We start from the raw sequence: 67489 nt of genomic DNA, 5'->3' as shown, positions 1-67489 counted from the left end.
TAATAAAAATAACTTCTAAGAAGTTTCATCAATATCCATCAACATATTAGCAACGTCATGCTCTTGTTTCTTCCCGGTTTTTAAAGGGTTAATGATTTTTGATTTATATGACCATAAATAACTTTCTATGCACTCGGAAATAATAATCTTAATTTACTTGATCAAAATTAAGCATATCGTCACCTGAAACGCAAACGGCCCTAACTAACCAAAAAATCGATTTTATTGCTGATTTTAATGTACTGCATCAAAACAAAAGTTCACAAAGTTGGACTCCTACGACCAACATTATCGATTTTATTGGCAAAAAACAAAAGGCCCTATCTACAAAAACATTTAAATATTACAGGTAAAAATTCAAATTTATCCATTTTTATATACGCAACTATTAAAAATTTTTTTATTTACTACAAATAAATCGCGCTGATAGAAACAAACTTTTCAATTTAAATAGTTTTTTGCTTTTCCTGTAAAATTTTAAAAATGTTAGATAGGGCCGTTTGCGTTTTAGGTGACGTTATATAATTTTTTTAATTTATTGAAAAAAAAAATGAAAAGACTCGAAAAAGAGCAATTTTTTCCCATATGAACGCATTTACAAACTTTGGTGGCGATGCCCGAGCTTTTGCCTTCAAAATAATTGAATAATATTTTACAGTTTTCCATTTGATTTTAAAAACCAACATAATAATTTCACTATTAGAAGTTTATCCGAGAGAAAATGCTGTTTTCGAACCCCCCTAATGTACATACCTATAAGTATAAAAGGTGGTAAGAAATTTGGATGACGATATGTACTAGATTTTTATGAATTTATTTTTGCAAAGATAATTTAATAAAATACATTTGTATGGTACCTATACAAACCTAATCGAATTTAACTGGGTTATTCGATTTTTCGCAAAACAAGAAATATTTTACATAACACCCATATTTTTATGTGGATGTGAAAAGATACCCAGTAGTTCGTCGAGACGGTAACCAACTAACTATTTAACATACCACTTAGTGTTACCGCTAGCCACCCGAATACCCAGGTGATTACCCAGGTAATCGTCACTCCATGGTATATAACGAGACAGTCAGAAAGCCAGTCAAAAGGAGTCAATACATGATAATGAACCTTATCGCTTAAGATTTTTTTAAGTGTCTATTCTCTAGATTACTTAGGAACACTGAAGTGAAGACTCTCTCCGTTCTCGCTTACAAAGAGACACTAAAGTGAAGTCTAGGTCAATGTCATTTACGCTAATAATATTCGTGACGAAAGACGAATTAGGTGGTTACACGTTATTGGAAATTACTGTCATTTTCAGATGCATTGACTTATTGTCGAACTGCTGGGTACTTTTATTTACTTATGACTGAATGTGTGCATTTATATGTATTCCATTGTAAATTTGTTTTTTGTCCAATATTTCTATTTTATTCTATTACATTTTACTCCATTTAATTTATTTATTCCTTTTTAAATTTATACATTTTGTTAAATCTTTGTTGTTGTACATATTGGCCTAAAGCCAAATACGTATTTTTCATTTAATATCAATATACATATGTAAGTATATTAAGGATATAACATTTTACAATTTCGAAATTGATATGAGGCTGCCTTCATATCAATTGCCAATCTTTTTTAGCGTTCTAGATCAATTGATTGCAGTCATTATCAGCCATAAAAAACGATATGTTTGAACATATAAAACAAATCATGTAAAAGGACTCCCTAATAAACTAAATACTTACATAAATATTTATTTTTTATTCTATTTATTTGTGTACATTCGTAAGTACTTACTATGTATGAATTTGGTAGGTGTATTTCAATTTCATAATTCGTACACAATAGATGTCACAACAAAGTAGAGTTCATGAGTAAAAGTTTTGCTCGTAAATCAAATAAAATACAATTGACTACTAAATATTTCTACGAAATGTTGGATTTGATTTTGTACCAGTAGATACGATAAATGAGTATTTTTTATATAAATAAATGAGGTCATATTTATGGGCTCTAAGTTAGTTCAATACAACTAAGCCCATAATTGAAATAATTATTAAATATATATGTACTTATTTTAAAATCAATAAAAGTTTTTTTAAGAACATAAACAAACATTAAATTATTCAATCATGTATGTATATAACAGGCGCGGATCCACGGGGGAAAAATTAATATTAACAAAACTGTAGAATTATATCTGCAATTATATTTTGAATTTTTGTAGATTACTAAAGATTTTTCTAATTTTAAACTATTTTATCAAAAATGACAGTTTTACAAGTTTTTCGAACATTTGTATATAAGTTCGAGTTTGAAAATCTTTAAGTGAAGAAATCTATTTCAAGATTTGCAGATTATTTTACAAGCTTTTTTTGTAGGATGGACCGATCCACATAAAATTTGGTAGAGAGATTTTGGCTCGTGTTAAACTTACTTCTGTGAAATTTCGCTATACTTGTATTTTTAAGCCAGTAATGAGCGTTAAAGTAATTTTTTGGAGGGGACCTTATATGGGGGATAGGGTCAATTATGGACCGATCCGCATAAAATTTGGTGGAAAGGTTTTGGCTCATATAACACATACTTATATCAACTTTCATCTCAATACTCGTATTTTTACGCCAATAATGAGCGTTAAAGTCATTTTCTGAAGGGGACTTTATATGGGGCGTAGTGTCAATTATGGACCGATCCACATAAAATTTGGTGGAGAGATATTGGCTTGCTTGAAACCTATGTATGTCGAATTTCATCGCTATATTTGTATGTTTAAGCCAGTAATCAGCATTATAGTCATTTTAAAAAGGGGACCTTATATGGGGGGTAGGGCCAATTGTGGTGCTATTTCCGCCGTAATTCAGAATTTTATTTCGGTAGTCAAAAAATCGACTTATGCGAAATTTTGTGGTATTTGCTTCATAAACAACGAATTTGTGAATGTTTGAAGCTCTATACAATATTCCGGGGGGTACATTTGTATGTGGTCTATGTGAAATCGTTGACCGATTTTGCCCATTTTCAATACCAAATATTTCTGATCAATAAGAAATATTTTGGGAAAATTTCATCTCAATATCTCTTTTTTTGTGGACGCTATCGTGCCAACAACAGAAAGACGGACGGACATAGCTAGATCGTCTTAGAATCTTACGAGGTTCCAGAATATATATACTTTATGGGGTCTGTGACAATATTTCGATGTGTTACACACGGAATGACAAAATCAATATACCCCCATCTTTTTTGATGGTGGGTATAAAAAACAAGTAAGAAATTATAGTCGGGCGAAGCCAACCATATAATACCCTACACCTTTGACAAAAATATAATGTGATTTAGTTGCCATAATAAAGCATTTAAGTTGAATTGTACCTTGCCTAAGATATACATACTTAAGCCGTTTATTGTTGAATAAAATTGTGGACATTTAAGTGAAGTTTTGATGGGGGCTTTTCATAGGGGCTAGGGTCATATGAGAACCTATTATTATGGAATTCGTGGGGGTCATCAAGTCTTGTATACAACTTGGTTATTGCAGCTTTTTGTCGAGATTTGAGTATATTAAACATAATTATGAACTTAAAAGCCCTATTCGGCGGATTCAGTTGTATGGGGGCTAGGTAAAATAATGGACCGATGTAAACCATTTTCAACAGGCTTCATCTATGGTACCATAAAAGATCATGTGCCAAATTTCATTGAATTATCTCCAAAATTGCGACCTGTAGTTTGATTACAAATTTTAAAAGCCCTATTCGAGGGGTTCAGTTGTATGGGGGCTAGGTGAAATGATGGACCGATGTTAACCATTTTCAATAGGCTTCGTCCCTGGGACAATAGAAGATCATGTACCAAATTTCATTGAATTATATTCAAAATTGCGACCTGTAGTTTGATTACAAGGATTACATGGACGGACGGACAGACGGACGGATATAGCTAAATCGACTCAGAAAATGATTCTGAGCCGATTGGTATACTTTAAGGTGGGTATAGGACCAATATTATTGTGCGTTACAAACATCAGCACAAACCCAATATACCCTACCCACTAAAGTGGTGTAGGGTATAATAAACTAACAAAACTCAAAATTTTCGAACTACCGCACAGTGGTATAGGAAGAAAAAGAGGGAAATAATTCGGTAACTTCTAAACGGTTAATCCGATTTTAATGAAATTTGGTACGCACAAAGAGGAAGTGTTGTCGAGTTTAGGTTTTGAATTTGGACCTTATAGGCCAACCAGGGGCCCGGCGGGGGGTCCTCAAATTAGGACACCTCGGCTATGTTAAATTTTTAAAACGATCCTATTTCTTCATTTGAGTTCCGATTTAAAAAAAATTTCGTATATAGAATCTCCTCATCGAGCACTATAAAAAATGTCGTAGTATATTATCTCTTATAGTTTAGGAGATATTCGCATTTGAAAATTAAAATTTTAAAATTTTTTACCGTCCTTACTTTAGTTTTTTGATAATAGCGGATCCAAATATTCCCGATTTTCGCCATTTTTTTTATTCGCTTAACAACAAGTTTATATATCAAGCAGTGAAAGAATTATGTAAAAATCATGACTGAGTCCAAAGGTATAGGCATTTTAATTTAAAAAATTAAAAAATGGCGATTTTTTTGCCATTTTTTTTTAGAAAAAAGTATCATTTTCTTTTTAAGTTATCTAAAAAGTTTCTAAGAAGATGTATATAGAATTTATACTTTTTGGAAAGCTGACTTTACATAAATTACGATAAATGAAACAAAACCTAAAAATTTTTGATACTGAGGGGACCAGGTCCATCCAAAAAAACCCTATTTTTTATGGAAAATTCAATTTTGAGCAAAAATTCTCAAATCGCATAGTCGATATCAAATTATAGTGACCTGTTTTATATGACCCAATATGTTCTTAATCATTTTGTAACGGGTTTCGATAACCCCGCACCTGGTATGGATATAATAGGCAAAAAACCAAAAAATCCCATTTTTGGGATTTTTTAAAACTTTTTTGGGAATTCCGGGATTTTTAATAGAAAATTCGAAATTTTTATTTAATTTTGGATTTTTAGTAAAAAAATCTACCTAACTGTAAAATTTTATCAAAAAATATTCATAAATAAAATTTTTATTGCAATTTGAAAAATGTGTATCTTCGCAAAAACTGAATAAAAACATTTTCTAATTTTTTTTAAAAAAGTATTCCGCGAATTTTTTAATTTTCAAAAATTATATACAGTTTTGAAAAATAGACAAAATTACCTTTCCATAGATATATAACGTGCCTACCTAATGTTTTTTAAGTGACAAATTAATTAGGGAAAACTCAACACCTTTTAGAAAATTTACCTAGCACTATTATTTTCATCCATATATGTAACAAAAAATGGCGAAAATCGGGAATATTTGGACCCGCTATTATCAAAAAACTAAAGTAAGGACGGTAAAAATTTTAAAATTTTAATTTTCAAATGCGAATATCTCCTAAACTATAAGAGATAATTTACTAATTTACATTTTTATAGTGCTCGATGAGGAGATTCTATATACGAATTTTTTTTTAAATCGGAACTCAAATGAAGAAAAAGGATCGTTTTAAAAATGTAACATAGCCGATGTGTCCTAATTTGAGGACCCCCCACCGGGCCCCTGGTTGGCCTATAAGGTCCAAATTCAAAACCTAAACTCGACAACACCTCCTCTTTGTGCATACCAAATTTCATTAAAATCGGATTAACCGTTTAGAAGTTACCGAATTATTTCCCTCTTTTTTTTCCTATACCACTATGTACCGTACATAATTCATAGAAGAATATGGTGTGCCTGTATAGTTAGAAAATACAATCAACGTTCGAAATAATTTAAAAAGTGATTTAGTACAATGACATATGGATAATCAAACTTCACAAAGAAATAAGAAAGAAGAGTTGTGCATTTTAAACATAGTATGGACCTACCAATCTCTCCAGAATTATACTAAAGTAAATATAGAGTAATTCCATTTTTATACCCTTCCCCACTATCAGTGGTGATAGAGGGTATATATAACTTTCTCATTCCGTGTGTAACACCAAAAAATATTCATCTGAGACCCAAAAAAGTATATATATTCTGGGTCCTTATCAAATTCTGAGTAGATTTAGCTATGTCCGTCTGTCTGTGTAAAACACCCTCGCGATAAAACGAAGCAATAGAATTTAACCGAATTCACACAAAATATTCTTAATTTTCCTAAGTTGTTTGGTATTGAAAATGGGCAAAATCGGATCACACCGGGAAAAGTTATGAATCAAAATTTAAAACAACCTCGAAAAAAATAAGCATTTTTTACACATTCTGATGTAATTTTCTCGATAACTATGCAAGATAATTCCATGGAAAACACCATACATTTGTTTCTACACAAGGTCTCGATCCCTGCTAAAAACTACTAGAATCGGTCCACAATTTCATGTACCTCCCATACAAAAGTACATATTCACGGAAAATGGGTTTTTTGTTAATAACTTCCGCCACAATGTTGATATCTTCACAAAATTGTACAAATTAAAATCTTCTGTCAATAGAATTCACACAGAAAAAAAATTTCGGGATCGGTCCATAATTGGACATAGCTCTCATACAAGGTCCCCTCCCGAAAATCACTTAAACGCGCATAACTCATTACCAAATTAAGATATAAAATTTGGTATAAGTATTGTCCATATGCATAGAAATATTACTGTGAAAGGTTTTTTCGATCGGTCCATAATTGGTCATAGCTCCCATACAAGGTCCCCTCCCGAAAATCACTTCAACGCGCATAACTCATTACCAAATATAAAATTTGGTACAAGTATTGCTTATATGCACGGAAATATTACTGAGAAATTTTTTTCCGATCGGTCCATAACTGGTCATAGCTCCCATACAAGGTCTCCTCCTGAAAATCACTTAAACGCACATAACTTTATATACATAACTGGTCATAGCTCCCATACAAGGTCTTTTTACAAAAATCTCTTAAACGCACATTACTCATTACCAAATAAAGCTATTGATACAAAATTTGGCACAAATATTAGTTTTGTATACAAAAATTCTATTTCAAGATTTTTTCACGATCGGTTCATAACATGCGCTCGGTCCCATACAAGGTTTCCTTCAGAAAATCACTTAAACACACATTACTTGTTACTAAATTACGATATAGATACAAAATTTGACTGAAATATAGCTTTTATGTACAGAAATTTTACTTAAACAATTTTTTACGATCGGCCTATATTTGGTCATATCTCCCATACTAGGTCCTGCCCTTAAAAGCGCTTTAAACGTATTTACCTAGTTGCATTATCAATTTGTGTAGAACAAAATTATATAAATGTATTTTGAAAATCCTTAAATCTTTCACACACATGCATACATGCAAATTACTAAATATTACTAAGCGCTATAAAAATATAAAGAAAATGGCGTTTGTAATGTTCAATAAATCTTGGAATTGTAATAGATTTATGCTGTAAATCTTGGGATTTTTCGATTTAAGACATAAGAAAAAGTTATTTCTACAAATATTTGATCAATTAGAAAAGTATTAATATAAAAGTAGCTGGTGGAGGGTATAGATTTGGCTCAGCCGAATATAGCACTCTAACTTGTTTTTTCTTCAATTATTTATTTGCAATCTATTTTACAATAATAAGCAAATATTGGTGGATATATAAATGACATTCATTTTAAACCCCAATGAGTTTAAAAAATATATATCTTAAGTGACATAAAATATTTTATATTTACATATTTACGCAGTCGCTGACTAATTCCTAAAAGGTAGGTCAAGTACGTGGTACCATTTAAGCCTATTGACTTCATCACTATCGTCTAGTAAGTTAATTGCTAGAATGTTTGAATGATTACTCAGATGTTGGAGGTAGTTGGAGGAAAATCTATTTATTTCTTGTTAACTTTTGGTACTAATAAATCATTATGAATATTGTCATTGGTGAGTATTAGCAATCATTCTAGGAGTTTTCGATTGATAACTGGTTTTAGAATTGTTTTATAAAGCAAGACTTTGTTTTCTAAGGTTAATTCTGAGTTTCTTCCTAATAACCAGCGCATTCGTTTTGTTTTAATATTAAGGTGTTCTTTTTTTCTTTTATCTTTCCAAGTTAAGTTCCAAGTTCTGTCTAAGTGCATTCCAAGATATTTTACACAACTCGACTTTGGAATTTGTTGACCATCGATATATATTTCTGGACAATCGCCCTTTCTTAATGCGAATGTGACATGTGAAGATTTTTCCGTATTTAGATATATTTTCCACTTTTTAAACCAGTTGTAAATAACGTTAATATGAGTTTGTATGGTCCTTGAGGCTTCCGTGGGACTGTTGTTACACGATAATACCCAGCAAAAATAAAACGAGGTACTTCCAAAAGAATAACATTTATCACCACTTCAAAAGTAGCACTAATTGATTTTTTTTACCTTCTGAGGAAGTGATTTTTAAAGACTTCCGAAGAAGCGAAAATAATTCTATTTTTTCAATGTTGAAGATATATTTTTTGTTCTTTAATTTTTATGAGATAAAAAATGTTATATTTGGGCTTTTGTATTTAATGTTTCTATTACCCTTATTAATGTTAATATTATTTAAGTCAAATTAGTTGTATTCTATAATACTATAATTTCAGTCCCGAATAACTTCAAAAAAAAAAGCATTAAAATTACTTCTTGAGATATACTATATCCCTGCAAAAATTTTTGGAGTACTTGTTCCATTTTAAGTTAAACGGAGTAGTTACAATATGGTCCCATGTAATGTAGTCTTGGACCATGTTATTTTCAAACAATATACATATTAAGCAATGTGGAAACCCTAGCACGATATGTTTTATGAAAATAAAAATACACCATTGGTAATATTGGTGTCATCCATTTTTTAATATATTTCAAATTAATTAGTGTATATACAAATTTGAAAAAAAAATTGAAAAAAGAGTGGAAAATTTTGTAATAATAATTGATATATTGTGTAATAATTAAATAATTGTCTAAGATAATGGATTGGAGTTCGCGTCACAAGAGAAGACTTGTGAAAGCGGAAAAAGAAAATTGTCTAAAAAGATTAGACAGCGCAAACGCGATAATTGAGTGCGCCGAAAGGGCCGAAATTCTTGATTGTATTGAAGCTTTTATAGAAGAAGATGATGAGCCTGTAGAGTTAGAAGATACAATTAACATTCGAAATGATTTAAAAACTGATTTAGGGCAATGGCAGATGGATAGTCGAACTTCACATAGAAATATGAGAGAACTGTTGTGCATTTTAAAAAAATATGGTATGGACCTGCCGATCTCTCCAGTGGCACTTTTAAAAAAGAACTATACTAAAGTGAATATAGTGACAGTACAACCCGGGCAATACGCGCATTTTGGAATTAAAGAAAGCTTAATGAAAGCAGCCAATTTAATAGAAAAATATGAGGAAATAATTTGCGATATAAATATCGACGGTTTACCAATCTTTAACAGTTCAAATGCACAACTTTGGCCAATATTAATTAAAGTTATAAATATAAAAAATATAAAAGTGTTTGCTGCTGGTGTATACTGTGGTAAACAAACGCCGTATGATGTAAATGAGTTTTTAGAAAAATTCGTAGAAGAAGTTTCTGATTTGCAGCAAAATCCTTTGGAAATCGGTATTAAGAAAATAATATTTAAAATACGTTCCGTAATATGTGATGCACCCGCAAAATCATTAGTTTGTGGAATAGCTCATCATTCATCAGCCAATGGATGCTCAAAGTGCACACAAGTTGAAAAAAAAATTTGCAATGTTTTATCTTATAGCACAGAAAGTTCTGTAGTTATAAATGATGAGAACTTTTCTAAAAGAAAATATAATAATCATCACCAATTGAAGTTTATGAATACTAAAACACCTTTGGAGAAATTAATTTAAATATGATTAGCCAAGTTCCTTTGGATCCCATGCATGTCATTGATTTGGGTGTTACTAGAAAAATGCTTGAAAAACTTATGCAAAATAAAGTGTCTGAAAGAAGTTCCAGTTTAGAAAAATTAAATATATCAAAATTGCTGGTTTCCCTAAAAAAAAGCATTACAAATGATTTTACAAGACTGCCTCGGGGTTTAGACGAACTTGCCAACTGGAAGACTACGGAATTTCGAACTTTCTTGCTGTACACAGGCGTATTAGTATTAAAAAACAATGTTAGTGATGACTTTTATTACACATTTCTGCAACTGCATTGTGCTGTTAGATTATTGTCGTGCCCAAAAAGTTTTAAAAATAACATCCAATCTGCAGAAGATTTGTTAAAACTATTTGTTCAAAATTTTAGTATTGTTTTTGGCACTCAAGGTGTAACATACAATGTGCATAGCATGCTTCACATATGCGAGTGCGTCAGACAACACGGCTTGCTATACAACTTTTCAGCATATGATTTTGAAAATCATTTGCAGATGATTAAAAAAGATGTTCGCAAGCCTGATTGCATTTTGGAGCAATTGTATGCAAGAAATTTTCATACATGTATAGTAAAGGAATCAAAAATTTTTGGATTTAAAGAGAAAAACGGTGTAATATATAGCTATTCATCCGAGGAATTTAATTTGGACATAAAATCTCCAAATAATGTGTGTTTGGCACTGCCTTATGAACCTATTACAATTAAATGCTTCAAAATTGGGCAAAATAATGAAACTTTGTTTATAGGAAAACGTTTTAAAAATATTCAGCCATTCTTTGAGGAACCTTTAAATTCATTGTCGGCATTAGGCATATGTTCGGCTGATAAACTGCTGGAAGTAGAAGAAACGACATTTGAAATAAATACCATTCACATTTGATTTTAATAATTCAAATTTTTGTTTTACTCAATCATTGCGAGTATTTTTGTGTAAGTGTACGTCTACATTCAAATCGAGTAAGTTAACACCTTACGTATATTAAAAGAATACAAAATAAATATTTTGAATCGAGTGAATCGAGTTTTAAATGCCAAAAGAAAAATAATTTAAAAAGAAAAATAATAAAAAAACATGATATCGCAAATTAATTTAAAAATGAAAACAATGAGGTATATCTAATTAATAAATACTAAACCGTATGATAATTTTTTAATTTATATTATATTTTATTGTAAATTGGAACAGAATTCTAGCGACGCCGTTGATAGCCCAGCATCCGTTTCCAGTGGAACTAGCTTGTTAAGCCATGATATAATAAAAACAAAAATAATTAACCAAGAATATAAATTAAGCAATAAAACGGGACGTAGTAATGTATGGAAAATGATTATAAACGACTCAGGTGAAGAATTGTTAAATGTAGTCGCGTGTCGATTTTGCTTTAGCGTGTATAAACATAACAGTAAATCTACTACAAACTTGGTAAGACATAAATGCTACATCGCCACAAAAGATCGGGATAACGTATACAACGTTTTAGTGGATAGTGACACAAAAAGGAAAGCATTGTATATATTTACCAAATGGATTATTGAAAACTGCAGACCTTTTACATTGGTGGAAGATTCCGGTCTTCATGAACTTGTTAGCTTCGTTTTGTCCATCGGCTCAAAATATGGTAAGCACGTCGATGTAAAATCATTACTTCCACACTCAACAACAGTAGGAAGAAATGTTTGTAAGCTTTACGATGTAGCATTTTCTGAGATAAAATCCGACATCACTAAAGTAAAGGACATTGGGTTCGCTCTAACCACCGATTTGTGGACGGACAGCTATTTACACAAATCATTTTTGGCAATAACAATGCATTATATAAAAGATACACAATTGAATAACGTTTTGTTGGGAATACGCAGCATGAATGGCGAAAAATGTACTAGTAAGTTGTATATACCATTATAAAATTTTAATGGCCACTGATTTCTTATTAATTATTCTGAAATCCTTTAGGTGATAACATATACTGCAAAGTTTGTAACATACTTAGCGAATTTGATTGTGTATTCACTGAAAATGTTACCGTCGTGACGGACAGAGGATCAAATATGGTTGCTGCTTTCCGCAGCACTGCCCATATATATTGTATTAACCATCTACTGAATAATGTTATTCAGAAATCCATAGATGCAGTCCCAGAAGTAAAATTTATTTGCGATGTAGCCACCAATATAGTGGGGTACTTTAAAAAGTCTGGGATAAATTCAAATATAAGAAAGTCCTTAAAAAGCTTTTGTCCATCAAGATGGAATACTTTCTATTATCTGTTGTCGTCATTAAAAAGCAGCTGGGACGAAGTTGTTTTCATATTACAAGAAAGGCATGAAATCCATCGTATACAGAATATTGATTTAAGAAATATAACTGCTGTGTTGGATATAATTCGACCCTTTGAAGAAGCCTCGAAGATACTAGAGGGAGAGAAATATCCAACAATTCATTTGGTCTACAGCCTTCAAAAGAAATGCGCTGAAAACAACGAGGATATAAGTATTGCCCAGGCTTTGAAAAGCAAGCTTAGGCACTACTTGGATACTGTAGTTTTTTCTAATTTGTCCATCGGGCATCGAGTTGCTCTATTCCTGTTCCCCCCTGCAAACAAATTGCTAAGTTTTTCTGAAGAAGATCGAAATCTTATAAAATTAAAATGTATCGAGTTGATACAAAGCCTAGTACAGAATTGTGAGCCTATAACAGAACCACAACAACTGTCAGTAGCCTCAATCTCATCGAAAAATTTAGAGCTGTTTTCAGATTTTATTCGATCATCTGATTTTCAAACCAACGAGGATTTAGTGGCCTCAGAGTTGAGACGATACGAAAACACAGAAGTGTCATTTTTTGATGATTTCGACACACTTAAGTGGTGGGATTCGCATAAGAACGAGTTCCCCTTTTTACACAAATTAAGCTGCCGAATCTTAGCAATACCAGCAAGTAGCGCACCTTCAGAACGGGTTTTCTCTTGTGCCCGCAACGTAATTTCTGAAAAAAGATGCTCCATTGCCTCAAATGATATTGCTGTAAATCAAATTATTTTCTTACACATGAATCACAAAAAATACGCTGTTCCACAAGAAGAAGGTGCTCTCAGTGCTAATATATAATTATAAGAATCCTTATATTTCATATTTTTTCACTTTACAGTAATTTTGTTTACATCTCTAAATAACATTCAAATATAATTATTACATGAGTTAAATTAATAAAATATACATATATACATAACAATAATGCATTTTATTTGTAATCTCGCTATAGAAATTCATAAGAACGGTAATTCGTTCAAAGAATTGCATTCTAATTAAAACACATAATAAATCCTTCTATAATTCGATTCACTCGCTGTTTTGCACTCGATTTGAAACACAAAAACACTCTCAATACTCATATCATACTAGAGCCCTGCATGAGTGACTTAAATAATATTTTAAAACATTTAATTTTTTGTAAGTACTGTTTTTGACTCACTCATTCTTTTTTGAATGAATATAATAATTTATTCAAAACAAAAATGTATATGACAAAAAATTCAAATAAAGTAAAATACATGAATGTAAAGAGTATTGTATGATATGAGTATTGAGAGTGTTTTTGTGTTTCAAATCGAGTGCAAAACAGCGAGTGAATCGAATCATAGAAGGATTTATTATGTGTTTTAATTAGAATGCAATTCTTTGAACGAATTACCGTTCTTATGAATTTTTATATCGAGATTACAAATAGAATGCATTATTGTTATGTATATATGTATATTTTATTAATGTAACTCATGTAATAATTATATTTGAATATTATTTAGAGATGTAAACAAAACTACTGTAAAGTGAAAAAATATGAAATATAAGGATTTTTATAATTATATATTAACACTGAGAGCACCTTCTTCTTGTGCAACTGCGTATTTTTTCTGATTCATGTGTAAGAAAATAATTTGATTTACCGCAATATCATTTGAGGCAATGGAGCATCTTTTTTCAGAAATTACGTTGCGGGCACAAGAGAAAACCCGTTCTGAAGGTGCGCTACTTGCTGGTATTGCTAAGATTCGGCAGCTCAATTTGTGTAAAAAGGGGAACTCGTTCTTATGCGAATCCCACCACTTAAGTGTGTCGAAATCATCAAAAAAGGACACTTCTGTGTTTTCGTATCGTCTCAACTCTGAGGCCACTAAATCCTCGTTGGTTTGAAAATCAGATGATCGAATAAAATCTGAAAACAGCTCTAAATTTTTCGATGAGATTGAGGCTACTGACAGTTGTTGTGATTCTGTTATAGGCTCACAATTCTGTACTAGGCTTTGTATCAACTCGATACATTTTAATTTTATAAGATTTCGATCTTCTTCAGAAAAACTTAGCAATTTGTTTGCAGGGGGGAACAGGAATAGTGCAACTCGATGCCAGATGGACAAATTAGAAAAAACGACAGTTTCCAAGTAGTGCCTAAGCTTGCTTTTCAAAGCCTGGGCAATACTTATATCCTCGTTGTTTTCAGCGCATTTCTTTTGAAGGCTGTTTACATAAATGTAGACCAAATGAATTGTTGGATATTTCTCTCCCTCTAGTATCTTCGAGGCTTCTTCAAAGGGTCGAATTATATCCAACACAGCAGTTATATTTCTTAAATCAATATTCTGTATACGATGGATTTCATGCCTTTCTTGTAATATGAAAACAACTTCGACCCAGCTGCTTTTTAATGACGACAACAGATAATAGAAAGTATTCCATCTTGATGGACAAAAGCTTTTTAAGGACTTTCTTATATTTGAATTTATCCCAGACTTTTTAAAGTACCCCACTATATTGGTGGCTACATCGCAAATAAATTTTACTTCTGGGACTGCATCTATGGATTTCTGAATAACATTATTCAGTAGATGGTTAATACAATATATATGGGCAGCGCTGCGAAAAGCAGCAAACATATTTGATTCTCTGTCCGTCACGACGGTAACATTTTCAGTGAATACACAATCAAATTCGCTAAGTATGTTACAAACTTTGCAGTATATGTTATCACCTAAAGGATTTCGGAATAATTGATAAAAAATCAGTGGCCATTAAAATTTTATAATGGTATATACAACTCACTAGTACATTTTTCGCCATTCATGCTGCGTATTCCCAACAAAACTTTATTCAATTGTGTATCTTTTATATAATGCATTGTTATTGCCAAAAATGATTTGTGTAAATAGCTGTCCGTCCACAAATCGGTGGTTAGAGCGAACCCAATGTCCTTGACTTTAGTGATGTCGGATTTTATCTCAGAAAATGCTACATCGTAAAGCTTACAAACATTTCTTCCTACTGTTGTTGAGTGTGGAAGTAATGATTTTACATCGACGTGCTTACCATATTTTGAGCCGATGGACAAAACGAAGCTAACAAGTTCATGAAGACCGGAATCTTCCACCAATGTAAAAGGTCTGCAGTTTTCAATAATCCATTTGGTAAATGTATACAATGCTTTCCTTTTTGTGTCACTATCCACTAAAACGTTGTGTACGTTATCCCGATCTTTTGTGGCGATGTAGCATTTATGTCTTACCAAGTTTGTAGTAGATCTACTGTTATGTTTATACACGCTAAAGCAAAATCGACACGCGACTACATTTAACAATTCTTCACCTGAGTCGTTTATAATCATTCCAAATGTTTTCCATACGTTACTACGTCCAGTTTTATTACTTAATTTATATTCTTGGTTAATTATTTTTGTTTTTATTATCTCATGGCTCAACAAGCTAGTTACGCTGGAAACGGATGCTGGGCTATCAACGGCGCCGCTAGAATTCTGTTCCAATTTACAATAAAATATAATATAAATTAAACATTTATCATACGGTTTAGTATTTATTAATTAGATATACCTCATTGTTTTCCATTTTTAAATTAATTTGCGATATCATGTTTTTTTATTATATTTCTTTTTAAATTATTTTTCTTTTGGCATTTAAAACTCGATTCACTCGATTCGAAATATTTATTTTGTATTCTTTTAATATACGTAAGTTGTTAACTTACTCGATTTGAATGTAGACGTACACTTACACAAAAATACTCGCAATGATTGAGTAAAACAAAAATTTGAATTATTAAAATCAAATGTACACACTCTTTGTAAATAATATTCAAAATAAAAAATGAGTTGAGTGCAATGCAGTGGATTACTCATTGTGGGTGACAAATAGAGTCACTCATGCAGGGCTCTATATTATACAATACTCTTTACATTCATGTATTTTACTTTATTTGAATTTTTTGTCATATACATTTTTGTTTTGAATAAATTATTATATTCATTCAAAAAACAATGAGTGAGTCAAAAACAGTACTTTCAAAAAATTAAATGTTTTAAAATATTATTTAAGTCACTCATGCAGGGCTCTAATAGCTATCATAGCTGCACTTAATAATTACAAATATCAACAACCAAGTAAAGTAATATGGAAGGACAAAACTCAAATTTGAAAAGACTAAATGCTTGTAGCGAGCTCTTAAATTGTAGGTATAAAGTATCCATCCGTGCGATTACTCAAATATACAACAAATGAACAGTGTGTCTTCTTTTAGATCGTACCAAAAAAACCCTTGTAATAACTGTATCGGTTTTAAAGGTATGTCACTAAAAACTATTTATACTTGTTCACTTTCAATAACATAATTTACTTACGTTACAGAAATGATCATCAAACAAAATCAGATCATTACAGAAATAAATGGCGAACACAAAGTTTTAAGAGAACAGATATCAAAATTGCAAAGTATATTATTATCTGCTTCTTAATGAATCATTAAAATTACTTTTTTGGTTGAAATGGTTGAAATGCTGGCTGAGCAAAAAATTCAGTTGCAAGGTTTACATAATGTACGGAAAAATATTAACAACCTAATAACGGTATATCCAATTAAAACTGAAGAAGATCTTCAGAAAATGGAAACTCAAATAAACGAAGCTAATGAAGACAAATATGTAATTATTGAGAAATGATCAACTTTTAAAAATGGCAGTGAATATTGTTCAATTTGTATTTTTTCAGATATCAGCTATTAAATATTTAGTAGATGGAAATGTTGTAAAAAATCTAGAACGTGTATTATCCCGAGAATTGTGCGTATTATATAATACAGACGGGATATGTGGAAAAAAGTGTTTAAGACATTATAAAAACGTATACAAAACTATTATATGCAAGCTTTTTATTAAAAATTAATCAGACTATTTAATCGTAAAGATACATTTAACTTCAGCTGCAATAAATAGTTATTCAACCAACGCTGAGAAAGAAATAAGGACCGCACTTCAAGTGGTAAAAAAACGTCACTTTCGTTCCGTTTGTGCAAAAAAAAAGGTATCTGTTAAAACCGATGTGGTTCTAGAAACTAATGAACTTTAAATAGAATTTTAAGTTTTTATAATAATTCCTTATTAACACAAAAATAATAATTAATAGGTGAATCATAATTATGTTTCACCAGGAATTAAAAAATTGAATATAAAAAATGAATTGAAAATAATACATTTTTTGTTATTATTACATTTTATTGTTGTTATGTAATTTTTTTTGTTGCTTCTTATGTGATCTTTATTTGAACTATTTGTATTACTTACTTATATTCTGTAAATAATATTGTTAAGTTTGCAATTAATATTTTTTTAATAAATTAATTAATAATTAATATAAATAATTTAAAAAGTAATTTTTTGGTGTGTTCAATTAAGTATTACCAAAGAGTAGTTTCAAAACTAGTTTTCTGTGGTATTCTATGGAGTATTAACATTGGAGTAGTTTAAAAACTAACCCTATGTTGATATTCCTTGGAGTATTACCATAAAATAGTTTCCAAACTAGTTTCCTGTGGTAATCCTCAGAGTAGTGACATGGAGTAGTTTTGAGATTACTCCGATGTAATGTATGGATGGATTACGTGGTCCTCACCTAGGACATCACAATGTTAAATGGAGTATGTTTTTTGTATATACTTGGATTAGTTTTGGACTACTCCTAGTCTTTTGAGGAGTACTCTTTTCACGCGTGTAGGGAGTAGCCTAAATTTTTGCAGGGATAGGGTCGTAAATTATATTCTAGAACAGGGTTTAATATTTAGTTTTATTTTTTTAAATGTCGACCGAACTGAAGAAAGTTCAAGTATTTATTTTTCCCTCACAAGCTAACTGAAGTCAGTCAACTGTGTCAACGCACTGCTGCAATAACTTGCAAGTGGTTTTGTTTTTCTTCAGCAGCCAAACACACAAGCAGCGGCCATGTTAAGTTTTTCAACTCAGCCGAACTGAACACAACGACTGAACAGTAAAAACAGATTTGCGTGTGCTGCTTACATATTGCTTAGTTCTTGGTTTCGTTTTCTTACTAAGAGACGTAAAAAAAACTGATAGTTTGACTGGTTAGTACAAATCAAGCCGACTGCACAATAAAACATGATGGGTTGTTTGTTCAGTAAGACTTTTTTATTGTATGCAATTTGTTTTAGTATATTGTATGTTTTTGTGTTTAATGTTGGCAAAAGTAAATAAAGTAATTGATAATTATTGCTAATAGAAATTGTTAATTAATTTAAAATTTATAAAATTATAAATTACTATACTTATAAATTTAGATATTTTCTTTAAATAAAAATTGATTTAAATTTAAGCATTTTGATGATTTTTTAGTGAGATTTTGTTATTGTATGTATGTACATATGTATATTAGGGTGGGTCGAAAATAGGCTTTTCGCTCGGATCAACATCTAATAGCGATATTGTGTTGTATTTTAACGTCAAATGGAAGACTGTAAAATATTATTCAATTATTTTGAGGGTAAGAGCCCGCGCATCGCCGCCAAAGTTTGTAAATGCGTTTATATGGGAAAAATGTCACTTTTTGGAGTTTTTTCACAAAATGAGGCTTTAAGTATTAATTATTGCACCATTTTATAGCAAAATCGTAATGTCTACAAAATTGTCTTTCCAAAAAGATGGAAAAACTCAAAATTCGTTAAACAAATTTTGAGTTATTAAAATTTCCCCCGAGAATTTTGTGTTTCTGAAGTCATATAAAAGTAAATATAAGAAAATTTTTGTTAGTTTTGAAAAATTTTACAAAAAAATATTATGTTTATCTTTATAAGGTTCATAAATGTGCTAGTACGAATTTTTGTTCAAATTGGATAACACTTACTCGGTTTAGTCTGTGGTCAAAAAAGGGCCATTATTTTAACAGCATCTCCAAAACTCCATTTTCAAACTTTAAAAAAATTTGTTAAATGGATTATTAAAAATTAAAGTTTTCTATGCTGGATATTATAAAGAATATATAAGAATTAAACACAGAAAGAATGAGCTTAATACCTCTCATAGTTTTACCGTACCTGCGATGTGAATTTGAAGGATTTCGGGAAAAAGGCAATTTTTGCCAATAATTAAGTAAAAATTATATTATTACCAATTGTTGCTTAATTTTGATCAATTAAATTGCGATTATTATTTCCGAGTCCATGAAAAATTATTTCTGATAAAATTTCCGAAATTAAAAATCATTAACCCTCTAAAAACCGGGGTCAAAATCAAGTTTTTGTATATTTAATATAAATAGCAAAATATTGTGTATTTAATTATGAATTGATTTTGACAAACTACACGAAAATATATCCAGAAATCTAGGAATCCTACTTCTTCAAAAATTAACCCTCTGTCATACTTGGGGTCAATTCAAGACCGATTTTTTAAACACTACAAAAAACACTTTTAAAAAGGAATTTTCTAAAATTAACTTTCTTAAAGATTTAATGGATTGAATTTGAATGTAGTAAAAATAACTTCTAAGAAGTTTCATCAATATCCATCAACAAATTAACAACATCCTGCTTTTATTTCTTCAAGAACATAAAATTCAAAAATTTGATTTTGACACCGGTGTTTAGAGGGTTAACGATTTTTAGTTTCGAAAATTTGATTAGAACTAACTTTCCATGGACTCGGAAATAATAATCGCAATTTACTTGATCAAAATTAAGCGACAATTGGTAATAATATAATTTTTACTTAATTATTGGCAAAAATTGCCTTTTTCCCGAAATCCTTCAAATTCACATCGCAGGTACGGTAAAACTATGAGAGGTATTAAGCTCATTCTTTCTGTGTTTAATTCTTATATATATCTCTTATAATATCCAGCATAAAAAACTTTAATTTTTAATAATCCATTTAACAAAATTTTTTAAAGTTTGAAAATGGAGTTTTGGAGATGCTGTTAAAATAATGGCCCTTTTTTGACCACAGACTAAACCGAGTAAGAGTTATCCAATTTGAACAAAAATTCGTACTAGCACATTTATGAACCTTATAAAGATAAACATAATATTTTTTTGTAAAATTTTTCAAAACTAACAAAAATTTTCTTATATTTACTTTTATATGTCTTCAGAATCCCAAAATTCTCGGGGGAAATTTTAATAACTCAAAACTTTTTTAACCAATTTTGAGTTTCTCCATCTTTTTGGAAAGACAATTTTGTAGACATTACGATTTTGCTATAAAATGGTGCAATAATTAATACTTAAAGCATCATTTTGTGAAAAAACTCCAAAAAGTGCCATTTTTCCCATATAAAAGCATTTACAAACTTTGGCGGCGATGCGCGGGCTCTTACCCTCAAAAAATTGAATAATATTTTACAGTCTTCCATTTGACGTTAAAATACAACATAATTTCACTATTAGATGTTGATCCGAGCGAAAAGCCTATTTTCGACTCACCCTAATATACATACATACATACATACATACATACATACATACATACATACATACATCCATACATACATACATACATACATACATACATACATACATACATACATACATACATACATACATACATACATACATACATACATACATACATACATACATACATACATACATACATACATACATACATACATACATACATACATACATACATACATACATACATACATACATACATACATACATACAATAACAAAATCTCACTAAAAAATCATCAAAATGCTTAAATTTAAATCAATTTTTATTTAAAGAAAATATCTAAATTTATAAGTATAGTAATTTATAATTTTAAATTAATTAACAATTTCTATTAGCAATAATTATCAATTACTTTATTTACTTTTGTCAAATTTAAACACAAAAACATACAATATACTAAAACAAATTGCATACAATAACAAAGTCTTACTGAACAAACAACCCATCAAGTTTTATTGTTCAGTCGGCTTGATTTGTACTAACCAGTCAAACTATCAGTTTTTTTTTACGTCCCACAGTGGGGCAGAATGGAAATTTTTTGGAAATAAATCTGGCATTTCTAAACGGCTGATCCGATCGGGATAAAATTTGGCGTGAGCGTAGCCAAGGAGTATTCGAATTCAATGACTGAATTACAGGTTATAGTAATATAGTCCTAAATGTTAATAGGTAGACAATTCGTAATTTTTTACTTTGGAATACCTGTATCGGAAATGACAAGAATTGGTATATAAGTAAACTTCTCAGATTTTAAGTACCATATTTAATAAATCTACAATGAAGATTACATTAAAGTACGAAGAGTTGTGTTCCGTTTTATGGAGTATATCTTCAAAAGGGCCAGAAAGAATTGAAGACATTTCAAATTATATAAAAACTACATATAGTAGAAAAGTAGACAAAACAGGCATATCAAAAATTGAAAACTTTTTAAAACTTTTTGATGTAAAAAGTAAGTCTGTGGATGGAAATCAAAAGAAATTTCGATTAAAATTTTGTAGTTGGATGGAAACTACTACAGAAATCTCAACTTACAACACATCAATAGGAGCGCCTTGCAAGTCATACGAAGACTTATGTTCAAGGTAAAAAAAAGAGGGTCACACAAAAACTTTTATGAATCTCAAGTGAGGATATTGCTGATACATTTAACGAAATGCTGAAAAAGGAAAACCAACCTATGGATGTCGTACATATTGCAACTATTCTTCCTAATGCATCACCAAAACGACTTAAGCGAATTGTGGAAAGTATACCAACTCCAACATCATAATCAAATTTTACTGAAGAGGAAGCAATAGCGCTTATGTTGGAACTGGGTCTCAGTCGAAATAAGTACTAAATATTAAGGAAAGCTCTGCATGAAAAAGGACACAATATATTACCATCATACAAGGCGATCCAGGACAAAAAACAAACTATCCTACTAAATCAACAAAAAATAATGAAGAATTGAAAGAACTGAGAGCTGCGGAAAAAAGCAGAATCCAAGAAGAATTTAAAGTTCAGATGGGATTAAACATCGACAAACCACTTTCAAGTTGCGGTAGTACAAATGACGGTAATACGTCGAGAAGGTTTTTTCGTGATTTTGAAAATACTTCAAAAATAACTGGAATCGACAAGGAGTTGCTTCGAAGAGTTAAAACTATTTTAATGGCACTGAATAGTAAACATAAAATTAATGAAAATCGATTTGGGGAATACACATCTGAAATTTCTAAATTACTTGTATCTCTGTATCCATGGAGGGAACTAACACCAACAGTACACAAAGTATTGTGTCATGGTCAAATAATAATTGAATCGAATATTCTTCCACTTGGAGAGTTAACAGAAGAAGCCCAGGAAGCGAGGAATCGAGATTTTAAGCATGTTCAACTATTCAGCTCAAGAAAATGCTCCAGGCAATCACAGAATGAAGATATTTTTAATAGTTTACTTCTATCTTCTGATCCTGTTCTTTCAACTATGCGAAAAAGATGGATTTGTTATGAAACTCTATCATCTCAAAACAAGGAAGATTTAAAGGACTTATATTACCTTCTGGATATGTATACCGATATGACAGATTATTTTATAGAAAATAAGTAGTGTTAGGAATTAACTATATAAGTAGGTTATAAGCATTAATTGTATTATGTTTAAGATAAACAGTTCAAATAAAAAAAGCTATTATACTAACTGATGATATTGTATTAAATTGTGTTTTATATTTCGGTGGGCGGGAAAGGTAATTTGTGTGGGGTGATTTAGGTGTTGTTGTGCGTGGCTCATAATAAAATTATAATTTTTTTTTATTTTATATACAATATTATAATAAAATAATTAACTAAATAATTTTTAAAAATTGTCCAAATATTTTATTCAACACCAAATGTATGTTCTGTCATACTTAATACTAAAATATGAAAAAGATGAAATTAAAGGACACAGGTTTAAATGAACATATTTTTGAATGTAATTGAGATATTGGCCTGAAATTTTTTGTAAAGGGTCGAGAATTTCCATATCTAACTAAAAAATGATATTAAGGGATAAATATGGACTAAATTGTTGTAGCTATCTGCGATCCTATTAAAATTTTGATATAAATCATAGTTTTAGAAATTAAACAAATATGTAATATATGACAAAATCTTTATTTATGAACAAAACTCAATGAAATTTTCAACGCTTGTTAAATTTGTCATTTCAAATAAAAAAATGCAAAAAAAAAATTGAAAAGGTCAAAGGGCATCCCGCAATTCCCAAAAATAGGAATGAAAATCCCAAAAATGGGATTTTTTACTTTTTTGCCCATAGGGTCCACATTTCTTTCAGGGCTGGGAAAATACTTTTGGAGTAAATAGAAAACATATTGAGGTTTCCAAAACTGCTTTCAGTTTTCTGATCCCAGCTTTGGGATTTTAGAACATGTCGCCCAAATTTGAAGTTTTGATAAAAAATATGTCATATTCGGAAGGACGCAGTGGCAACATTTTCGAAAAATAGGACAAGTTTTTTACGCCAAAGCGTTCTGCGTAAAGATACCTTTTAGAAAACTATAAAATTGTTATATGTTCTTAAAGAAATTTTTATTTTATTAATAAAAGAGTTAAGACACATTTTTGGCAAAAAAACGCCAAAAATCTAAAATTTTTTGAATTTTTAAATTAAAAAACGTATATTTTTGGATCTGTAAACGATATTGATCTGAAATTTTTTGTATATTATTGGAAATTTTGTTGTCTAACAGCAGGAAAAAATTGAGTTCATTTGGTCCAAAATTACGCCCGGTATTCTAAAAAAGGCGGACCAAGGTATGGTAAATTTTGTATCACTAAATTTTTAAATGCCTATAACTCGGATATTATAAGAGATAAGTAGTATGTCCAAGCAAGTTTTTTCAAGATCTCGTCGAGCGCTTTCACAAAATATAAAAATCTTTGTATTTGGGTGAAAAACAAAAAAATGGCACGAGTTTAAAAATTTTACATGTCGTAGGTACCCCACTTTGAGCCGCCACAGCGCCGTCCCTGGGGCATCTGCAGGGTTCATCTTCAAAACTTAAACTCGAATACTCCTTGGCTACGCTCACGCCAAATTTTATCCCGATCGGATCAGCCGTTTAGAAATGCCAGATTTATTTCCAAAAAATTTCCATTCTGCCCCACTGTGCGTCCCTTAGTAAGAAAACGAAACCAAAAACTAAGCAATACGTAAGCAGCACACGCAAAACTGTTTTTACTGTTCAGTCGTTGTGTTCATTTCGGCTGAGTTGAAAAACTTAACATGGCCGCTGCTTGTGTGTGTGGCTGCTGAAGAAAAACAAAACCACTTGCAAGTTATTGCAGCAATGTGTTGACACAGTTGACTGACTTCAGTTAGCTTGTAAGGGGAAATTTTAACGAGTTACTATTTTTTAAGCATGGTACTAAATTTAGTCAAATATTTAGTAATTTGCGACTGCAATTAGCAGTTTTTTGAAACCCTGTTTTAGAAATTGCAAACGGAATGACAAATTTATCACGAAGATGAAGGGTATAAATATGGGTATAACATCGACGGTTTGCCACTCTATAACTGTTCAAATGCACAACTTTAATAAAAGTTATTAATTTTATTATTATTTCCCGGAAAACGCAAATTTCGCGGAATCCCGGGAATTCCCGATTAGAACAAATTATTAAATTTTATGAATATAGTCAGTCGCCATTTAAATATAATTTAGTATTATTCTTAAGATATTTATAGTTATACACAAATAAAAGGACAATCAAAAATAAAATAATACCCTCCCCACTATGGTGGTGTAGGGTATAAACAGGTAAAGCGAAACCATTTCAAAAGTATGTTACGTACAAGTCTGAAACATTTCTATCTATTCCCGTGCCGGGAATTCCCTTGAAAAACACTAATACTGTGGTAAACAGAAGACGTATAATGTAAACGAGTTTTTAGAAAAAATCGTAGAAGTTTCTGATGTGCAACAAAGTCATTTGAAAAACGGAATTAAGGAAATAATATTTAAAATGCGTGCCGTAATGTGTGTCAATAAATGCTCCATGTACATACAAATTGGAAAAAAAAAATTGCAATGTTTTATCTTATAGCGCATACAATTATGTATGTAGTTATAAATGATGAGGATTTTTCTAAAAGAAAAATAATAATTATCACCAATTGAAGTTTATAAATACTAAAACACCTTTGGACAAAATTAATTTAAATATGATTAGTCAAGTTCCTTTCGATCCTACGCATGCTATTGATTTGGGTGTTACTAAAAAATTCACAGAAAAAACTGAAAAACTATTTCAATTACCAAAACCTCGTTTTCAATTATTTTATTTTTTGAAGTTCAACCTATAACAAAAATTGTATATTCAATTACTACTTATAATTGATTTCGTATACAAAATTTTTATTTTTATCTATTTTTGTTGTTGTTAAATACGTATTTGATTATACATTTGTATGAATCAAATACAAAATGAATTGAACCCTTTTAAAATTTTTGATTAATCGTTTAATTGAAAATTTTTTAAAATTAATTTTTTCTGTGTTATTAAAAAAATTATCCAAAATAAAGTATCTCAACGTAGTTCCAGTTATCTATGGTATTCCATGGAGTATTAAGATTGGAGTAGTTTAAAAACTAACCCTATGTTGGTATTCCTTGAAGTATTACTATAAAAAAGTTTCAAACTAGTTTCCTGTGGTAATCCTCAGAGTAATGACATGGAGTAGTTTTGGGATTCCTCTAATGTAATTTATGGATAGACAAGTAATAAATTATAGTCGGGCGAGGCCGACCATATACCATATACAAAAAAATGTGATTTAGTTTTCATAATAAAGCATTTAAGTAGAATTGTACCTTGCCTTAAGCTATTTATTGTTGAATAAAATCATGGACATTTAAGTCGAATTTTGAAGGGGGCTTTGAATAGGGGCTATGGTCAAATGAGACCCTATAATTAAAAAATTCATGAGGGCCATCAAGACTAGTATAGAACTTGGTTTTGCAGATTTTTGTCGAGATACGAGCATATTAAACATAATTATGAACTTAAAAGCCCTATTAGTCAGTTGTATAGGGGCTAGGTGAAATAATGGACCGATCGTAACCATTTTCAATAGAAGATCATGTACCAAATTTCATTGAATTACCTTTAAAATTGCGACCAGTAGTTTGATTACAAGGTTTACATGGACGGACGGACATAGCTAAATCGACTCAGAAAATGATTCTAAGCCGAATGGTATACTTTAATATTGTGCATTACAAACATTAGCACAAACCCAATATACCCTCCCCACAAAAGTGGTGTAGGGTATAATTATGAACTTAAAAGCCCTATTAGTCCGGTTCAGTTGTATCGGGGCTAGGTGAAATAATGGACCGATCGTAACCATTTTCAATAAGCTTTGTCCCTGGGACAATAGAAGCTGATGTACCAAATTTCATTGAATTATCTTTAAAATTGCGACTTGTAGTTTGATTACAAGGTTTACATGGACGGACACTAAAGTGGTGTAGGTTATAATTACGTGGTCTTCACCTAGGCCATCATAATGTTAAATGGAGTATGTTTTAGAGTGCTCCCTCTAAAATTGTTCTTTGGGTTGTAAAACTATGTCATACAAAAAATTAGGCCGATAGGATAACGTTAACAGGTGCCGCAACGGCTCTGAAGTTTTCAAGTGCATTTACAAGGGGATTTTTTCAGTTTTTGCTCAAATTTGGCCATTTAGTAAGAAATTTTGAACTTTATTGTAAAAGAATCGTAATGTGCAGCATTTCGGAAAGATATAAAACACAAAAATAGCTTGCAAACTTTAAAAGTTACTGCAAATTCCCCCATCTCGGTTTTTCGGTTTTTTTTAATCTTTGTTAAACAAATTTTAAAATTTTTAGGAGATCTCATGGGGATTAATGTCAACAGATAAGGCTATTAAATGGTAAAAAAATTAGATCAATATTTCTTACAGTTTAGCTATACCTGCGATTTGAACTCGGCGAATTCGGGAAAATCGCATTTTTTCGTAATATTTTAGAGAATACGTATTCTTTACTGATGTATATTTTAAATAAAGTATTATCAGAGTATTATAGTCTAGATAATATTAAATATATATCCGAAGTTTTATTAAAAACGGACATTCTTAACCCATAGACTGTGGAGTTCAAAGGTCAAATTTTACAATATTTGGGAATTCGAAATAATATTTATTTGTCGGCCATCTTTTTTGCGGGGTAATAGTGTACACTTTTAAATGTCAATATAGTTTGTCTTTTTAGCCTTTAGGGCATTCTATTTTTAAATCAATACAATTTTGAAATATTCGATGACCAGACCAGAGTCTCTGGAGAGAATCAAACCTACAACCCTCAGGCTGACAGACTAGCACACTACCAACTAGCCTATTAGACAGCCAATTATAAGTATACAATTATTTAAAAAATTTTGGTTGTAAGTATGTAGGTTTTTCTTTAAATGTGGTGAATTTTAAACTTATAAATAGGCCTTTTCTTTTCATAATATTTGTGGTATATTTTAGTTCTCTAGCTTCACTTTTTTCAACGGCCGTCGTTTCAAACCAATGTATCTCTACCAATATATGTATATCTCTATCTGTTACAAAGGAAATGTCAAAATAAATATACACCCATCCATTTTATAAATACATATGCAAATAAAACTTATAAACAACAAATCTCTTTAAATGGCCAAACCTATGTACACTTGTAAATCTTTATATACATACTACATAAATAAAAAACATTGTAGTATTAAGGCTTTTAAGTAAACAATATTTATGATCCCACATAGACATACTTAATTTTCGGTTTATTACCATTCGAAACACGAATTTGTCTTAAAATGTATTTATTTACGGCACAGGGGCTTTAAACGTATTAAGTTCTTACACATAGTGAAGAAAGGGAAAAATGCTCAAAATCTTCGTCGACTTGGATTTAGAAATTTCATCATTTATGTTTATTTTAAAATAAAATAGAAAAAAATAAAAGTCGAAATTTATGTAGAATGTTGGATTTGAATTTGCATTGTTGACCTTTTGAATCTGACCTTTTTTGTATTCAGTTTTAATTTTATTAACATTTCATTCATTCTATCACTTTGTATGGCACAAACAATGGAGTTCAATAAAAAATATTTTATTATACCTTCCCACACAGGTTTTCTTTCAATAATTTTTCATTTAAGAAAAGAATTGGTATTCCTTTGATGTATGATTATCGTTCCTTTTTATCTGTATGTGCGTTTGTAGTTTATTTAGTCACAGTAACCACATTAAGTTTTTGTCTGTTATTTCTAATAAAGATGATAAATAGAAAAAAACTTACGGAAAGTTGAGTATTATGCATAACTTTTGAATGACTACAACATATCGTCTGTATTACTTAGAAGGTCTAAAATAATTACTTACAAATAAAATAATATATGTATGTACATTAGATGATTGAAGCTTGTATGAAGGAAAAAAAATTCTCTTACAGCAGCTCCCCCCTCTAGAATTGTTCTATGTTATATTTGATAGAAAGAATTAGGATGATAGGATAAGGTTAACAGGTGCCACAACGGCTTCTTGTCTATTGTCCATAAATCGCCACGAGGTCTCCTAAAAATGTTGAAATTTGTTTAATAAAGTTTCAAAAAAACTGAAATTGGAGATTTGAAACGGCCGTTGAAAAAATCAAACTTTTTGACCATAGCTGAAAACAAATTTACTTTATCTTAAGTTGGTGACGAATAACCCAATATATATATAGAAATTAGGATCAACCATATAGTTTCAAATTAGTGTAAATGACTGTCTTTTACGTGCGCATTAACTCTTTGTCGAACTGCTAGGACATTTTCATATAATACTTTATTAATACAAAATCACATAATGTAAAGTAAATAAATGTCAATAAATGGGCCCATACACCAATTGATGGTGCCACCTGATTGTGTGATATCAAAATGCATTGATATTCCATCAGTTCGACAAAGAGTCAATGCATCCGAAAAATAAAGTGATTTCCACTAACGTCTAACCTCCTAGATGGCACTAACTCGTCTTTCGTCACCGATGTACTTGTAAACGTGGGTGAAGATAATCGTAACTTTAGTGTCCCTTTTGTAAGCGAGAGAGTGAACACTTAAAAAACAAACTTCAGCCTTTTGTCGTCTCTTCGTAATATATGGGGTGACGATTGACTTCCTCACAGGACAAGCACATGTTAAAATGGCTAGTCACCTGAGCAGTCGTCGGGGGCTATGGGTGGTATGTTAAATAGGTAGTTCGGGATTGTCCAACCGAACTGCTGGGATACTTGTAAAAAAGAAGAAACATTTACTATTACACTAAATTTACAAAATGTGTGTTTATTTTAATCTCGTTTATATATTTTAAATGATGGCTCATTTAAATACTTCAAAGCAATGTTATAAATGAAGTCAATGTCTTCGTATTTAGTAGTCGTTGTCAGCCGATAATTTCGCACGATTCCAACCAATATTACTTTCATAGCAAAAATAGCATATCGCCAACCTAAATAAACAATTTATATTTTACTAAGAGATGTAATAGAAAAACTATTGTTTGACTTACCAATGCAATTTCGCATTCCTTTCGAAAATGGAATGTAAGCATATGGATGTTTCCCAGCCATATTTTCAGGTAGAAAATTATCAGGATCAAAACTATTTGCATTTGGACCCCATATATCTTTTCGTCGATGGACATGGAATATTGACATTATAACCTGCATATCCTTAGGCAAAACAAGATCCTTAGACAACTGTATGTCTTTTGTAACATGGCGACCAATCGCAGGTATGGATGGAGCCAAGCGTAGGGTTTCATTAATAACCATGTCTAAATACGGCAATTGTTCCAAATGTTCATACTCCATTTCAAAGTCCTTTTCCGGAAAAATATTGACAATTTCATCGTAGAGACGCTCCTGTACATCAGGATGTATAGCTAACATTACCAGAACAGATAGTATTCCATTTCCTGTTGTTTCAAAAGACTAGTAAAGAAATGTTAAGTAGTAAAGAATCTAAGAATTATAAAAAAAATATAACTTACAGCTGTTACAATGTTGTTTGATTCCACAATGATATCATTAAATGAAAATTTTTGTTTCTGGTAAATTTCGATTGCCTGATCTATGAATATATTAGGGCATTTCTTAATTGATTCCATAGAATTTTCATCTTCTTCCGTTGGGTTTTCAGTTTCTTTGCTCATACGTTTTAGCTTTTCTTGCACCAGCTTAAAAGATTGCGATATAAAGTTTAAGTAGAAGTACATATTTCAATTAAGGCTTATTAATTTGATTAAAACTTTAAGTTTAATAATTACCTCAAACACAAATTGATGAATACGTTTTTTAACACTTTGATATTTAAAGTAAAGTGAATACAATGGGCCAAGATTTACGCAAGATATCATTATATGATGAACTATTTTGTCCATAGCACTGTAATAAAAATTTATTTAATATATATAGATATTACTTTTTCGCGATCGTGTAAAATGTTGCCGCACCAAAAGCAATGAAGTTTTGTATAAATATAACTTTTTCTAAATGAGAAAAATAAGTATTTTTTGCAACAGTTTTTCATTTTTATTACATTATGTTAAAGAGTTAATTATTCTTATGGAATTTCTAATTTATCGCGATAATATTACATATGGGTATTTCCACCGAAAAGTCATCAAAAATAAATTTTCAACTTGTATTAATTATTATAGAAAAAGATTTAAATTTTATTAAATTAAAATCCCCAAAGTTCTTCTTAACCACTATGATGAGAAATCGAAATAGAAAGCTACAATAATATTTCAGGCATATTGGTTCACCTTTAGTAGCAATTTCTTTTAAACGTTTTTATTGTTTTAATAGCTAATATTTAAATGGACATTTATCGGAAAATATTTGTTGGAACAATAGTTATCTTAAAGCGTACAAATATAAAAGATAAAGATAAAGACATTGATGTCGAATTTTATCCCGATAACTTTGATTATCAATGTGCATTTAAGTAATTTTCGAAAATGGTCCCTATATGGGAGTTGTGACCAATTAAGGACCGATAAGGAAAAAATTTCGTATAATAATTTATATAAAAAAAAAATAAAGTCGAATTTTACTCCAATAGATTTATTAATTAATGAAATATGTGCGTTTAGGTGATTTTCGGAAGTGGACTTTATATAGGAGGTATGACCAATTACGGGCCTATCCGGTAATATATATGTACACGAAACATACTTGTGTCGAATTTTATCAAAATGTCTTTATTTGATAATGAAATATGTGAGTTTAAGTGATTTTTTGAAGTGGACCTTATGTAGGAGCTATTTCAAAATATGGACCGATCCGGAAAGAATTTGGTATAAATACTTTCCTTTACTTACTGGTGTCGAATTTTATCAAAATGTCTTTATTTGACAATGAAATATGTACGATTAAGTGATTTTCGGAAGTGGGCCTTATATGGGAGCTATGACCAATAAAGGACCGATCCGGGCAAAAAGTGGTAGAATGATTTATATGTACACAAAACATATTCAAGTCGAATTTTATCCCTATAGCTTTAGAATTCAATGAAATATATGCGTTTAAGTGGTTTTCGGAAGTGGACCTTATATGGGAGCTATGACCAATTATGGGCCCATCCGGAAAAAGTTTTGTAGAGTGATTCATATTTAGACAAAACCTATTTGTGTCGTATTTTATCAAGATAGCTTTATTTGACAATGAAATTTGTGCTTTAAGTGATTTTCGGAAGTGGGCCTGTGTACAAAACATATTCAAGTTGAATTTTATCCCTATAGCTTGAGAATTCAATGAAATATATGCGTTTAGGTGATTTGCGGAAGTGGACCTTATATGAGAGATATGACCAATTGTGGACCTATATGTAAAAATTTCATAGAGTGATTCATATTTAGACAAAACATATTTGTGTCGAATTTTATTAAGATAGCTTTATTTGACAATGAACTATGTGCTTTTAAGTGATTTTCGGATGTGGGCCTTATATAGAAGCTATGACCAATAATGGACCGATCCGTAAAAAATTTCGAAGAATGATTTGTATGTACACAAAACATATTTAACTCGAATTTGATCCCAATAACTTTATTTGTCAATGAAATATGTGCATTTATGTGATTTTCGGCAGTGGACCTTATATGAGAGCTATGACCAATTGTAGACCGACTGAGATCTACGTTGGTAGTATGATTTCTGTTCATATTATATTTGTATGTACAAAATTTTGTGTTGATACCGACATATTTGAGGGAGTTATTAATAATTAACTAATTTCTGGGAATATATTCTTTTGTATGGGGGCTATGGGAAATTTTGGGATCTACGTTGGTAGTATGATTTCTGTTCATATTATATTTGTATGTACAAAATTTTGTGTTGATACCGATATATTTGAGGGAGTTATTAATAAAAAACTAATTTCTGGGAATATATTCTTTTGGGGGCTATGGGAAATTTTGGATCAATTATTTTGATTTTCAATATAATTAATCCCTGGGTAAAAAAATAATGTGTGACAAAATTCATCGAATTATCTTTTGTAGTTTCTGAGAAAATGACTTAAGAATTACGAAAAAACCCGTATTTTTTCGAGGTAGTCTGAAATTTTTACTCATAACTTTTAACGTTGTGAACCGATTTTGCTGATTTTCAATACCAAACTGCTTAGGATAACAATGAATATATTTCGTGAATTTGGTTGATTTATTTTGCTTAGTTATAACGTGAGAGTGTTTTAGGCAGACTGACAGACAGACACACGGACATAACTAAATCGACTCAGAATTTGATAAGGACCCGGAATATATATACTTTGTTGGATCTTAGATGAATATTTCTTGGTGTTACACACGGAATGACAAACTTATATTTGTATACCCTCTATCACCACTGATGGTGGTGGAAGGTATAAAAATAGTTCTAAGCAGAGTTATTTTTTATAGAGTTTCAAATGTTATTTTTGACTTTTCGTATTAAATGTGTCTATTGCCCTTATTAATGTTAAGGCCCATATAGACTACACAAGCGGCTTGACAAACATACCAATATTTTACGTTTGAGCAAGCCTGTTGTGTAGTGTATGAGAGTGTTTCGTGTTTGTACAAATGCTTGCTGTTTGTATAAAAATTAAAAAAAAAATGATTTTTACACAAACATATTGATTTTTTTTCAAACCGTTTGTATTGTTTACATATATTCATTAATAACAAAAATTTCAAAAAATATACATTTCTAAGAAAAATTCTCATCTGTATCCTTGCAAGTCCACAAAAACGTGAAAAATCGATGTTTGTATGAACAATGTTTGTGTAGTGTGTGTACGAATGAAAAAAGTATGTTTGATAAGCCACTTGCGTAGTCTATTTGGGACTTTTATATTATTTAAGTCAATTAGTTGTAAAATACTACAATTTCACTTACAAAAAAATAACAAAAAATTACTTCTTGAGAATGAATTCAGAAGTAGTAAATTTTGAATAAAATGACAAGTTAGACTGCTATATTCGGCTGAGCCGAATCTTAATTACCCTCCACCAGCTACTTTTATATTAATACTTATTTAATTTATCAAATATTTGTAGAAATAAATTTTCTTATGTCATAAATAGAAAAAAACCCAAGATTTAAACAGCTCAAATCTGTTACAATTGCAAAATTATGGACCGATCGTAAAAAAATCTTTAAGTAACATTTCTGTATATAAAAGCTATATTTCAGTAAAATTTTGTATCTATATAGCGCAATTTAGTAATAAGTGATTTTCGAAAGGGAACCTTGTATGGGAACGATCGCACCCATATTATGAACCGATCGTGAAAAAATCTTAATATATAATTTTTGTATACAAAACTAATATTTGTGCAAAATTTTGTATCAATAGCTTTATTTGGTAGTGAGTAATGTGCTTTTAAGAGATTTTCGTAAGACAACCTTGTATGGGAGCTATGACCAATTATAGTCCGACCGTAAAAAATTCTACATTAACATTAATGTATATAAAAACAAAATTTTGGCTTAATTCTGTATATATATAATTATTTGGTAATGAATATTGTGGATTCAAGTGATTTTCTGGAGGTGACATTGTATGGGAGCTATGACCAAATATGGACCAATCATGAAAAAATTGTATAGTGTGATTTATGTATATAAAAGCAATATTTGTGCTAAATGTATCGATATCAATATTTAGTAATGACTTATGTCCGTTTAAGTGTAAAAACAAATGTATTATGATTTTCATGGAATTATATTGCATAGTTTTCGTGAAAATTACATCAGAATGTGTAAAAAATGCTTATTTTTTCGGAGTTGTTTTAAATTTTGATTCATAACTTTTCCCGATGTGAACCGATTTTGCTCAATTTCAATACCAAACTGCCTAGGACAATAGGGAATATTCTGCCCAAATTTCAATAATTTATTTCACTTCGTTTTTACGTGAGCGTGTTTTACACAGACAGACGGACGGACAGATGGACATAGCTAAATCGACTCAGATAAGGACGAAGAATATATATTGGGTCTCAGGTGAATATTTCTTGGTTTTACACATGGAATGACAAAGTTATATATACCCTCTATCACCACTTATAGTGGTGGATATGACTAGCTTTTGTTAAAATCATCACTTCTGCAGATCTTTTTCAGAACATCCATAGCGTAGATTCTACTTCTTTTTCGCTTCTTTGGAAGTTTTTTTTTTGCTGGGGTAATGGGGCTTGCATACATAGTAAGATAAATGTTAAATACTTACAATCTGAAATTACCAATCACTTCTTCCTCGACTTGGTCACCAGGTCCCATAATTTTACCCATGGTGGTTTCTATGAAGGAAAGTGCAATTAAATTCGTATCTTTCATAATATATTTTATGACATTTTACTATTAAATAACTCAGCAAAAAAAGTGTGGAAAGAGATGTAGTATTTTCATCACAACTGGTAACCCAAAGTGCTTCAAATTCGGCTGAAAAACCTATGAATTTTATATTAGCGTGTCATTGGAGGGATATTGTTCATTTTTGACAACTTCGAAGTAGATCTAATCTTATTTTTAGAAGCTGTTAAAATCCGATATTTGGATGTCAAAAATAAACCACATTCTTTCAATGACATGATTATGTAAATTTCATTGATTTTTCACCAAAAATTGTTGTACTTCGAATATGTTATTTGTATTGACTTTTCTACATCTCTCTCCTCACTTTTATCTGATAAAGTATGACATCAATTACACAGGCCAATGATGAAAAAACTTTTGAAATAAATTTTAGTATTATTTGGTGTGCTGATTTCGAATATGGAAATAAAAAAGTCGTATCACCCACCAAATTTCCACATTTTCATCTTTTAGTCTTTTTGACCGTATACTTGAATTTTGAATATATATATATTTAATTATCGTTCCAATGAGTTATAAAATGCAAAAATCGGTCAAAAATTGTAAAAGTTATTAAAATTCCCTATCCTCATCGGATAGCGTAAACCGTATTTGGGGTATAGCCATAAATGGGAACCCCTTCAGACGTCAGTTTCAAAAATCCAGTTTCAAACTTTTAGCAATTTTGTTAAGTAATTTTTAAATTTTAAGAAAATCTCCATGTGACTTATGGACAATAAAAAAGGGAATAATTATTAAAAATATTAGCGGTAAGGCGATTTGAATTTTGTGGATTTCGGAGAAAATTATTTTTTGTTAAAATTTTTTAAAAACTGGCTTTATTCTTTACTGCATTTTATATAAACTTTTAAAGAATATATAATTTAAAATAATAGGAAATATGCATTTGAAGTTTCAGGAAATTCGAATAATGTTAACCCACAAACTGGGAAGATCAAACTTAAGCTATGCAATATGGGGTAATCTTCTTGGAACAATAGTGAAATATTATTTTGCTTTTAACCGATTTAAATGAAATTTAGGATAAGTATATAAAGAAGACCCATATTTATGATGACACCGAGAAAATTCAAATTAACCCTTAAACGTAAATATATTTTTATAATTATAAAAAATGTCCGTAATATATTAACAAAATATTCAATGCCATTTTGCGAGAAAATGGTGGGTGATAGAAAAAATAGATATCAGATTCGGTTTCAGCAGCTAAAAATACATTAAAAATAGTCCAATAAAAGTTTTCAAAAACCTTCATTTCGTTGGCCTGTGTTATTTTTTAATGGGAACGTTTGAAAAAATTTGTATAAAAAAATTAAAATTTTCAAAAATTTCCCAGTTTACTACATAAAAATTTTTACTTCAACGAAAGTTTCGTTTTATAAAATGAGGGCATAAATAATTTTTTTTTTTTTTTGTTTATTGATTTCGTTTAACATTGTTTTAAAATTTTTATAAATATTAAGGGTTTTTATTTAAACGATTAAGTTTGTCAATTGTATTAGACTTGTTTCATGAAACCCCTGTTTAAATTCTGTTCTGTATGAAGAATATTAGGAAATTTTGGAAAATTTGAATTTTTTTCATACAAATTATTTTGAACGTTTGTCATTTCGTTTTGCAAATTTTGACGTCTATACCAGATTAACGAGCAATATAGAAAATTTTTACAAAAATCTAAAAGATTAAAATATATTTTTAATAAAACTCACCAACAGATATTCCCAGTGTTACACGTTGTATTATATCGGATAATTTAAATTCTCCGTTGTCCACCATTTCATTTAATTTGGAGAGAAGAACATTTTTTCCTTTGTGAAAAACCGGCAAAAAACTTACTAAAACCTTGTGATGAAACGAGGGATTTATCATTTTTCGATTATGTTGCCAAACAGATGCTAAAAGATTGGAATTTAAGTCCGAAGTCATGTGAAAAGAGTGGTTCTAATGTTCACCTACCAGGACTAGATATTATGCCACCTTGAAATGCTTGGTAAACCGGATTGTATAAAATTTTAGCCTTGTTTAAAAGTTCTGTAGATGATAGAATTTTCTCAATGAATTCGGGATCTGATGAGACGACTGTAGGATAGAATCCCATCCAAACACAAATAGTGTTACTTTTGCAACGTTCGAATAAAATACCAAATGCTTGCAGAATTGCTGTTGAAGTTTTTTTACAATTTAAAAAGCACTAAATGAATTTAATTTACTTTTACTCACATTTGAAATTTTTAATAGTACCAAACGATCCAATAACCGGAGATCCGAAACAACCGGGAAATTTAATAGCAAATTGATAAAAACTTCGCCGCGCCCATATCCAATAAAACCACAAACATAGCAAAGAAGATATAAGTAAAGTTTTAATTAAATCTGTCGTATTTTGAGTCTGTTCCATGTTATTCGCTTTAATCTATTTCTTGAATGACTATTGTTGACCAAACATCAACTACTGAAACTACCAAAATTTCAACTAATTGCTTTTGTCAAAATATGTCTATTTATTAAGATTTTGTTATTAAAAAAACTCATTAAAAGTTGGTAGAAAACAAAACAATTGTTATTAACTAGTATATAAATAAGTAGTAAACAGCAACAATTACATGTTATTGTCATGATCATTGACCGCAGCTTCGTCTGCTTTTGGGAATATACATATGTATGTAAAGTAGTGACATTATATTACTTTGTGATCGGTCAAACTGTCTCATAATTTTTCTCTGTAAACAATACAAATACGAGGAGTGTTTAAAATATTTGTAAAATTATATTCGAAAAAAAAAATACAGTATTTGCTACTTTTTATATCCACCATATTGATTTTGTCATTCCGTTTGTAACACATCGAAATATTAATATTATATATAAAAGTATATATATTCTGAGACCTGTCTGTTGAAAGCACGATAGAGTCCGAACAGAACGAGATTGAGGATTAAAATTTTCCACAAATATTCTTTGCCTTTCAAAAAAGTCTGGTAGACCGGAGGTGGTGGGTTCGATTCCCACCTGAGGCACTGGTTAAGGAGCGCACAACAGGCCCGATAGGGGCCTAGGTGTATTTCTTCGGATTTGATGTATATACATCCTCCTTTCAAACTAACTAACTAACTTCAAAAAATTACTTAAACGATCATTACCGGTTTAAAAATACAGAAAAGCGATGAAATTCGACATACATATTTTTTATACGAGTTAAAACCTCTCTACCAAAGGTATTAACGATCGGTCCATAAGAAAATTACTTTCACGATCTTTGCTGACTTAAAAATACGTGAACAGTTATGAAATTTTATATAAGAAACATTTATAGGAACGTAAATCTTCCTACCCTAATTTCATGCGGAAAGTGTCGGGAAGTGATATTCGATGTAAAGATGTTTTGTATTAATCAAAATTGGTCTAAAAAATTTTTATGAAAAACGGTCAATTATTAACCCTATCTCTCATATAAGGTCCTCTTCAATTAATTTGATGACTAATATCACCCTAATGTTTATAGGGAAGCATTCCTTTTAAGGCGTACGGTTTGATGGTGGGTATATGAGATTCGGCACAGCCGAATATAACACTCTCACCTGTTATTATTATGTTCGTATGCGGGACAAAACAAATTGGCTCCATTCATATCTGTTAGATGGTTTTTGCCCCATCTATGACTGCTTCGATACTTCAAAGCAGGAGAAGTTGTCGTCTCCAAGAATGTAGTGCACAATGTCTTCTCCTTAGGTTGTCTAGTCGAAGGCGGTTTTTGCAATATCACCAGGGGATCTGCGTAGCGCATGACCTGTCCATCTACATTTACAATTTGAGAAAATGTTTATCTTTGAGTTTAAAGAATACATAATTGGCGTTTGATATTCGTTATGACACATCGACACTAGAGCTTTCCGATAACAAAAATATATTACCAAGATAACAAAACTATGTAAGGTCATTCAAATCAACATTGCATATTCTGAACTTGCAGCACCGACCATATGTTCGGTGCAGCACTTTTATGGCCGAATACCAAATTCCTCATGACGAAGGTCCGGAAAAATAGCCAGAGATATGATCTTCCTTCGACTGGACACTCCGAGGAAACACACAGAGGAGAGGTCATCCACTGCATACATGGAGACAACAACTTAAGATTAGCTGGAGGGAGATAAAGCAGAAAGTATCTAGCAGATCTGAATGGAGCCAATTTGCGGTGGCCATTTGTTTCTCATAGGAACCATAGAACATAATAATAATTATGTGATCTTGCTCACTGCACTCAGTATTACTATTCCAATCCAGTTCAAGCATTCCTTGTTGTTTTCCTTTTTGGGAACGTTGACGACAACATCCTCTTTGAGTTGTGAGTCCAGTCCACCATTATGTCAGAATTCTGATTAGTGACAGAAAGTAGGCTGCAGTATCTTGAGGGCTATATTGACACTCCTGATGCCTTATTATCCTTTAAAACCAAAAGAGCCCTTAATATTTCATCAAATCCGGGAGTACTGGATGACCAGTACATTTACATAAACATTCGGTATGTAATGTAGTATTGGACAGCATTTCCTATTAGGGTTGCTTCCATATTATACGTTGTTCTAACCTGGATCTAGTCAGTTCCCTCTCGCTGTTCTTCAGGAACATCGAAGGTGTAACGTTTTTGCCAGTAAACTTCGTAGTGATTATTTAGATTGTGTGTCGCATCTAGCGCTACGCTTTACCAGTCTTGAAGCAACTTTTAAGCGGATGAAGGAGAGTACAGGATGGTCGTCCGAGAAGAAATCAGCTCCTCTTTAATGCAATGGTCATTCTGATTTGCCGTATTCAGGTGACGGAACTAACAACTATTTATCATAATTTGAATAAAAAACTTAAAACTATAACGAAATTGATTCCTATTAAATTAATTTCATTGAATTTTAATTTAAAATATACTGATTATTTGAAATTCTGTCGATATTATGCCGCGAGAAATTTCTGGAATGCATTACGTATGACATACTGGTATAATAGGATAATAAACAACCAATGTAAAATTATATTTCGATTATTTTTACTAAATTATTCAGTCATTCATCGTAGTACTTATTATATGAAAAATATTATATTATGTGTCAATAATTCAATTTATAATACATACTTTGTTTTCCATTTATATACATTTTAATTTGTTGTTAATTTGTTTATATTTATTTAATTATTCAATGTCATTATCAAATTCACATTTGTTTACAAACATATTATAAATAGCTTTTCGGAATAAATACTTAACAAAAAGGTCAATGTTTAAGTGATGTTAAGGTGTTTGTTTTTAGTTCGTTATCATGTTTATTTAAAAATAGAACCTTTATATAAAATGAACAATATAATAACATTTGTATCATTATATAAAAATGTTGGTGAATATCGTACTACCAAAATCAAATATCAACTATTAAACAAACAAAAACTAACAATATGAAGCAATAAAAAATATACTTTAAACCCGACAAAAACATCTCGAACAAATTATTAAGAAAAAGTACATATGGATACAAAAGTATAAACATGTACGAGTACTACACGCATCTTCCATTCATCATATATGTACCTGCAGTGAGATATGTATAAAATTTTTACTGTTTTATTTAAAACCATCTCAAATACTTAAATTATTTATAGCTTTTTTTGTTTACTTTCCGACAATAATTTCGGTTACGTCAGCTGATGTTTGGACAGATAAAATTCAGATGGAAACACATCAGTATAAATAAAATTTGGTAGACGTTTTTAATGTTTAAACGTAAAATAAAAGCAAGAGTTTAAAACTTATCGCAGCTGAGTCTACTTAATTTTCACTCCTACAAAATGAAGGAAACTTTAACAAGTATTCATCATTCAAGTACATAGCACATACCATATACATACTCTACATCAGACCCAAACGATTTTCTCCGCATTTTTATAAAAAACAAGTAAGAAAGTATAGTCGGGCGTGGCCGACCATATGATACCCTACACCAGTTATGAATATTAAATGTGATTTATTTTTCATAATAAAGCATTTATCTTCAATATTTCCTTGTTCCGATACATTTAGGCAATTTATGGATGAAAAACTAATTTTCTGAAAGAGGCTTTATATGGGGGCTAGGGGCAAATATGGACCAAGCCCGATAAAATTTTGTGAATATATTTATATTTACATAATATTTTATTGTGCTGAATTTCATCGCGATATTTGTGTTTATAAGTTAATTTGGGACATTCAAGTAATTTTCTGAAGGGGACTTTGTATGGGAGCTAGGGTCAAATGGGGCCCGATCTTTATGAAATTTGGCAGGGTCATCAAGACTTCTATAAAACTTAGTTGTGCCGTATTTTATCGATATATCTGTATATTTAACATAATTATGAGCTCAGAAGCCGTTTTCGGGGGGTTCTGTTCTATGGGGGCTAGGTGAAATAATGGACCGATTTTAACCATTTTCAATAGGCTTCGTCCTTGGGTCAAATAAAACGTGCGTGCCAAATTTCATCCAATTATCTTGAAAATTGCGACCTGTACCTTGCGCACAAGGTTTACATGGACAGCCAGCCAGCCAGCCTGCCAGACGGACGGACGGACGGACATAGCTTAATCGACTCAGAAAACGATTCTAAGCCGATTGGTATACTTTAAGGTGGGTCTAGGACGAATATTTTTGTATGTTACAAACATCAGCACAAATCCAATATACCCACCCCACTAAAGTGGTGTAGGGTATAAAAACTAGTAAGAAACTATAGTCGGGCGTGGCCGACCATATGATACCCTACACCAATTGCGAATATTAAATGTGATTCATTTTCAATAATAAAGCATTTATGTTGAATCTTACATAGGTTCCAAATAATGTCTGTTCATGTACTTATGCTGACTAGGAGAAATAAAAGATCCTATTTCAATAATTTTCAACAGCCTTCGTCATTCGATCCAAAGAAGAGTATGTGACAAATTTTAACAAATTATATTGAAAATTGCGAGCTGTTGCGTGCACACAAGGTTTACACGGTCACAAAGACTTACATAGCTTAATCGAATAAGAAAGTGATTATGAACCTACTTAAGAACAAATATTTTTGAGTGTTACAAACATCAGCACATTGTGTCGATTTTTGGATAGAAATTTCATAGTGATGCTAGTGTTTATAAGTGAATTGAGGACGTTTATATCATTTTCTGAAGGGGACTTTGTATGGGTGCTAAGTTAAATGAGGATCTTTACGAAAATCGCTAAAATTATTAAAAATTATATACATAAAACTAAGTTTTGCCAATTTGTGTATACTAGATCATTAAACATAATTATGAGGTCCAAAGACCTATTCGGGGGGTGCGGTTGTATGGGAGCTAGATGAAATAATTTCAATAAATAATATTTTCATTGCCACGTTTACATGAAACTTACAAATAAAATAGTTCGTTCCTTCAAATATAAAGGAATATGCTGTGAAAAGATTGGATCAACATTCAAATAAGCGAGTAGGTGTTCATGTCTAAAGGTAATCGTTTGTGGAAGTTTAAAAGATTAAAAAAACTTCTGATACTACTTAAAGTCCAACATAATTTTTGATTTCATATTAAAGCCAAAGATGTCTTTAAAATCGTGTAAATATAAAATTTTACTCCCAAAAGGTTAAAGGGCAATTTTCATAGTGTATGTATGAAAATCATAATATGTGTGGGAAATTTCATTAAAATTGGAGATGGTAAATCCAAAAATAGCTGTTTTCTGTCCGTTTTGATATGGATTCTCCCTTAAAAGGGATATATGACATTAAACTGACATCATTTTAAGCAGTAGAACATGGTTGTTGAAATGCATATGTATATTAGGCTTCGTTTCAAAAAACAAAACGTTTTCCAATTTTGTAATATCTTTTAAATTAAGTTCATATATCTTAAAATTTCCTGTTGAGTTTTATACTAAAGCAGATTTCAAATATATTCAGGAAAACTTTCAAAAATGGTATAATATTTCTTACAATTCCAAAAATATCGCTTGAAGCCTAGTGTACATAGATTTTTAAAATATACATATATGTAGATTAATTTGTATTTTGTTTGCAAATAATTACTTATTAAAGTGTAGTGACATTTGCAGCCTACTTCATACACTAGCATTATAATAAAATGTTAAAGAAAATAAACTTAAAAAACGTAAAAAAATTATAATGTATTTGCGGTCATTGATCTTCTCTTAATTTCTATTTAAATATAAAGAAGTAAGAGTGTTATATTCAGCTTAACCGATCGTGTGTTATACACAAAAATTAATATATTTTGGATACAACTCAAAATGTCTTTTTTAAAAAAAAAAAGGAACAAATATTTTACAAATTCCGAAACATAAAGAAAGACATAACGTTTATTTCTTCAACAGTTAGCAACAACAAAATACACTGATATTTGTTTAGAGATAAACAAGTATCTTGTGCATAGTTTAAGGCTTAAACTAAAGATTTTAATAATGGGAAATTATCCGCAGACATTTGCTCAAAATTAGCTTTTTCACAAAATGTGTAAATTTATTTTCAAAACTTAAAAAATTTCTTCAAAATTGGAAACCTATTCAGAATTTTCATATATAAATTGTGTTTCTTTTTCATAATATACATACATATATCTCGATCCAATTGACATTGCTAATGGAGCAAATTGTGTTTTACTGTAATGTAAATTTCCTTTTCCCAGTTGTGTTAAAAGCTCCATGTCATTTTTGCTTAAGTTCAAAGTGGAAATCAATTAATATATCAAATTTACAATATTTTTGGATTGGGTAATAATCATAATTTTTGAAGCACAAGTCGGGAAATCGGCACTGTGCTATTTTTAGGGTAAAATATCACCAAAATGCCGATAAATCAGCAAATCTGGCAAGCCTGCATATCAGTTCTAAACAACTCAGGAGTAGTCGGCAACGAAAGAGCTAATACGGATGCTCGAGGTAGATGGCATAACCATTTGACTCAACGAGGGCAAAATTGAAAATATGGGTGAGAAAAATCCATAAGGCAATAATGAAACGGTGGGTAGAACAACAAAAATTCTATGGGGTTACCCTTACGAGAACGTGACAAGAAGTCTTCGCATTCAGACGCATATAGTGAGGACAGTGAAACTCTGAAGATCCAAATATCTTAGAAGTGATATTATTCGGGATATATCATCCCTCTATGACTGGAAAATTGTTAGGATTTACGCCCAGGAAACTGAGTTTTTGAACTTCGGCCTATTTTACATTCAGTGAATATTATATAAGGTCATGAAAAGGAGCGCACAATAGGTCCGATAGTGGCCTAGGTATATTTCTTCAAATTTTATGTAATTACATCCTCCTATAAACCTAACCTCGTCCAAAAACTAGTGATAGCAGTCTTTTTAACTGGCACCTTCCCAATTCATGCGAGGATCGCTAGTCTATCTTTTGGCGAGTGAAATATAACCTACTCACTTTTAGAATTTAACTCCTCAACGTTACCTGTACCACTTTTACACACTAATGAACTACGAAGACCCATCCAAACAAAATCGATATTTTTGGACACCTCTAATGTACATACATAGATTTGTCAATGTGGTTAATCATTTACATATGTAAAAAGATTTAATATTAAGTAAATGTAAGTATTTGATTGTATATAGAGAACTCTTGTGGTTCAGTCAAAGGACATAATATTTTTATTTCAAAAGGTCTTTGAATACCTCAGACTTAATTAATCCACTTAACTAGATATAGTAAAATATCCATGATGCGAGTGTGTATGAAACATTCTAGCATATTAAAGTGTCAATGGTGTAAAAAGTTTTTTGTCAGGAGGTTTTAAATTTTAGAGCAACTTTCATCTGTTGCTTTCAAGTACATACATACTAAATAATTTTTTCTGCGAGGCCATTGTGAAAGTGATTGTTGAAACACAATTTCTGAAAGAAATTTATTCGTTTCACTAAATTAAGTCCACTTTTGTTGCTGTTGTTTATGCTACTTACCCTTAAGAACAAAAATGAAAAACGAAAGAAAATAAACTCCAAATAAATAATCCTGTATATGTGCTCTGGAAGAATTCTATTTAAATCCCACGGGGCTATAAATTCCAGGACTATGAGACAGTTAAACTAGTATAAAATACATATAGACAAACAATGTTCACTTTACCGCATAGATTGCCTCCACTTTCGACTTTATGAAACAAACAAAAAACAGAAAAATACTCGAATGTGTCCTCAAACTAGGTGTGAAAATATCATTCCCAAGGGGCCTAAAACTAAAAAAAAAGTTAAAATAGAAATATACATTACAACACACGTATATACATACTTTTATTATAAGGGATTCATTTTGTACTGGTTTCACTTATTCTCACTCACACCCGAACGAAACTCGGAATAGTAAATGGATTTTGGTTGAGAATTTAAGAAAAGTTTTAAACTGTTCACCAATGTTAAATCAACATTTATTTAAATTCAGTTTGTAGTTTCAGTTTTTCTGGTTGAGATACTTGTTGCATGAGAAAACATTTGAAAACATCAATTGGTTGTAAATGAAGGAAATAAATAAAAAGTTAAATCCAATTTTAAGTAACATATTAAATTTAAACTTATTTTTTTAAGAATACATTAAAATTCAGTGCAGAAGCTACTATGTTTAGAACATTATAAATACTACATATGTTAAAAATCGTGACTTGGGAAAGCAAGTTTTTGGAACTTAAAAATCGTAATGGTCAAAACTCTCTATTTATTCTGGCCAAATCGACCAACACAATCATTACCCAGCAAAAATAAAACGAAGTATTTCCAAAAGAATAACATTTATCACCACTTCAAAGGTAGCATCACCACTTCTAAGTGAATTTTTTAACCTTCTGAGGAAGTGATGTTTAAAGACTTCCGAAGATGCGAAAATAATTCTATTTTCTCAATGTAGATGACATATTTTTTGTTCTTACCTTTTTTAAGAAAAAAAAAATAATTATTTTTGGGCTTTTGTATTAAATGTGTCTATTAAACACTTATTAATGTTAATATTATTTAGGTCAAATTAGTTTTATTCTATAATACTACAATTTCACTCCGAAATGACTTCCAAAAATAGATAATAAAAATTACTTCTTGAAAAAGACTTCAGATTTGGAATCAAATAAAAAGGATAGCCTATGACAAACCTGTGTTAAAACCGTCACTTCTTCAGATATTTTTCAGTACTTTCATGGAGTAAATTCTTCTTCTTTTTCGCTTCTTAGGAAGTTCTTTTTTTGCTGGGTATCTTCGAATAATGTTTGCTCATTGAACATCACTCGATTATTTATGTAAGTTATGTATTTCTTAAAACATAAATTTTATTAATTTTTAATGTGTATTCTTGTTTAATTCATTAAAATTAATCAACTATCTTATAATTCGAAATGATTAGCTAATGTATCAACATTTTTTCGTGAACATTTAACTTTTTAAAATGTTAATTTTAAAAGCCACTAGTACAAATACTAGAATAGCAGACTAGTAATAACGGGGTTGGAGTTTTTATGAAAATATGCTAGTGCTAGAAGTATGGCAGTAGTTATCTGCCATATGTTTGAAAACATACATTTTTGAAATTATAAAAAATGTAATTATCAAACATTTTGCAAAAAATAGATGAAATTTAGAAACATTTATTTTTAATACAGAGGATAATTAATGAATAACTGTTTTTAACAAAAAATTGCTTAAATATAACGGAGACGACGTACAAATCAACTTAAATGCTTTATTATGAAAACTAAATCAGCCTCGTCCGACTATAATTTCTTGTAATTTTTAGATATCCGATAGCATCTATGCCTATTTGTTGTCATTCTTATTATTTTTGATATTTCAGATTGTAAGTTAGTAGAGTCATCTTAAGTTTAAAAAATTACTCAATGAATAATGTAATTCGATTTAAAAAGAAGCCGAAATGTTTAAAATTTTATGATCTTGCTTAATGTTTAATCAAAAACTATTAAAATTCTCTTGTTTAATATTTATAATGTATAATTTCGGCGGAAAACACTTACCCCCGTATTCATAAAGATATTAATCGTTTATTTTAGGTTTATTACACACATTTTCCATAAAAAATTCCTACAATAAACCATCAACAACTTTATTATGCGTTTATAAATATGGGGATACTTCGGGATTTTAAAATCCTGCATTTCCCCGTGATATATATAAAAGTCTGCTTTTATAGATTTTAATGTTATTTTTGATTTTTCGAAGCTTGATTGACCATATGGATCCTGTAAGCTGAATCATATAATTCAAGTTTTCTTAAATAAGAATTTCAGATGGCGAAAGAAATGTCTTCTAATGGTTAAATTATCTAAAAAAATAGTTTTTGAGAAGATTTCGAGAATAAAAAGCTTTTTACCCACTTATAGATAAGGACAATCCACCGATTTTTGGGTCAAATTTCGAGCAATATTTCGCTATTTTGCAATTCGACCTGTTCTTGGCGGTTAAAAAGGGGCTTAAATGTCAAAGTATATTGCTGTTGGACTTGTGAAATAATGCTAAATTAAGTTAAATTTAACACAAAAAGTTCACAAAACCTAAAAAATTTTAAAATTCAGTTGGAATTGTAGGTAGCCTACTGTAACGTAAGTTCAGATAAAATGCACCTTATCATATTAAAACATCAGAAAGAATATTCTTTGTAATTTTTTCCATTAAATAAACGTATTAGATTTTAGAAAAGGTAATGAAAAAAAAAAACATATTTTATTTCCCTCGTTTAAACGCATTCTGTTATATTTTTTGCAATAGCTCGTATTGGGTCTATACTAGTATTAATTTCCAAATTTACCTAAATTTAAAATTAATTTTCGAAACTTTTACATTTCTTGAAATTTAAGTTTTAAATTCAAATTATTTTACCCGTCCATCAAGATACTTTGATATTTAAGCCCCTTTTTAACCACCAAGAACGGGTTGAATTGCCAAAATGTGAAATATTGCTCAAAATCGGGGCCAAAAATCGGTGGATTATCGTTATCTATAAGCGGATTCAAAATTTCGAATTCTTTCACTGTTTTAACTTTTTATTAAAGAAAATTTGAAAGTCGTGGCTCCAATTCAGCCGTCAGAGCTCATATGGTCAACCAGGCGTTGAAAAAAACACACGTTAACATAAAGAACCGAGGAAACAGTATATTTTGATATTGAAAATATCATTTACAATTCAAATTTTTAAAAATAAATACAAAACGCAGTTTAAGAAATCTCAGCTTATGTCCCCAGTGTAATACTGTGAATCGTTTCTTTTATTTTTTCCAACGCCAAATTTTTTAAATACCAATAAAATACGATGGAGCAAAAAAACTTACAAACTCATCATCATACAAAAGTAGACCTAAATACCTTTTATTTAAGATACAAATCATCAAATTGTAACGGGTACTTTTTGAGAAAATTTAGTTTTCACCACTATATAAAGTCGTTTCTATTATTTTTTCCACCACTGTATGTTCACATTATGTCGATATGTACAAAATTTTGTGTTGATACCGATATATTTAAAGAAGTTATTAGCGATAAATTACTTTTGGGAATATGTTACAATTTTAAACATAATTAATCTCTAGATGAAAAAAATGTGTGACAAAATTCATCGAATTATCTTCGGTAATTTCTGAGAAAACTACTCAAGAATTAGGAAAAAACTCAATTTTTATTCGAGGAAGTCTGAAATTTTTACTCATAACTTGTGAACCGATTTTGCTGATTTTCAATACCAAACTGCTTAGGATAACAATGAATATTCTCAGTGAATTTGGTTGATTTCATTTACTTAGTTTTAACGTGAACGCGTTTTAGTCCGACAGACAGACAGATGGACAGACGGATAAATCGACTCAGAATTTCATAAAGACCCAGAATATATATACTTTTTTGGGTCTCAGATGAATATTTCTTGGTGTTACACACGGAATCACAAACTTATATATACCCTCTATCACCACTGATGGTGGTGGATGGTATAAAAAGGAAGAGACTGCATTTCCTATATCCATAGTCGAAGAGAAAAGTTTTAAACAAATATTTCCTAGCAAAAGTATTCCTAGCAGACGCACAATTTCTAGGTTAATTTTAGAGAGCTAAAATAAATATGCTGAAAAACTTTTTTGGTTACACTTGCCATTGGTTAGATGCTAACAATTTTGAAAAAAAATTTGTGGCACTGGCTTGCCGAAGGTTTAAGGGAACCCATTCCTTTGACGGTGTAAGAAAAATGAACTAGAATACTTGGAGGAATATATAAAACTAATGGGGCCTGTAGCAGAAGCGGTGGCAAGAGGCTTTACTTAAAAGATTTGAAAAATATTTTTTGATTTAGCCAGCTGATTCTTGGGATGCGATTTCTAAGAGCTCTCTTCAACAACCCAATCTGAAGATGATGTTAAGAAAATATTTAACAATTATGTTATAAAATATGGCAAAGTACCCGATGCCTGAAATTCGCGTTTTACCACAATAACCGAAAAGTTTATTTCTAGATTTTGGAGAAAAAAAACGATGGTAAAGTTTGTATAATTACCTTTCAGTAAATATTTGTTTTAATGTATTTTAAAATCTATTTACTTCTTTCAAATAGATGTTAGTGTACAGTGTGTTTCTAATGACTCGGGAAATTATCTACAAGAAACAATATTATACCTGGCCGAATGAGAAACGACTGCTGTTTCAAAAATCACACTGCAATTAAAAAAGATTTTCTATAATAAATATAATATCAGGTTGCCGTCGTCCGCTCCTGTAGAGCGATTATTTTGATATGTTGGTGTTAAGAAAAGCTAATAGTGGAAACTAAGAATTTATGTATTTGAAAACAAAAAAATATTTTTTTTATCAAACGATATTTTTTGAACAATAATTAAAAAATTGCAAAATTACTTTCGAAAATCCTCAAAAAACTTAATAGTAATGATTTTACTAACATGTAATTAATATAGTTTTACCGGCAATGCATAATAGATTTCAATTTACTGATACTAATTTTTTCAGTATTCAGTAAACATTTACTGAATATTGCATTTTTTCATTAACCAGTAAAAATTACTGAATACTGATTTTTTCAGTAATCAATAAATTTTTACTGAATACTGATTTTTTTCGGTAATCAGTAAAATTTTACTGGTACTACAATTTAAATTTCATTATCAGTAAAAATTTACTGAATACTGCAATGCTTAATGCATTAGAAATATAATGCAATGTGCCCATGTATGGTTTGTATGTATTAGGGTGATCGATTATTCGACATTTTCCAAACAAAAAAAATCTTAATCGATTTAAAATGTTTCAACTGTTTTGAAAAGAGTTAACTTTGAACTTTTAAAAAAGTGCACACATATTTTTTTACAGAAATGTCTAAAATATTTAGATCCAAATAAAAATTTTAAACTTTTTTACAATTCAAGTTTTAACACACTTTATTTGAAAACATATTTTTTTATTTTAGCTCATACTTTTATGAATAAAATAAGATATGGAAAGTTGAAATCAGATAAAAACTGACAAAAATATAATTTTTTTTGTAAAAACAAAAATTTACCAAATCTCTCATTGCTAAAGTAAATCATCTATTTTGTAAACTTTTGTTTTTTCCAATATCTTTCGATTTTTAGGGTATATTGAAGATTCTTAAAATGGTACTGCAATCTACTCTACTAGACCTACAAACTTCACTAGGTCTCGCGATGAGTGTATAGATTTTTTGTCACACCGTGTATTTAGAGGTTGCACACTTTGGTCATTTTTGTGAAAGTAGACAAAATAAGATTTTTCAATGTGTGACGAGCAAAAGTCGCTTACACTTGTTTTTGTCTCACATTTTTTTAAAATAAATGAATTAAATTGTTTTGTTTTATTATTCAAATTTATATAAACGTTAATTCTAGTTTAATCTAAGTAACGCCACCTAGTAGTAAGTGGGGAAACAAAACAAATATCGCAAAGCAACCATGGGTCAGCTGTTAACAGCTGTGATATTTATGATTATATATGTATGTGTAGCGGATTGACACTATAAAAGGAGGGTAGTTGTGAACAGCGTTACCGTTGTGAGACTAAAGTCGCAAATTGACCCTTTTTCAAGTGCTTTGCCAATTTTTGTGACCCCTTGTCAAAATGAACTAAATTTGCGACTTTTTTCGCTTCTTGCCACTTTTTGTCCCTTTTTGAATAAAACACATTTGTCATTCCTTTTATAACACATCGAAATATATAGGTCATAGATCCACAAAAGTATACATATATATTCAGGTTCCTTATTGAATTCTAAGACGATCTAGCCATGTCCGTCCGTCTGTCTGTTGAAAGCATGATAGAGACCGAACGGAAAGAGCTAGAGGGTTGCAATTTTACACAAATATTTCCTATAGGTAAGGTTTGTTTAGTATTGAAAATGGGCAATACTAGTCAACGTTTTCGCATAGCCCCTATAAAAGTGCCCTCTGAAAAAGAATTTTAACAGACCCCATTTTCTCAATGTCTGGTGATATTTTATCGGAACGATAGATTGACAATTTTCATATAAAAATATTTTTAACCTGCAGAATATCTACCGGTTAAACGATGACCGGAGGTTGAGATAACGGTTTTAAACTAGTTTTATACAAACCGAAATCTTTCTTCAAAAATGTATAAAGATCGAAACATATTTGACCCTATCCTCCATATAAGGTCCGCTTCAGAAAATTAGTTTTAACTTAAATACTGAAAACCCTGTTTATAAAAATGTATATCACCCATAAAAACAAGAACAGCATTGAAATTCGCCAGAAACTCATTTTATATTAACCGAAATCTTTTTGCTAAATTTTTATAAGAATCGATCCATATATGACCTTTCTCCATGTAGAGGGTCCCCTTCAAAATGTTTAGCGCTCACAACAGTCTTTAACTTCTATAGAATCCGAAAACTGTATACCAAATTTTATGATGTTCGAGATATAATTAACCCATAAAAAATAAACAAATTATGTAGAAACCAAAGTCTTTTTACCAAATTTTATGAAGATCTGTTTATAGTGAACACTACACCCATAGGACCTTCATCTCCTACAGAAAATGACTTTAACACTCATTACTGATTTAAAAATTGTTATACCTATGAAATTCGACATAAATAAATTTTAAAGAAACCAAAATATTAATACCAATATTTATGTGGATCGGTCTATAAATGTTCTTACCCCCATTAAATGCACTATTTCGAAAATAGTATTGATGTTCTAGTAACTACTGATATACGATAATGAAATTCGGTATTAATGATTAAACCGTGGTCAAATATAGGATTATTTTCCGAAAATCGCTAAAAATTTATTTATTGGCCCAAGATGTGCCAAATTTTATAAAATTACTTGGAAAAAAATAATATGTTTTTACAAGTAGATGCTCAACGATTTTATTTAGGCTTTTATACAAATCTATTTCTGTCAATTTGACTGTTCTAGAGGAGGTGGAACTTTTCAAACATATTCATAGTTGATCAGGGGGTTTACTCTGTATTTCGATTCGAAAGAAAATCTTTCGAAACAGAATGTGTTTTACATACAAATTCGAAAATTTTTTCATTCGAATTGAGTTACAGAGTAAACCCCCAGTATTTGATATTCAAAATTGGTGAATCGTCTAACTAGAAAAATATTTTATGAATGTCCTTAATATGCTGAAACCTTAAAGGTGACAGCTAGAAAACGTTTTAGAAAATATAAAAATCGTTGATTTAGAACAAATTTATGTCTCTTCTCAGCCTCCGTTATTCTATTTCGGATAGATATTGTGACGATAAATACAGAAGATGGGGTAAATAACCTGATAGTGGGTGTATCGACCGAATTTTTATTTTACATCTAAGCATTATTATTATAATTTTATTGTTTATTAAAATGTAGTTAATTATTTTAATTTATTTACCAATTTAATGCACATTTAAATACAAATGAAATGATTTTACCTACGTTGACTCTTTTTGCGTTAAAAATCCCCTTTCAATGCGACTTTTTCCGAAAAATTCCCTTTTTGTGCGACTTTTCGAAATTTTCCAACGGTAACGCTGGTTGTGAATAAAAGATCAGTCAGCCAGCTGTCGGCGAAGAGCATAGACTACTCATAGACTGGAATCAGCTGATTTTAGCAATATGGCGGAGGCAAACTAAAAAAATTTTACGAAAAATCAACAAAAGAAAATGTAAAATGAACCACGGTAGATTTAAAAGAGGGACAAATATATAAAGATATATTTCCATCTCTCTTCACCTTACATTTAATTTTTTTCAAATATAAAAAACAAATTGCATTACAGTCAAACCCATTTATAACTTTTTCTTGCTCTTGTGAACTCATCTTAATTACCGGAATTTTGATAACTATTTTGATACAAAAACATATTTTATAAAGAATTCTTGGTTAAAACGAATTACTATTTAGTCCCATGAATAATATTTTATACATTTATCCTTTTTTATATCGAACTTCAAAAAATATGCGTTGAAATCAAATAAACGGGTTTTACTGTACATGCAAGTCAAAAAATTTGTTTGTGGTGTTGATAGTGTATTGAAAAATGTTTTATAATGAAAGAACATTAAGGAATAATTAAAAAACAAATCCAGTACACTTTTAATTAGAATCTAAGCAAATATTTAATAAAATAATTGTTTTCTTTTTAATCTTATTTTTTTGCAATTCTTCTTCACATACAATTTCTTCGATGTTTACATTTTTTGCTATTTTTTTCAAACGAGCGATGAAAACAATCATACAGCTCATCTCACACACTCATCGATTTTTTAATACATTTTATTTTTTCTTTTGCTCTAAAATTTTACCTAATGGCGGAACTCAAAAATGGTAAAAAAAATGTAAACAAAACCATACGGTTCGAATTTACTTTTTTGACAGCTGTCAATGGTTTCTTATCTGGTTATCTGTGGCGAAGAGGTAAGATATTAATTTGCTTGATAGGGGTTATACCCTTGCAGATAAATAATATCTCAAACTCGGAGAATAGCGGTTAAACCCACTCTCTTGGTTTCATTTTCTTGGTAAAGACATCCATAGATTTTAGTTAGCTGAATAGGCGTTATACTTCTGCCACATAATAAAGCTCTTGGAAATTGAGTATCGGTGGGAGTCTGTGGTTATACCCGTTCCCAAAAGTACTCAACAGTCGTCCCTTCCTCTTGTTGACGCCCGTGGTGGTGCCGCGGTCAACGGAGAGAAGCCCTGCGTCCTAAGACGTGTGAGCAAGTCAATTCTCCCTCGTGGTCGTGCCTCTCTGGAAGATGAGATACAAAATCGTACACAACGACTTAACGAAAAATTTAAGGACTATCTTCTAGCCCTACAAAGCCTTATGAGGCACTCTAAGCTGTCCAAATTACAAAAATTAGAGAGGATATATAGAAACTGTCTTACAGATTACCAATGGTATATTAAAAGGAAAGATTTCTCTTCCCTACCAGAATTTAAAAATTAATAGTAAAAAATATCATAGATATTAATTTAATATTTAAGAGTTTCTCTTGAGCACTACAGCAACTCACAAAATAATTATGAAGAATGATCGCCCGATAAAAATCAGGTATGCTCAAAGAAATCCTGCTATGCAAGCAATCATCGATGCAGAAGTGAATATGTTGATTGCCAAAGGATGTATATAACCTTCAACCAGTCCCTATAGTTTCCCGATAACCCTTGCTAAGAAAAATGGTAACTGGAGAGTATGCCTGGACTTCCGTCAACTAAATTTAAGTTCACCACAGAAGAAAAATAAACAGTTCGAAGAAACCCGGCCAAAGCTGGGAAAGGGAACAAGGAAAAAGGCGACTTACCATTTTTTAGAGGACGATAATATACCATCCACAAGCGACAAACTACCGGGAGGAAATCTGCAGCTAAACCCACGCCCATATACGAATACCTACAATCCATTGGATTCGAGAGCGGTAGAGGAATTGCGACAGTCGTTTTTTGGTCAATTCGATAAGACAATCGAAGAGCGACCTCCAACACCTCCATCAAAATTGCCACCAAGGTCGCCACCGTCATTTGACTCTGTGCAGCCTGTGTTATGAAAAGACAGCGCGGGTAAGAGTTCTAGTCCCCATGTCAAAAACTTTTACAATAAGACTGAAGTCAAGCAGCCAGCACTCTCATTTGAAAAGCGTTCACCGTTAAAACAGAACCTCTTGTCGATCCAAACTTCAACGACGCGGGCGAACTTCTGGGAGGAGTCCCCACATAAGTTTGGAGTGAAAAATGCCGATATTAGTCCCCCAAGAGCAAGCCTATTGGGGAAAGTGACCACTCCCTTATCCGCATCATCTTCATCATCACCGAGTTTCTCAACGACGAACGCAACATCAGTGACTCCCTCTAGACCAATTACAAAGTCAACAATTACAAAGTCACCAATTCCAACCTCACCGACATTCGACATTCTGTAAATTATAATTTTTTAGAGGAGAGAGGCGATGTGACAAGCAAAATTCGCTTACACTTGCTTTTGTCTCACATTTTTTTTTTTTTGAAATAAATGAATTAAATTCTTTTGTTTTACTATTCAAATTTGTGTAAACGTTAATTCTAGTTTTATTCTATGTGACGCCACCTAGTAGTAAGTAGGTAAACAAAACAAATATCGCAAAGCAACCAGGGGTCAGTTGTTAACAGCTGTGATATTTATGATTTTATATGTATGTGTAGCTGATTGACACTAGAAAAGGAGGGCAGTTGTGAATAAAACGTCACGAAGGGGTCTTGATAGGAGGGTGGGTTTGCTCCTCTATCGGCAAGTGATCCGTCCCCTCATGTCCTATGCCTTTCCAGTCTGGTTCAGAATATCTTCTGCTCAGATGGAACGGCTTAGGATTTGGGAGAGACGGATTTTGGTAGCCTGTCTAGGTTTGAGGCGTAGACGTGGTTCGGACGGAATTTGGCGCAGACCTTCCTGCAGGTCCATCTACAGGGCAATAGATTTTGAGAGGATAGATTCGTTTATGGTCAGGACTGGTATATCATTTCTTGAAAAGGCTCGTTCATTAGAGAACGGCCTAGTCCGGGAATGTTTTGTTAGAGCGGGAGATCTGGAGAATGTCCGTGCATCACGGTATATGTCCCCGGTGGATCTTCTCACTTTAGGGGAAGCTGGTCTTCTCTTCGAGGGTGCAAACCTGTTGTTTTACCACAGAAGGATAGGTACACTTGATACACAGAATGTGGTGTATAACACTGCACAATAGGCCAAGGGCCAACCTTTTGTAAATATTCCTCTTCTTACTTTTGTATATATTTTTTTTAATCCTATCCTTGTATTTATCTCCCCCTTAGTTTTAAGTTATTATTTAAGATTATCTTTTAAGTATCTACATATATATCTCCTTTTTTTTCCTTTTTTTCGGAGAATCTTATTGAATGTTCCATAGAATGTGAAAATTATTCATTTAAATTAGATTTATTGGTAACAGTACTATTAATCATATATATTTAATTAGTTGATAAGTCCCTTAAGGATACTATAGTATTTGGGAAAAAATATTATTTATAATTTAGTTTTAATGAAACATATGTAAAAAGGAAATTTTTGGAAATAAATTGAACTTGAACTTGAACTTGAATAAAACGTCAGCTGTGGTAGCTGTGATCAGGCTTGCCAGATTTGCCGATTTATCGGCATTTTGCCGATATTTTACCCTAAAAATAGTAAAGTGCCGATTTCCCGATTTTTCCTTCAAAAATGCCGATTTTTTAACCAATCCATAAATATTGTAAATTTATTTATTTTGATTGATATCTTTGAGTAAAATACTATTTGCTCTATCAGCAATGTTAATTGGATCGCGATATATGTATATTATGACAAGGAAACACAATTTCTGTATGAAAATCCTGAATGGGTTTCCAAACGTCTGATCTAAGGGTGTAAAATTTCAAAATGTAAAAAAAATTTTTAAGGTTCGAAAATAAATTTACACATTTTGTGAAAAAGCTAATTTTGAACAAAAATCTGGGGATAATTTCCCATTATTAAAATTTACCCAGCAAAATTTTTACTTACCCGGTAAGTAGGCCGGTAATATTGGAGCAAACTGTAAGTACTTACTTTTTGGGTGAATAATTACTTATTTTTGTTCGACGATGATCAGAAAATAACTGGTTATAAATGTGCTTACCCGACTTTCCCTGATTTAAAACCGGCCTTACAGTTATTTTCTGTGTTTATTAGTCTCTTCTCTTACTCGATGCTCTATTAACAAGTTATTTAATTGTGGTATTTGGAATAGTTTTAATAAAAATGTAAAAAATAATATTTTTTCAAAAAACTTCTAAAACTACAAATCCTATTGAAAAAATTAATTAATATTATTGATAACGACCACTCATTGCCTAGTAATGTATGAAATAACTACATCACTCATTACCAAAATTTGAAAATATTTAACCGGATAGTTTTCAACAAATAATTATACATTTAAATTTTTCTGCAAAAGTGACACAAGTTACCCTTAGATAGAGTTCTTTTATTAGAGATATTCTGAATAAAATTTCCATGAGTAATGTATGTAAAAACTATATTGTGCTTTTTTTTATTAATTTGTGATATGTTTCTTTGATTCAAAATATTGTTTTTTTTTTCTTTTTCAATTGCCGATTTATTGTCGATTTTTTAAATGTAAGTGCCGATAAATGCCGATTTTTTGTGAAAAAAATGCCGATATTTCTACAAATTTATCTGGCAGCCCTGGCTGTGATATTTATGATTGTATATGTATGTGTAGCTGATTGACACTATAAAAGGAGGGCCAGCGGGAAAAAGAGGCAGTAAAGAGGCCTAACAAGCACACCCCTCTGCATTGCAAAATCATTTCAATTTTACACGGCGTGTCATTGTCAGCCAAGTGCTTGCATTCTCGCTTCTATTAAAGGGCTGATAGAAGGCTTACTTAAAAAGGCCTATTAAACGGTCTTCCGTTGTAGGCCTATTAGAATATCTTTCGCTGAACGCTTATAAGAAGACCTATAACGTAATGTATATAAGATGGTCTTCCGTTAAAGTCATATTAGAAGATCTTCAGTCAAAGGCTTTGTAAAAAGTCTGTATAGGAAATTATTATAAAAGTTTTAGGGATATATTCATAGGAGTTTATCAAAGTTTTATAAAACAAATTTTCATAAAAAAATTGATAAATTCTTATCCTAAGACTTCTAATATAATTACCTAAGCAGACATTCTACAAAGCGTGCGGAAGCATGGGTTATTAGGGAAGACATTATTAATAAATTCGACATTAAACATAAGAAATTGGCACATGCGTATTTTTAATTATAAAAGCCTACTTTACAAGAACTTTACAACATAAAGTTTTGCAAAAGACTAAATTTTAATTGGAATGTAAAAAAATACATTCTTCTGTTTTCAGGTAGCGGTTTATAAAAAAGAGGGCAAAATAAATTTTATAGAGCCGATTTTAGAGAGCCAATATATAAAAATAATTGCAAACCCAATCATGTTTGAATTTTAATAATTGTTTGTTTGTCATTGTTTTGCAATGCAACTTGTAATGTGCATGAATCCTACAAGAAGGGAAAACGATTTATAACGTTATATGAAAAAAAGTGACTTTTATTCCTCTGGCTTAATAAATAAATTTTTGTAACGAACCCTGGGAGCCGCGAGCTCTACCCCAGCATAAGGTGGAAAACACATCGTTACAAATGTTAATTATTTTTATTAGAAAACTAAAAATAACAAACTTAAAACAATATTAAAAGTAGAACAATATTATAAGTAGTAATTATAAGTATTATATCGTCATCTGAAATGCAAAACGACGAAACAACCAAAAAATTTAAAATCGACTTTTTGATTGAAAGTCGAAATACATGTTGTTGCAAATTTTTAGAACCATTTCGTCAAAAATACCAACTTTATTGAAATAAAATTCAAAGGGCGTAACAACAGATTAGTCATTTCCACAAGTATGAAAGCAAGAAAGAAACCTACATAATAGACAATGTTTGGTGGTACAGTTATATTCAAACGTTCTTTTATCGATGTTGGGATACAATACTTGTAAAAAATGTCGTTTTAATAACAAAAATAGGTTTTATTTTATTTAGTTTTTTGTCTCTCCTGTACAATTTTTAAAAGTGTTGTTACGCCTTTTTGCATTTCAGGTGACGATATGTAACATTTTTTATTAGAGCAACTATTCTTTCTGCGGTATCATTGACCACCTTAAGAGCATTTACGTACTCTCTTAGGGAATCACTGCCGTATTCTCTTGTATCATGGATCCCAAGTAATTCAAGGAACTTCTTTGTCTCCTTAGTGACAAAATGGCTAAAATCTTTTCCTTCAAAAAAAAGTTTTTACCATCTAATCTTATTCCTTTTTCTTTGCAAGTTTGATTTCTATATTTTTAATCAAATTTTCCTTATCAGCCTCAGTATTGTATTCTGACAGATACCAAAGGTGTCTCTTAGCAACTGTGAGAGCACTTTTCTTGACGCCTTCATCTGAGTAAGTGCTCAGAAGCTGTAGCATATCCAAATCATTCTTTGGAGCCATTGCCTCGTGCCAAAATCAAACATATATGAGGCAGACAAAATGTCCTACCCGTTTCATTCCTTTTATCTCTCGTTGAGAAATATTTAATTGTTTGGTGAAGAGAGCAATTTTAAGTGCATATATTTCTTTTGCCATCCACTTTGCTTGATGTAGAGCCCCTGGGATCTTGAAACAAAAGTTATTTTCAGTGGTGTGATGACGGCAAGCCAGCCACAACAATGTTCGTCCGAAATCCCTTTCAATTCTGGCACAAGCTCCTTGGATCGGCCCTGTATTAGATGCTGTAGTATCAAAAGATATACAAATGATTTTGTCACGTAGCTCAAATCGGTCCACTTCACGAATAATTACTTCGGCCATATGCTCACCAGTGCCATTTAAAGCAACGGGTACGCCAAGCAAATTTTCAAAATCTTTACAACTCACTACGACTGCAACCCTCCCAAAGTTTTGATATTCCCATGGGCAACTGAGGGCAACAGTTTACTATCCCAATGCAATACCAAATGAGAAGGATTTTCAAAAACTGATGCTTCGATTTTTTTGCCATTTTACTTCTATTGATCGACCTCGGTGAACGGTAGCTGGAGGTACAATTTTTAAAACATCGCACAGTGGGGTCTCCCTGAACAAAACTTGGCATTAACTAAGCTACAATGTTTGGGTATCGATGGTTAGAGGAAGATACGAAGTAAAAAAAGAAAAAGTTGCACTTAATGCATTTTTTTGCAAAATTTTCAAAACAACATGATAATATGTGGTTTATATACCGGTGTACAAGGCTTTAAAAACCTTTCAAGTGATACCAAACCCTCATCAGAGGCACTCCTCTTATCACGGATTTTTCCGTTCAAAGAGATTCCGTCTAATATTCTTGCAAAACTTATTTACAGAAATATAAGACCAATAATGCATCAATCAATAGCACGTCCGGTCATTATTTTACTAATTTCTACTATTTCTTGATTTCTCTTTAACCAGATTTTGGTATTTGTTGTACAGCTTCTGTATACTAGCACGGATATTCTCCTCCGTCTTAACAGGGATATTTGCTTTTCTCCACATTTCCTGTAGTTTAGTACTGGTTAGGGTTATCGATTATTCGACATTTTCCAAAAACCGGTATTCGAATAGTTGATATTTGAAAAAACTGGCTGTCATTTTTCAAATTTTAAAAAAATCGGTTAACAGGTTTTTCATTATAAATAACAAAATTTATTTTAATTTGAAAAAAATTAACGTTTAAATTGAAATTTGATGAATAAAACGTAGCCTGAACTGATTTTTAACAGTCTAAAAGATTATAAATTCAGATCTAGTCGTCTGATTTACATTATTTCGCTATACTCGTACTTTTAAAACAGATATGTCCGTTAAAGCTGTTTTTCTGGGAAACCATATTCCCAGATATACGACTTTTATTATTTAATTTATTATAAAGCTACTTGTACAACAGTTCAGGTCTCCTACCTGTTGTAGTTCACAAATATGTCCAAGTTGTTCTTGCAAAATTTGAGGATTTTATCTCTAATAGATTCTCAGATATACGAATTTTTGTACCTAATTCATATGGGGGGTGTCACACCCCTATTGCTAATCCGCCAATTTATTACACTAATGTTCACATGGATGTCAAACTTGTTCTTGCAAAATTTGAGGATTTTATCTCTAATAGATTCTCAGATATACGAATTTTTGTACCTAATTCATATGGGGGGTGTCACACCCCTATTGCTAATCCGCCAATTTATTACACTAATGTTCACATGGATGTCAAACTTGTTCTTGCAAAATTTGAGGACTCTAGCTCCAATAGTTTCTACGATATACGAATTTTTGTACTTAATTCGCATGGGGGTATCTCGCCTCCTTATTGCTAGTCCGCCCATTTTTGTCTAAAATATTCTTATTATTACTAAAGTGGCTCTCATAAAATTTGAGGACTCTAACTTATACATATATTATCTCAGAAATACTAATTCAATATTTTCTGTATATAGGAAATGCCACGCCAACTATACCCAGTCCGCCCATTTTGCCAACAATTGTTCATATCTATGTCAAAATTGTCCATACAAAATTTGAGGACTCTAGCTGTAGCAGTTTCTGAAATAGACCACTTTTAATACATACTTTGATAGTGGGCGTGGCACTTTGCCTACTTGAAATATCAAAATAAAAAGAAGCCTATAGTTCCTTCCAGGCATACACAAAGCCACTGTGAAAATTTCAAGAAAATCGGTCCAGCTGTCTAGCCGTCTGTAGACTTCAAACAAATAAACAAACAAACCCACAAATAAACACACATTCATTTTTTATACCCTACACCACCATGAGTGGTGATAGAAGGTATATATAACTTTGTCATTCCGTGTATAACACCAAGAAATATTCGTCTGAGACCCAACAAAGTATTTATATTCTTGGTCCTTATGAAATTCTGAGTCGATCTGAGTCCGTCTGTCCGTATGTCTGTGTAAAGCACGCTCACGTAAAAACGAAGTCAAATATATTATTGAAATTCGGCCAGAATATTCCCAATTGTCTTAGGCAGTTTGGTAAAATGAGAAAAATCGGTTCACATCGGGAAAAGTTATGAATCAAAATTTAAAACAACTCCGAAAAAAATTAACATTTTTTACACATTCTGATGTAATTTTCACGAACACTATGCAATATAATTCCATGAAAATCATCATACATTTGTTTTTTCACGAGGGCTTTATTCTTGTTGAAAATTGCCGTAATCGGTCCACAATTTCTTATACCTCCCATACAAAAGTACATATTCCCGAAATATGAGTTTATTGTTAATATTTTCCATCAGAATATTTATATCTTCACAAAAGTTTGTAAATTTAAATTCTATGTCAATAGAATTCATCTAGAGAAGAAATTTTCTGGATCGGTCCATAATTGGTCGTAGCTCCCATAAAAGCTCCGCTCCCGAAAATCACATATACAATTAGGTACAAATATTTTTCTTATATACATAAATGTTACTGTGACATTTTTTTCCGATCGGTCCATAATTGGTCATAGCTCCCGCGAAAATCACTTAAACGCACATCCGATCCGTCCTTAATTGGTCATAGCCCATACAAGGTCCCCTCTTGAAAATCACTTAAACGCGCATAACTCATTACTATGTCCTGCATCTGCTACACTAAAAGCAAAAAAACCCACTTACACAAGGGAGATGCCACTCAAATTATTGCAAGTTCGCCAATTTTTCCGAATTTAATTAATATGTGAGGGGTCAATCCCCCCATTGAAAGTCCGCCAATTTTTCTCTAAATGTTCACATGAATGTCAAAGTTCTTCATGTAAAATTTGAAGATTCTAGCTTCTACAGTATCTCAGATATACAAATTTTTCTATGTAATTCATATGGGAGTTCCAAGCCACCCCCTGATGAAAGTCCGCTTTTTTTCCCCCAAAATGTTCAGATGAATATGAAAGTCCTTTTGGCAAAATTTGAGGAATCTAGTTCTATTAGTTTCATAAATAAAATATTTTGTTGAATTTAATTCATATGGGAGGTGCCACTCCCCCCATTGGTAGTCCGCCAATTTATTACCCAAAATATTTCCATGGATGCAAGATAAACGAATTTGTGTATTTAATTAAGGAGGTGCCACGCCCCTGCTGGTTTTCCGCCCACTTTTTATCCTAACTAATCACATTGAGACTTATGTGGCTCCGACCAAATTTGAGGGCTCTAACTGTTACATTTTCCGCAAAAAAATATTCTTATGGATGTCAAAGTGACCGTGCAAAATTTGAGAACTCTAATTGTACCAGTTTCCAAGATATATAACTTTTAATAGCTATTAAATAAGTAGGCGTGGCAACTCGCCTTGAAATTTTAAAATAAAAGCCTATAGTTCCTTCCAGATATACAGGAAGGTACTGTTAAAATTTCAAGAAAATCGGTCCAGCCGTTTAGCCGTCTATAGACTTCAAACAAACCCACAAACAAATAAACACACATTCATTTTTATATACATATATAGATAATAGATAATGAACAAAATTTTAATTTTTGGTGGGAACATCAATGGAAGTTCCATTTTGGGGCCACCCTAATGTACATATGTGTGGTTCAATATAATATTCCTTGCCACATTGCCCATCCTTAGATATCATATAACAATGGAGTATAAACATCATAATATTTTCGTTATAACGTCATCATAATCTCTAACTGAAAATTTTTTGTTCACACATTGCCGCGCTTTTGAATAAAAATGCAACCATGTGCACCGTGAAAATAATAAAATAGGAAAAAAATACGTAATATTAATATATGTTCTCTGAATGAAAAAGCCGTTGACAATTTTAAAGAAAAGAAAAATATACATACATAAATACATACATGTTTTTTAACATTTTATGTTTATCCTTACTTAAACTCGTCATGTCATTCTAGCTATTTGTAAACAAATACCCAGCAAAAACTTGGTAATGATTTGCGTCTACATTACTTTTGAGTACTGCAATAATCAGTTGCACATAATAATATACACTGACTCAAATAAGTCTCCGTAAAGTATGTATTTAAAAACATGTTTTGTAATATTTTCTTAATTATTTTTACGATTTACAAAAAATTTTGTTTTTATTATAAAAAATTTTCTAATTGTAAAAATATAAAATAATACTCTATTATTTCTTAAATGCAACACCTCAATAATCAAACACAAAAAAGTATGCGTATATCATAATGCTTAAAACTTAACACGTGTCCTATATTAGATAAGCATAGTTTTAATAGCGAGTTTTAAAAAATGCTTTGGGGTAACACCTCAAAAACCGTAATTCCGCATGACTTGCATTTTTTTAACATTTCTTTATTATAAGTTGTATGTTAACTGATTTTTTTCTACAAAATTCCCCATATGTTTTCTCTGAGAAGGGTAGGAAGTATCTGATTTACATTGTGACGTAACCATTCACATTCACTTCGATGAGCGGTTTGGGTTGTTATCATAAACGAACTGAAATTCGTCTCCTATGACTAATTTTATTGCATTGGCTTCCAAATGTTGTTTTAAAATATTTAATGAATTATATTGTCGATTGTCCTTCAACGAATATGATATTTCCGAAACATCCTGCAGACATTATACCCCACACCATCACTCAACCACCAAGGGATTTCACACTTGCTTTATGATTTTTTATACTCACCATCGAAAAAGATGAAGGGTATATGGATTTTGTCACTCCGTTTGTAACACAACGAAATATTGGTCGTAGACCTACAAAAGTATGTACATGTATTATGGCACCTTATTAAATTCTAAGACGTGCTGTCTGAAAGCACAATGGGGTTTGAACGGAAAAAGCTACAGAGCTAAAATTTTCCGCAAATATTCCTTATAGGTAATTTTTATTTTGTATTGCAAATGGGCAATATCTGTCCACGATTTCGCATAGCCCCATACAAGTGACCGCCGAAAAACAGCTTTAACAGTCATAACTGTTTTAAAAATATGAGCTAAAATCTCTTTACCAAATTTTATAGGGATCGGAGATGGGATTCATACATGCCGAGATGTCTCTATTATTTTGTGAGGATCGCTCCATAATTGATCATACCTGATGGTTACAGTGGAGCATTCCTTTTACATACATACATACATACATACATACATACATACATACATACATACATACATACATACATACATACATACATACATACATACATACATACATACATACATACATACATACATACATACATACATACATACATACATACATACATACATACATACATACATACATACATACATACATACGTACGTAGAAAGATATATGTCTGGAAGCGTCAATAGGCTATATTATTTTCCGAAAATTGGACTAGAATGGGGTAAAAAATGAGTGAAAACGACGAAAATCGGGCAAAATTGGTACTTTTAGCATAAACATTTATTTTCGTCTATTTTAATGCGAAAATATTTTCGATTTAGCATTATAAAGTGTCAGAAATATGTATGCAAAGTGGCGTTGCGAAAGTTGGAACAAAACATTTACCAAAAATTGGAAAAAGGGCGATTTAGCTATCTAAAGTGTAAGAAATTTTTATTAGCAAATTTCCGTTGCGAAAGTTTGACCAAAACTGGTAAAAATGCGGGAAATGATGAAAAACGGGCAAAATTACTGTTATGTAAAGTGCGATCGTGTGAAGGCCCCTTAAGGAAATATATTTTGGTTTTAGCTTTCTCAATTTTTAGTAAAGTAGCTTTTCAAATGCTTTGAAGAGTTTAAATCATGCTTTAAAGGAGCTAATGATTAGAAATCCGAAATTTGAAGTATTAATATTTTTATAGCTTTATGGAATTAAAAATGTTAAAGGTAATTATTTACCATTCAAACCTAAAGAATTTTGAAAAGAAGGAAAATGTGTGTTTTTGGTAAATTTTGTTAAAGTTGTTCTGAATTATATATTTAAAATGTATATTTTAATTTCGCCATATTAATTTCAGGGGTAAAAAGCAAAGTCAATGTTAATTTGCATACATTGATCTATAGACTTAATATTATAAATCACTTAAAATCCTGGGCAACGCCGGGTACAAAAAGCTAGTAATTATATATGGAAACCGATTATTCGACCTTTTTTAAAACCCATTTTTCGGGATTATCGATAAAATGGCATTTACAAAAAACCGGCATTCGGTTAACCGATTTTATTCAAAAGAACAAATTCCAAGAATAAAGAAAAATTTAAAATTTTTGAGCTCATGTCGCATAATTTCCTTCATATAAAAATTGTTCTCCCTGTTTAAATTTATTTTTAAAGTGCACAAGTCGATTGAAACTTTGAACATTTTTATGCAAAATATTAAATTTATATATTTTTTAAAATGTATTGATATTTTATGTATTTAACAGAATTTAAAACAGTTGAGGCAAACAGTTAAATGCATTTACACTATCGGGCATAATAAAGTGCAAAAGTACTCATGCTATATTCTTTCAGCGAAAAATCGATTAAATGATTCTTGAACATGGAAATTTTTTTCAAAATCTTTTAGTTTATATACAATGTTACAAAAATAATAATAAAACTAAATTATTGTACTTAAAATTTTTCTGTATAACATCTAAAATTAAAATAAATTCACTTTTTTGTCGGACAAAATAAAGTGTAAATTTTATATATCATTATTTAAATTTTTTGTATATCAAAATTTTTTATCTATTTAGGTTCTGATTTTAATATTTGTATCTACTTAAGCCATTTTGGTAATTTTGTTCTCCATTATTATTCGCAATCGCCTTCCCTTCCCCTTGCTTTCCCCATATGATAATTTTCAAAAGAAATCCATTTTTGATCACTATTTCATCGGAATTTTTTGATCAATTGTGGTCCAAAATTAATCTATTGGATTTAAGGCGGTGCTCTGAGCAACTTATTTCAATTTTTCAGTGATTTTTCCTACAGTAATGTTATTTTTTAACTTTATCAAGTGCTTAAGCTTATTATCTTACCGAAATATAAAGTTGACCAAATCCATTTCGAAGGCACTGATCTTAAGATTTGACTGTAATATGCTCACATAGTGTTCATTGGAGCTTTTTGAATAAATATCACCTAGGTTCCCCACACCTA

At 30.9% G+C, this 67489-nt stretch overlaps 2 protein-coding genes across 2 annotated transcripts; one reads left to right on the top strand and one right to left on the bottom strand.

The window, feature by feature from the left end:
• Nucleotides 1-16807: 16807 nt before the first annotated feature.
• On the top strand, nucleotides 16808-17387 carry LOC119604379. Its single transcript, XM_037956944.1, has 3 exons — nucleotides 16808-16963; nucleotides 17031-17181; nucleotides 17242-17387. Exons 1-3 carry the CDS (start codon nucleotides 16808-16810, stop codon nucleotides 17385-17387), a joined length of 453 nt encoding a protein of 150 aa, XP_037812872.1.
• Nucleotides 17388-28836: 11449 nt separating this feature from the next.
• On the bottom strand, nucleotides 28837-37699 carry LOC119604368 (probable cytochrome P450 313a4). Its single transcript, XM_037956935.1, has 9 exons — nucleotides 37472-37699; nucleotides 37208-37411; nucleotides 36961-37146; nucleotides 35106-35175; nucleotides 30649-30766; nucleotides 30373-30558; nucleotides 29890-30313; nucleotides 29690-29829; nucleotides 28837-28911 (listed from the first exon to the last, which is right to left on the bottom strand). The coding sequence occupies exons 1-9, from the start codon at nucleotides 37647-37649 to the stop codon at nucleotides 28837-28839; spliced, it is 1581 nt and encodes a 526-aa protein (XP_037812863.1). The 5' UTR covers nucleotides 37650-37699.
• Nucleotides 37700-67489: the final 29790 nt, after the last annotated feature.

Source organism: Lucilia sericata, unplaced genomic scaffold, assembly GCF_015586225.1.
Source record: "Lucilia sericata isolate MDLA Ls3-8-SP2 unplaced genomic scaffold, ASM1558622v1 Contig000013F_arrow, whole genome shotgun sequence".
NCBI lineage: Eukaryota > Metazoa > Arthropoda > Insecta > Diptera > Calliphoridae > Lucilia > Lucilia sericata.
The sequence above is the reverse complement of the archived record's forward strand: the minus strand, read 5'-3'. Positions and strand labels throughout refer to the sequence as shown.

What these genes read in the sequence shown, in the direction of transcription:
- LOC119604368 (XM_037956935.1), bottom strand. Translation starts at nt 37,649, where the DNA reads ATGGAACAGACTCAAAATACGACAGATTTAATTAAAACTTTACTTATA. An exon ending in TTCATCAATTTGTGTTTGAG is followed by an intron (nt 30,559 to 30,648) that starts GTAATTATTAAA and finishes CAATCTTTTAAG; the next exon opens with CTGGTGCAAGAAAAGCTAAA. An exon ending in CAAACAACATTGTAACAGCT is followed by an intron (nt 30,314 to 30,372) that starts GTAAGTTATATT and finishes TTTCTTTACTAG; the next exon opens with TCTTTTGAAACAACAGGAAA.
- LOC119604379 (XM_037956944.1), top strand. Translation starts at nt 16,808, where the DNA reads ATGGTTGAAATGCTGGCTGAGCAAAAAATTCAGTTGCAAGGTTTACAT. An exon ending in AAGCTAATGAAGACAAATAT is followed by an intron (nt 16,964 to 17,030) that starts GTAATTATTGAG and finishes GTATTTTTTCAG; the next exon opens with ATATCAGCTATTAAATATTT. An exon ending in CGTATACAAAACTATTATAT is followed by an intron (nt 17,182 to 17,241) that starts GCAAGCTTTTTA and finishes ATTTAACTTCAG; the next exon opens with CTGCAATAAATAGTTATTCA.